Source organism: Borostomias antarcticus (assembly GCF_949987555.1).
Source record: "Borostomias antarcticus genome assembly, contig: scaffold_65, whole genome shotgun sequence".
Lineage (NCBI taxonomy): Eukaryota > Metazoa > Chordata > Actinopteri > Stomiiformes > Stomiidae > Borostomias > Borostomias antarcticus.
In genome coordinates this window covers 1,201,827-1,273,433 of record NW_028176587.1, presented here as the reverse complement: position 1 = coordinate 1,273,433, position 71,607 = coordinate 1,201,827, and the positions used below count along the sequence as shown (strand labels likewise).

The 71,607-nt window shown below is 46.6% G+C and overlaps 3 protein-coding genes across 4 annotated transcripts; 2 read left to right on the top strand and 1 right to left on the bottom strand.

Moving 5' to 3' along the window:
- Positions 1-38,742: 38,742 nt before the first annotated feature.
- Positions 38,743-44,696, top strand: LOC311328303 (epoxide hydrolase 1-like). Of its 2 annotated transcripts, XM_084462289.1 has the most exons (9): positions 38,743-39,475; positions 42,158-42,371; positions 42,467-42,647; positions 42,752-42,961; positions 43,062-43,191; positions 43,511-43,725; positions 43,961-44,069; positions 44,190-44,315; positions 44,409-44,696. In XM_084462289.1, exons 2-9 carry the CDS (start codon positions 42,276-42,278, stop codon positions 44,608-44,610), a joined length of 1,269 nt encoding a protein of 422 aa, XP_084318415.1. In that variant the 5' UTR covers positions 38,743-39,475; positions 42,158-42,275; the 3' UTR covers positions 44,611-44,696. The 2 variants fall into 2 exon arrangements, with proteins under 2 accessions (XP_084318415.1, XP_084318414.1); XM_084462288.1 differs by lacking the exon at positions 38,743-39,475 and having other exon boundaries at positions 41,817-42,371.
- A 421-nt stretch (positions 44,697-45,117) lies between these two features.
- Positions 45,118-47,382, bottom strand: LOC311328299 (MAD2L1-binding protein-like; the record flags this gene model as incomplete). Its single annotated transcript, XM_084462286.1, has 3 exons — positions 45,118-45,707; positions 45,836-46,132; positions 47,326-47,382. The coding sequence occupies 3 exons, from the start codon at positions 47,380-47,382 to the stop codon at positions 45,174-45,176; spliced, it is 888 nt and encodes a 295-aa protein (XP_084318412.1). The 3' UTR covers positions 45,118-45,173.
- A 600-nt stretch (positions 47,383-47,982) lies between these two features.
- On the top strand, positions 47,983-70,358 carry LOC311328298 (kinesin-like protein KIF16B; the record flags this gene model as incomplete). Its single annotated transcript, XM_084462285.1, has 14 exons — positions 47,983-47,992; positions 49,443-49,519; positions 49,614-49,730; positions 50,473-50,570; positions 51,830-51,939; positions 52,091-52,233; positions 52,540-52,708; positions 53,192-53,329; positions 53,984-54,199; positions 54,494-54,573; positions 61,262-61,381; positions 63,684-63,741; positions 63,876-64,013; positions 70,336-70,358. 14 exons carry the CDS (start codon positions 47,983-47,985, stop codon positions 70,356-70,358), a joined length of 1,497 nt encoding a protein of 498 aa, XP_084318411.1.
- Between the last annotated feature and the right edge of the window lie 1,249 nt (positions 70,359-71,607).

Genomic DNA, 71,607 nt, shown 5'->3' with positions numbered 1-71,607 from the left:
ATGAGAAAAGGTTCAGAACTACCTTACCGTGTTCGATAGATGGTGAAACGGCGCAGACAGGTTTCTGTTGGAGGCGGGTGCAGGGGAGTGGAGGAGGGTTTTTCAAACTTTAGGGTGACGTCAACAATGGGAAAAACGTCACGAATTCGGAGTATTTTTACCCCGAGTCAAATTGCACTGAAAATGTTACGCTTCCAGTTTCTCAAAAACGACAAAACGGATATATTTAATGTTTTTATTGTGTTTCTTCAATGTCCTATTGTGCAAATAGCACGTTCAAACTCAAAAAAAGTGAAAATCACCATGTTAATCCTTTAAGGACCGCTGCTTTGTGGTATTTTGTGATAAGGGAATCAACCCCTGGATTCTTTGTATTGCATTTACACTGTCAGTCTGCACTGTCCCGTCGTCTTTATCAGCGTATGCCATTACCCTAGTCAAATGTCTAGTGTGTGTACATAGCGAAGAATAAACTGATCTTTGATAAGAGGCTGTCAGGCGCCAGTACGCCCGCAAATACGCGGATAGAGACTCGGAGACCAGAATACTTTCATATGATAGTTTTATTAACTAAGTAAAACAACTTGACATGTATACCCAATAATGGATGCATTTCAATGAATGTGTCCTTACCTGCTCTCTTTCTCTTTTATTCACAGATTTCACAGTGATTCAGGTAAGTCACACAACAGGACATGCTGTATGGCTGTCTCAGTTTGCCACAATCATGTGAAATTGGTGTTTTGACTGCATCTAGTAGTTATGTTGCAGATTGGGGATTATACACTAATTAAAACATACTTAGGAATGTTATTTTCAATTTCTGCCAAGGATACACCAAATACTTTCAAAATTCTACACACTGCACTTTCCATGAAAGTTATACCTATGTAGCAAATGTGTTCTGATCAGCCTATTGTCTCCAACCCTATATTAATACAAACTCTCTCCCCTCCCTCCCTGGCATACTACTGCCGTGATTCCTGTTGGTTCATCCTGCTGGCTTATCAGACACTCTCTCTGACATACTGCTGGTCATCCGAGCTACCCTCAACGGTAATTTGTGTGCACAAAGTGCTGAAGTGTTTTGACCAATTAACACATTTTCTAAAAATAAAAAAAATAAAAAAAAAATATATACACCTTTGTCCCCCGCTCGATTGTTCATAGCCTTATTTTGACAAATACATGATGAAATGTTAAGTGAATGTGAGCTATCACAAGGAGACTTATATTATTTTTCTTCTTTCAGGTAAAACTGCTGCTGGGAAAGCCAGACTCTCTCAAATCCCACCCCCCTCAACCCTGCTGTCCACATTTTGGCCTCTATCTTTTCTCTCTGAATACTCTGCCTGTTTTTCACCCTATTGAAAAGTATGTCCCATCTTCCCCTACCCCCCTTTTAAAGAACGTCCCATCCCCCGCCTTGATTGTGCGATCCCCTTGTTGATAACGCCTTGATTGTGCGGACCCTTGTTGAGAAGCCTCGGTTGTGCCACCTACTACTTTGTCGAGAAAAGGCCTTGAATGTGCCCTACACCTTGTTGAGAAAAGGCCTTGAATGTGCCATACACCTTGTTGAGAAAGCCTTGATTGTGCCATACACCTTGTTGAGAAAAGGCCTTGAATGTGCCATACACCTTGTTGAGAAAGCCTTGATTGTGCCATACACCTTGTTGAGAAAAGGCCTTGAATGTGCCATACACCTTGTTGAGAAAGCCTTGATTGTGCCATACACCTTGTTGAGAAAGCCTTGATTGTGCTATACTGTACCTACCTTGTTGAGAAAGCCTTGATTGTGCTATACCTGCCTTGTTGAGAAAGCCTTGTGCTATACCTACCTGTACACCCTTTTTCACTTCCAAACGATCAGTTGTCTATAATACAGTATATTATCATCAAAACATCATATTTAATCTGTTCAAGCTGTTCTGACAATTAAAAGATAGTCTACATCAAGGTTGTGTTCATTTTCTGATTTCCTCGTGACCATGGTGAAGAAGGGTAAGAAATCTCAGGCTGCAAAAGAGCGCTGGAGGAAGCTGGATCAATCCGACTGTGGAACATCAGCAGAGAAGGTTGAGTCTCATGGTCCAGTGAGAAGCAGAGAGGTAAATCTGTCAGAGCTGTCTTATGCTGGCTGTGTACAACAGGGAGGTCAGTCTGATGTTACATGTGAGCAAGCGTCCCGTAGCCAGGCGTCCTTGAGGTATGGAGAGTTCTCTCGGAACAAGCAGTGTACTTGCAACTCCCTCACGTTTCTTGCATTCCTTGAAGAGAATCCAGAACTCACAAGTGTAGACCTTGACCTTGTATTAGATAAGGGTGATGTTATGTATAGACGTGTTAGGAATGAGACAAACAATGTTCACATACATTTGGCTAGTGATGAGCTCCCAGAGAGAGTTGCTGCACGTAGGCAAGAGTACAGTGTGGAGAAATTACTTTCCAAGTATGGCGAATTTAGAGCACCTGTACCTGAAGGCGCGGACGACTACCTGAACCTGGGAGAAAGACTTCAGTGTTTGACATCGGATGTGAACAGCGCTTTGCTGATAATGGGTGGATCATGCATCGCTGTATTTAGGGACAAGGCAGGAAGGTATGGTTTCTTTGATCCACACTCAAGAAGTCCTGTTGGTTTACCTATACTATCCCACTGCATGCAAAGTGCTGGCACTGCCTTAATGCTTACTTTCACCCATTTGAGTGATATGATTAGGAGGCTTGTCCAATGCCGTAACATGTTAGAAACACCCCCTACATGTCAATATGAACTGACTCCCATGCTATTTCACAGTGATGACGAGCCCAACATGGATGACAATATTGTTTCACCGATAAGCGAGCAGGAGGTTCAGATGAACTCCGATGTCACACAAACTGAGCATGACATGTCAGGTCCATCAAACTTAACTTCCCTCACACATGATGCTACTCACAATAAACCAACCTCAAACTTGAGTACCCCACACATGCCCTCTGCTCTCACCGACTCATCTGTAAATGAAAATATGACGCAGGTAATCTCCAGTAACATTATGGTGGAACGTCCTATATCAGAAATGCCAAACCTGAGCAAGCAACATTTTCCAGATGTGTCAAAATTGACTATTCAGCAACAGAAAAAGTTAAAGAGGAGGGCATTGCGCTTGGAAAAAATAAAAGAAACTGCAAAGGATCACTATGTCAGAAAGGTAGACAAAGTCAGACGAAGTGAAGTTAAAAAAATGAAAAAAAGAGAGAAGTATGCAAACGATAAAGCTCTCAGAGAACAGAAAAAGTCATACATAACCAGTCGTTACAGTCAAGATGATGACTATAGACGGAAGCAAAAGTCATATATAACCAGTCGTTACAGTCAAGATGATGACTATAGGGGGAAACAAAAGTCATATATAACCAGTCGATACCGTCAAGATTCTGACTTCCAGTTAAGACAAAAGTCTTACATCACAGACCGTTATGCAAACGAGGCTGCATTCAGACTGAAACAGAAACAAATTATGAAGCAACAAATGCAAAACAAGTACATAAATGACACAGATTTCAGAATGCGTCACAGGCAGCACTGTGCTTCTAACCTTCACAAAAGATATCACAGTGAAGCAGCATTTAGGATCCTTCATAACATGTGATCTGCAATGAAAATAAAAAGAAAATATCAAAGGATGAATATGCAACAGACCTGTACATTAACCCCTCAGATTGACAACTCTTTGATTGAAAAAGCTATAGCTGTTTTTCAGACACAAATAAAACACGGACCCACATATGTCTGCACAGTCTGTCATAAAGCATCATTTCCAAATCAAGTACGATCCTGCATCAGGTCAAATTACACAAAAAATCCTAATGTGGTTGCAGCTTGCCTGACAGGAAGTTATGTTCATGTTTGTAATGATGAATGCAAAGGTGCACAAGAGTGTCAAGTACCCAGTGAGAGAAAGAAAGAGTGGATTTGTTTCACTTGTCATGATCATCTCAAGGCAGGAAGCATGCCCTCCCTAGCTGTGGCAAATAAACTGGAGTTATCACCGATTCCTGCTGAACTCTGTGACCTGAACATACTTGAGAGACACGTCATAGCCAGACACATTCCGTTTGCTAAAATCATCACCCTTCCCAAAGGACAACAGAGAGCGATACATGGCGCTGTGGTGTGTGTACCTTCAGAGGTGGAAGCGACTGTGAATACATTACCAAGACCAGATAGCGAATCTCAGCTCATGAAAGTTAAGTTGAAAAGACGCATGAACTACAAAGGCCATTACCAGTTCCAGACACTAAACATGAGGAAAGTGCTAACAGCCTTATCAAAGTTGAAAGAGATCCATTCTGAGTATAAGGACATATCTATCAGAGATGAAGCCTCCTCTAATGACCAAACTGTTGACAGTATAGCACAGGAACTGATGGATTTTGATAACTGTGATGACAGTGAAGTGACAGAGGCGCAAGATAGTGTTGTAGAGCAGCAGCAAAACAGTGATATGCCACAGCATGACGTTAGTGATGCTGTTGACAACTTTGACCAAAGGGATCTAATGGAAATGGACAGCTGGGAGGAACATGTAATTGTGGAGGCAAATCTGTCAGATCAACCCAGCACTGAAATGTTGCCCTCTGATGAAAATGTGACCGCAGATAATCAGACACCTGACTCAGAACAGGATGTAGATGAGCAGAGACCCGGTGTTGCCCTGGATACGTGCCTTCAGCCAGCTGACATAGCACATGAGATGTTAACCTACAGTGACAGTGTTTATTGTATCGCTCCTGCTGAGGGAAACAGACCAGTCAGCTTTTTTAAAGTTCCTAAATTGGAGGCTATGGCTTTCCCCGTTCAGTTCCCCACTGGAAAGAACACCTTAGATGAGGTCAACAGAATGAGGAAGTTATCACCAAGCGGATATTTCAAGGCGAGGCTGTTCTGTGTCGACAATCGTTTTGCTATGGACACAAATTACATATTTTTTGCACAGTTTGTCACAGAAATGCATATGGCCACCTCCAGTATGTCCATACAGCTCAGAAAAGGCAAGCCCACGACCAGAGATGGACGCAGAATAAGCACTAGATTGCTGCAGGACAAACGTGAGGTTCAGAGGCTGGTGGAGAACAAAGATGTAACCAGATTTATGGCACCACTGAGAGGGACTCCAGCCTACTGGGAGAAAACACTAAGGGATTTGTTTTCCATGCTCAGACAACTGGGAACACCAACTTTTTTCCTTACGTTCAGCGCAGCAGAAATGAGATGGCCTGAAGTGATAACAGCAATAAAGGCACAACAGGGTCAACAGGTAGACTTTTCAGAGTTAGACTGGGCCACAAAATGTGAAATACTGCGAAGTAACCCCGTCACCTGCATGCGCATGTTTGAGAAGAGAGTTGACGCGCTGATGAGAGATTTGCTCATGTCAACTGCACAGCCCATCGGTGAAGTGATAGACTTCTTCATTCGTGTGGAATATCAAGCACGTGGATCTCCTCACATCCATCTTTTGGTTTGGTGCCAGAACACACCTGTATTTGAGGAAGACCCTGATCAGAAAGTGTGTGACTTTGTTGACAAGTACATAACATGCAAACTGCCCGACCAAAATGCAGACCCTGAACTATATAAAATTGTGACAGAGGTACAGACTCATAGCAAAAACCATTCAAAGTCATGCAAGAAAGGCAACAAACACTGCAGATTTGGATTTCCCAAACCGCCTGTGAGGAAAACAATGGTAACTAGACCTATGCCACCACAGGTCAGTGAAGCCAATGAACAACCAGGGTTGACTCCAGAGAGAGCTAAAGCAAAACTGAAACCTGTGTGGGACCTGCTTAACGACCCCAAAGCTACTTTTGAAAACACCCCACAGCTACTCGCCCAATGCAACTTAAGCTATGAGGAATATGTAGACAATGTGGAGTCACTCACCAACGCCAGCGTGATTGTCATGAAGCGTGATCCAAAAGACTGTTGGGTGAACGGATATAATCCCCACTTGCTGAGGGCTTGGAATGCCAACATGGATATCCAATTCATACTGAATCCTTACTGTTGCATTATGTACATGTTGTCCTATATTTCAAAAGCAGAGCACGAGATGAGCGACTATCTCAAGACAGTAATGAAAGATACTAGTCAAGCCAACACATCTGATCGGGAACAAATGAAACAGATCATGCAGGCCTACTCAAAAAACAGAGAGGTTAGCGCTCAGGAGGCTGTTGCCCGCACATGTAGTTTGAAACTGAAATCCTGTTCACGCAGCGTTTTATACATACCCACAGATGACGACGCACTGAGAATGAGCCTTCCTGTTAAATACCTGGAGAACAAATCGCCAGACTCTGAGGATGTTTGGATGTCAGGGTTACCAGACAAATACAAAGCCAGGCCCCACACACCTGAATTTGAAACAATGTGCATGGCAGACTTTGCATCAACCTACAGAGTAGTCTATGGGAGACACAGGAACAGTAAAAATGTAATTCGACTTAATAATGGCAAAGGATTCATTCAAAAGCGCTCAAAGGGGAAACCTGCCATCATCAGATATGCCCGTTTTTCACAGCAAAAAAACTCAGAGAAGTTTTATGGCACGTTGCTGAAACTCTACCTGCCCTACCGCTCAGATGCACAGCTGAAGTGTCATGGATTCCAGTCGTATGAATCATTTTATGCCGGTGCTTCTGTGCAACTCCCGGGAACACAGTATACTGAGCGGGTGTGTGTAATTGTCAACAGAAACAGGTCTGTGTATGATAAACACAACACTGCCATTGAGAAAGCCATCGAGGACTTTCAACAACAAGGACCCATTGAGGATGCATGGACAACGCTGGCACCTGAAACAGAGTTGGTCAGACTGGAGTGCATTTCAGAACGTGAAGAAGTAAACCCTGACGAACACAACGAACAAGATGATGTCCCTGAATACACTGCTTCCAGAGTGGAAAGAGGAGGTACTGCACCCTTAATTGAGGGACCACAGATAAGCCCTGCAGTTGTGCGCAAGATGTACCAAAGCCTAAATCAGACCCAAGCATCCATCTTCTACACGGTCAGAGACTGGTGCATGAAACGCGTGTATGGTGAGACTCCCGGACAGTTCTTCTACTTTGTCACCGGTGGCGCTGGTACTGGCAAATCACATCTTATTAAGTGCATCTATACAGAGGCCACAAAGATACTGTGCAAACTCCCCCGTGTCTGTGAGGAAAGTGACATGTCAATGCCCACTGTTCTATTGTCTGCATTCACCGGCACTGCTGCCTTCAACATATCAGGCAAAACGCTTCATTCTATCCTCAAACTTCCCAGAAGCCTTAAGCCTCCATATCAAGGACTCGGAAACACTTTAGATGAAGTGAGGGCAACGCTGTCAAATGCTGAGATACTCGTCATCGATGAAGTATCAATGGTCTCCAAACCTCTCTTTGCCTATGTGAACTGGAGGCTGCAACAGATAAAAGGAAGCAAGAAACCTTTTGGTGGTATGTCAGTTCTAGCTGTCGGAGACTTCTATCAACTGCCACCGCTTGGGAACGCTAAACCTCTGTGTGTGTTTGAGGAGCACATGCTTGATTTTTGGCAAGACCATTTCCAAATGATCACGCTCACAGAGATCATGCGACAGAGAGAGGACATTGCCTTTGCTGAGCTGCTAAACAGGATCAGAGTGAAACAGAAAGGAGAGGCCTTATCTGAAGCAGACAGATCTTTGCTGGTCCAGGCTGTGAGTGACCCAGTGAGTTTGCCTATTGAAGTGCTGCATATATTCGCTACCAACAAAGAGGTGGACAAGCACAACACAAACACAATGTCTGTCCTCCATTCGGATTTTGTCAATGTTGATGCAGATGATTACAAGAAGGATCCTCGCACAGGACGGATGGAGAGAGTTAGTGTACCGTTTGTAGGGCGCAAAGGAGATCTAGCAGACAGATTGCAAGCGGCAGAGGGTGCTCGTGTGATGCTCACCAAAAACATTGATGTGGAGGACGGACTGGTAAATGGCTCCTTTGGCAATGTCGCCAGAATAGTTACCCACGTTCAGGATGGCAGGACGGTTGTACACATGCTGGGACTTCAGCTTGACAATGTGAGTGCAGGACAGAGACACCGAAACAAGATACCCAACGGGCCTGACAATGTTGTGTACATTGAGAGAGTAGAGGAGTCCTTGAGCAGAAAAGGAGTTGTTAGGCGCCAATTCCCCATGAAACTGGCCTTCGCATGCACTACTCACAAGGTCCAAGGCATGACAACAGTGTCCGCAGTGGTTTCATTGAAGAGAGTTTTTGAGCCGGGGATGGCGTATGTGGCACTGAGTAGAACTACCTCACTTCATGGATTGCACATCACCGACTTTGATGAAAAGAAAATATATGCTAATCCTGAAATCACCACGTCCCTGAGAGACATGAGGAAAGTCACATTAGACAATGCAATGCCGCTCTTCAGAAATGCTCAGACCGTAAGCATGACTCCCACACTTACAGTTATTCATCACAACACGGAGGGACTGTTGTCACATATTGATGATATCAAGACTCATCACGAGTTGCGCCTTGCAGATATTTTGTGTTTCACAGAGACCCACCTGTCAGGCTCCCTGGTTGCAGATAATCTCCAGTTGGAAGGCTACAGCATGTTTAAACGCAACAGGCATGTGTCATACACAAACAACCCTCATCTAGCACAAAGAAGCGGTGGTGGAGTGGCCATATATGTGAGAAACAACCTTCAGGTACGACCCATGCAGTACTTTCAGAACGTGACAGACCTAGAGTTTTTCGTTGTCAAGGTCGAAGCCCCAGTGAATGCATTGATTGCTGCCATTTACAGACCTCCGCTCTACAGTCTTGCACAATTTCTACCAAACCTGCGCAACCTCCTGGACTCATTGGAGATACTAGATCACCATCCCAGCATCATCTGTGGAGACTTCAACGAGGATCTGATGCCCAACAACAAGAGCAAGCCCATCTTTGCGCTCCTTCAGTCACGAGGATACACACAACTGATCAGAACCGCCACCACTGAGAAAAACACCCTCCTCGATCACATATTCATCTCTCGACCACAGCACTGTCTCCAATCTGGTGTACTTCAGACCTACTACAGCTATCACAACCCTGTGTACTGCGTATTAACCTCCCACATCTCGTAAGTATTACTGTATGAAAGGCTAGTTTCCTCTCTTGAATTTAACTGGTTGAGTAGGTGAAGATACGATGTAATTAGTGCAGTACCGGTCGCGGGGATCCCTACAATCAAAAATAAAGATTGTATTACAAATATATCTGGATATGCATTTACATGATTAGAATTACTATAATAACAACACAAGAAATATTACTAAATTAATATCAGAAACTGTAAGATATGGTACAAAGTAAGAATGTAACCTAGCTCAGCAATGTAGCTCAGAAAACAGAAGCTAAGTAAGTAGCTAATTCAGGTAACTAGCAGTAACTAAATTCCACAGATACAGTGCTGCTACCAATACAAAGAATCACAGTGTACAGACATTAACATGGTGAATGATATACTCACATATTGCATTTACGCACAACTTGTGAAACAACGAAGGTCCATCGTCAGCTGTCGGCAAACATACTGAGACCAGCTTGAACTAGACGAAACCACAAACGATATCTAACTCAAAGGTGTACGTCTCCCCCTAGCGGCTAAAAGAGAATACTCCACATATCACTTAACTTAACAAAACCCAACTTATGAAGCAAGACCTTTTTGAAGCTAAATTATTCAAGCAAACATTTGTGGAACCTTTTTGTATTACAGCATAGTTTAGATTAAATAATTTAAGTATTATATTAAATATTTTACCTGTAGATTAAAGTTTAGATAAGTAGTGTAAGAAAGTATAGATTGAAAGAGCATAGTTTGACAGAGCAAAAGTTTAATTTACCATAAATGTACAATACTCTCAATGTAACCAAAGTAGGTGGGTCCTCCGTTGCAGCAGGCCTCACCACCTGGCCTGCTGCCCCAGCCTGGCAGAGAGTGAAGGAGTTAGAGGCTGGGAGGGTGGGAGGGACGGACGGAGGATCCCACCTCACAGCAGAGAGGGTGACTTTGAAAGAGGGGGTCCAGGCACCCACCTCAGCACAGAGGGGGGCTGCCAAGCCTGTCCCCAACTGCCATGCAAAGTGGAACTGTCCCCAGCCCAGGACAAGTCCCAGTCTGTACCTGCAGCCCTCAGGCGATCAAGAAGTTGTTTCAAGGTATGGTGTCAAAATAGAAAATGGTGTTTTATAACATCACATTTTTGTATGTTCTTAGTTGTTGTCCTTGGGATGCACTCTGAAATAATGTGTCTTGCTGCAGGTGGAGTTCATTGATGAGAGCGGACCAGAGGTCGATGCCCAGGTGGAACACAGAGAGAGTGTTGGTGTCTAAGAGGCGCCCTACCTCCATCAGGGCAGCCTGCATCCTCAAGCCTTCCCCAGAGCCCCCCGCAGAGAAGGCCCCTGCAAGAGCCCCCTGTAAAAGGATCCACAACACCACTGCGCTTCTGCCTACCAGCCAGCCTCTTCTACTGCTCTCCTGCTGCAGAGATTACCACACCAGGACCCCATGCTGCCCCTCCTCAATCATGGACTCTTGTGACTTGATTCTTGATATATGAACATTGACAAAACAACGAGATTGGAAGCAAAAGGTTACAACACCCCTGCTGCACCTCCTTATATGAACTTGACAAAACATTTAAAACCAACAGTATAATCAGTCTCTGATGCCTAATCAGTTCCTGTATAAGGCGAGTATGGAAGGCTGGTTAGCCAATGACGGGTAAGATCCCACATTCAAACTTTTGGGACAACCTAAGGCAGGCACAGTCACGATTACTCAGCCTCAGGATAACCTAAAGCAGCATCACAATTACTCTAGACTGGTGAGACTATCCTGATATCACAAGCTTCCAATCCACAACCAATCAGTAAAATGTGTTAAATAAAGCCTGAATTATAAAGCCTGTGGCATTGAACTGTGAACCTGACCTTGTGTAGTGTGTGCTGGGGATTGCAATAACTGATGTCTGCTGCTATTTATCGATGGTAACAAAAGGAGTGACATTAAGAAATCAGAACTTAAATGTAGGCTACATATTCTTGAGCTAGCTGTGACTGCTAAAAAGATGTTGGTGGCTTCAAAAATCTATTCAATATCCTGTTTTAGACATCATAGTTCTTAAATTAACTTGGGCTTATCAGCACCTTCATTAGCCTATGAATTCTAACCCTACTTGTACTGTAACACTAGTTGAAATTTATAATCCTTCTACTTACCAGTAGTACTAACTGTGGTAGGCTATTTATAGTAGTTTATAATAGTTTTTTAATATTTAGTTATATTTATTATTATTGGTAGTGCTAACAGTTATATTTGTAGTTATAATAGTAATAGCAATAGAGTTTATAGTAGTTATATTTACAATAGTTAGTAGTTATAATAGAACTGGCAGTAGATGTTACAAACCCTAACTCTAACAATAAGATTACTGTTAACCCTAATACTACTGTTAACCCTTACACCACTGCAGTGATGATCTGTTAATGTAGGCTAATCCTCTCAACAGGCATCCTTTATATAACAGTAGTATTGTAGCACTCACCTCAACTTCCATACCAACACCACAACTACTGTCCTTCCTTATATTCAAATACTTATTCATAATGGGATTCAGGCTGTAAACTAATATCGATACCTTTTATACCTATTTGAGCTATTGAGCTTATTAAAACTGTACACGTCATGAGTAGACTAGTAGGCCATTTGTAGTAGTTTATAGTAGTTAAAAATATATATATTTATAGTTATATTTAGTAGTATTGGTAGTGCTAACAGTTATTGTAGTTATATTTACAATAGTTAGTAGTTTATAGTACTGGCAGTAGTTGTTACAACCAGATTCAGCAATTAGCCCACCTCACATTTTCTCCAGGAAATGTACTTTCTAGTTATTATTATTATTCTCCCCGTTTTTTGTCACCTTTATAACTTCTTCATACTTTGTGCTAGAAACTTCATTCAAACTTTAAAATGTTCACGATGTTTAGCTCTTTAACGGATGTATTCAGATTTTTGATATTTTTTATAGTTTTTTAGTAATTTAACTTTTAATAGTCATTTTTGTGCCATTGAAACTGCTGGTGGAATGTTCAGTATCATTATGTTTTTAGAGTGGTGGCAGCTGTTGCTTTGAAAATATTTACACATTTTGTAAACTGCTGGCACTCCTACAGTTTTGAAAGCTCACACACATATTATACATCAAAACTTTCACACAACTGTGCTGATTCGTACAATGTAAGTATCTTAGCCGTGTGACTTATAATTTTCGCTGTATGACGATTTGTTTGGCAACTGCGCTCTCCATTGAAACGTATGGGCCCACACTCTACCTTTTCATCATCATCATCTTCATCCGCTTATCCAGGGTCGGGTCGCGGAGGCAGCAGCTCCAGCAGGGAGCCCCAGACATCCCTTTCCCTAGCAGCATCAACCAGCTCTGCCTGGGGAATCTTTAGCCGCTCACAGGCCAGTGCGGAGATGTAGTCCCGCCACCTGGTCCTGGGTCTACCCCGCGGCCTCCTCCCAGCCGGACACGCCTGGAACACCTCCCTAGGGAGGCGCCCAGGAGGCATCCTCACTAGATGCCCGAACCACCTCAACTGGCTCCTTTCGACGCAAAGGAGCAGCGGCTCTACTCCGAGTCTCTCCCGGATGACTGAACTTCTCACCCGATCTCTCAGGGAGACCCCAGCCACCCTCCGGAGAAAACTCATTTCGGCCGCTTGTATCCGTGATCTCGTTCTTTCGGTCATGACCCATCCTTCATGACCATAGGTGAGGGTGGGGACGAAGATAGACCGGTAGATCGAGAGCTTTGCCTTTTGGCTCAGCTCTCTTTTCGTCACAACAGTGCGGTATAGCGACTGCAGAACCGCACCAGCTGCTCCGATTCTCCAGCCAAACTCCCTCTCCATGGTTCCCTCACTCGTGAACAAGACCCCCAGATACTTGAACTCCTTCACTTGGGGTAAGGACTCATTTCCTACTCGGAGCGGACAGGCCACCGGTTTCCTGCTGAGAACCATGGCCTCAGATTTAGAAGTGCTTATTCTCATCCCAGCCGCTTCACACTCAGTTGCGAACCTATCCAGAGAGTGCTGGAGGTCGCAGGCAGCTGATGCCATCAGGACCACATCATCTGCAAAAAGCAGTGACGTGATCCCCAGCTCACCGAACTGCAAACCCACCTCCCCCCGGCTACGCCTCGATATCCTGTCCATGAAAATCACAAACAGGATTGGTGACAAAGCGCAGCCCTGGCGGAGGCCAACACCCACCGGAAAGGCAGACGACTTACTGCCGAGGACCCGGACACAGCTCTCGCTCTGGGTGTACAGGGATTGGATGGCCCTAAGTAGGGACCCCCTCACCCCATACTCCCGCATAACTCTCCACAAGACCTCTCGGGGGACCCGGTCGTAAGCCTTCTCCAAGTCCACAAAACACATGTAGACAGGTTGGGCAAACTCCCAAGCCCCCTCCAAGATCCTTGCGAGAGTGAAGAGCTGGTCGGTAGTTCCACGACCAGGACGAAATCCGCATTGTTCCTCTTCGATCTGAGGTTCGACTATCGGCCGGACCCTCCTTTCCAGCACCTTGGAGTAAACTTTCCCTGGGAGGCTGAGTAATGTGATGCCTCTATAATTCGCACACACCCTCTGGTCCCCTTTTTTGAATATTGGGACCACCACCCCAGTCTGCCACTCCTTCGGCACTGACCCAGACTTCCACGCAGTGTTACAGAGGCGTGTCAACCAAGACAGCCCCTCTACACCCAGCGCCTTCAGCATTTCTGGACGGATCTCATCAGTCCCTGGGGCTCTGCCACTGTGGAGTTGTTTGACTACCTCAGTGACCTCCTCCAAGGACATTGACGACCCCCCATCATCTTCCGGCTCTGCCTCGATCGTAGAGGGTGGATTAGTCGGGTTCAGGAGTTCCTCAAAGTGCTCCTTCCAACGCTCAACAACCTCCTCAGTTGAGGTCAGCAGTGTCCCCTCCTTGCTGTATACAGCTTGGATGGTCCCCCGCTTTCCCTTCCTGAGGTGTCTGATGGTCTTCCAGAAACACTTTGGTGCCGACCGAAAGTCCTTCTCCATGGTTTCTCCGAACTCCTCCCACACCCGCTGCTTTGCCTTGGTCACGGCCAAAGCCGCAGCCCTCCGGGCCAGTCGATACCCTGCAACTGTTTCTGGGGTCTCCCGGGCTAACATAACCCGGAAGGCCTCCTTCTTCAGTCGGACGGCTTCCCTCACCACCGCTGTCCACCACGGTGTCCGAGGGTTACCGCCCCTTGAGGTACCTATGGCCCTCAGGCCACAGCTCCCAGCCGCAGCTTCAGCAATGGAGGCTTTGAACACCGACCACTCATGCTCGATGTCCCCAACCTCCACAGGGATGCCTGAGAAGCTCCGCCGGAGGTGGCAATTGAAATCTCTCCGGACAGGCTCTTCCTCCAGACGTTCCCAGTTCACCCTCACTACACGCTTGGGTTTTCCAGGTCTGTCCAGAAGTTTCCCCCGCCATCGAAACCAGCTCACCACCAGATGGTGATCAGTGGACAGCTCTGCCCCTCTCTTTACCCGAGTGTCCAAAACGCATGGCCTCAGATCAGATGATACGATAACGAAATCGATCATCGACCTTCGGCCTAAGGTGTTCTGATGCCAGGTGTACTTGTGGGCATCCTTGTGTTCGAACATGGTGTTTGTTATGGACAAACCGTGACTAGCACAGAAGTCCAACAACAGAACACCACTCGGGTTCAGATCGTGGTGGCCATGCCTCCCAATCACGCCCCTCCAAGTTTCTCCATCATTGCCTACGTGTGCATTGAAGTCCCCCAGTAGGACACTGGAGTCCCCTGCAGGAGCCCCCAAAAGGACTCCACTCAGGGTCTGCAGGAAGGCTGAGTACTCTGAACTGCTGTTCGGTGCATAAGCACAAACCACAGTCAGAGTCCCCCCCCCCACAGTCCTAAGGCGCAGGGAGGCGACCCTCTCGTCCACTGGGGTGAACTCCAGCACAGAGGCGCTCAGCTGGGGGCTAGCTAGTATAGCCACACCTGCCTTGCGCCTCATACCGTGAGCAACTCCGGAGAAGAACAGGGTCCAACCCCTATCCAGGAGTTTGGTTCCGGCGCCGGTGCTGTGCGTGGAGGTTAGCCCCACCAGGTGTAATTGGTATCGCTCCACCTCCCTCACAAGCTCCGGCTCCTTCCCCCCCAGCGAGGTCACGTTCCATGTCCCCAGAGCCAGCCTTTGCCGCCCGGGTCCGGTCCGTCGGTGTCCCCCGCCTTCACCGCCACCTAGTTGGCAGCGCACCCGACCCCGACAATTTCTCCCGCGGGTGGTGGGTCCACGGGACGATGGAGGAGGAGATGGTGCTTCCACGTGGCTTATTCGGGCTGGGCCCGGCCGGGCTCCGTGGTAAGCCCGGCCACCAGGCGCTCGCATGCGGGCCCTCCGTCTGGGCCTGGCTCCAGACGAGGGCCCCGGGCTTCCTCCGGGCCGGGTCTCTCTTCCATTAGTTTGTAATTTCATTGGGGTTTTTTTCCTGTAACCCCAGGTAGGGGGGCTAGGGGGTACTACCACTTGCCCAAGGTGGACCCCCAGACTAGTGGAGGGAAGGAGGCGTCTTACTTCTCCATTCTAGTTTTGCAACTAGCCACTGCCCTTACTCTACCTTTTGAGCTGCTAATTTTGCATTTTTACCCTTTTTCTAACTCGTCGCCATGCCTACAGTTTTTAAGCTACACAGACATATCATAGCCTAAAATGTTCAGCATTTTCTCAGGATTCCTACGGTGTCAATATCTAGGCTGGCACCTTTATACTTTTTGAGAGAGAGCTGTCTGAAGCCGGCATGCCTGTCCATTGAAGTGAATGAGAGAATGCTCACAGTATCAGTTGGGATTTGAATTTTGGGACACGTGCAGGCTCTCTGTACAGGCACCCTTTTATGACTAATTCATATTCATTTCTTCCTTCCTTCCTTCCTTCCTTCCTTCCTTCCCTTCCTTCCTTCCGTCCTTCCTTCTTTCCTTCCTTCCTTCCTTCCTTCCTTCCTTTCTTCCTTCCATCCTTCATTCCTTTCCTTCCTTCCATCCTTCCTTCCTTCCTTCCTTTCCTTCCATCCTTCCTTCCATCCTTCCTTCCATCCTTCCTTCCCTTACTTCCATCCTTCCTTCTTTCTTTCTTTCCTTCCTTCCATCCATCCTTCCTTTCCTTCCTTCCTTCCTTCCATCCTTCATTCCTTTCCTTCCATCCTTCCTTTCTTTCCATCCTTCCTTTCCTTCCTTCCTTTCCTTCCTTCCATCCGTCCTTCCATCCTTCCTTCCATCCTTCCTTCCATCCTTCCATCCTTCCATCCTTCCTTCCATCCTTCCTTCCTTTCCTTCCTTCCTTCCATCCTTCCTTCCATTCCTTCCTTCCTTCCTTCCTTCTTGCTTTCTTTCTTTCCTTCCTTCCTTTCTTCCTTCCATCCTTCATTCCTTTCCTTCCTTCCTTCCTTTCCTTCCTTCTTTCCTTCCATCCTTCCTTCCTTTCCTTCCTTCTTTCCTTCCTTCCTTTCCTTCCTTTCCTTTCCTTCCTTCCTTTCCTTCCTTCCTTCCATCCGTCCTTCCATCCATCCTTCCATCCTTCCTTCCATCCTTCCTTCCCTTACTTCCATCCTTCCTTCTTTCTTTCCTTCCTTCCTTCCATCCTTCCTTCCTTCCTTTCCTTCCTTCCATCCTTCATTCCTTTCCTTCCTTCCATCCTTCCTTTCCTTCCATCCTTCCTTCCATCCTTCCTTCCCTTACTTCCATCCTTCCTTCCGTCTTTCTTTCTTTCTTTCCTTCCTTCCATCCTTCCTTTCCTTCCTTCCTTTCTTCCTTCCATCCTTCATTCCTTTCCTTCCATCCTTCCTTCCTTCCTTCCTTCCTTCCTTCCTTCCTTCCTTCCTTCCTTTCCTTCCTTCTTTCCTTCCATCCTTCCTTCCATCCTTCCTTCCTTCCATCCTTCCTTTCCTTTCCTTTCCTTTCCTTTCCTTTCCTTTCCTTTCCTTTCCTTTCCTTTCCTTTCCTTTCCTTTCCTTTCCTTCCTTCCTTCTTTCCTTCCTTCCTTCCTTCCATCCTTCCTTCCTCCTTTCTTTCCTTCCTTCCATCCATCCTTCCATCCTTCCATCCTTCCTTCCCTTCCTTCTTTCTTTCCTTCCATCCTTCCTTCCTTCCTTTCCTTCCTTCCATCCTTCCTTCCATCCATCCTTCCTTCCTTCCTTCCTTCCGTCCTTCCATCCGTCCTTCCATCCTTCCTTCCTTTCCTTCCTTCCTTCCTTCCTTCCTTCCTTCCTTCCTTCCTTCCTTCCTTCCTTCCTTCCTTCCTTCCTTCCATCCGTCCTTCCATCCGTCCTTCCATCCGTCCTTCCATCCTTCCTTCCATCCTTCCTTCCTTCCTTCCCTTACTTCCATCCTTCCTTATTTCCTTCCTTCCTTCCTTCCTTCTTTCCTTCCATCCTTCATTCCTTTCCTTTCCTTCCTTCCTTCCTTCCTTCCTTTCTTCCTTTCTTTCTTTCTTTCTTTCTTCCTTCCTTCCATCCTTTCTTTCTTTCTTTCTTTCTTTCTCAAAGAAATATACAGAATGACACTCTTTTTCAGGCTGCAAACTCATATTAATATATTTTCTCCTCTTTCAGCTATTGAACTCAATAAAACTATGAGTTATGATGAGTGGTCTAATCTATTTTTGAGTGTAGTACTAGCAGTACTTATAACAAACACCTACTGCAACACCTCCACAGCTACTGGTCTGCCCGGGGTGGGCTATAGACACATGGTCTCCAATGAGGGGTGCATTGGGATGGCCTGGCAATCACTGACCTGCCCCCCACAACCTCTGACCTGAGGGGGCGGAGTCTCGCCACCACGCCACTATCCACACCACCGTCCCCACATCTCAGACCCTGAGTTGGCTAAAGATGCAGTTTTCACGGTTGGGTGCATGTGGGTGGTCCGGGGAGCAGTACTCTGTCCTAGACCGGCTCTGACCCGAGGGGGCGGAGTCTCGCCACCACGCCACTATCCACACCACCGTCCCCACATCTCAGACCCTGAGTTGGCTAAAGATGCAGTTTTCACGGTTGGGTGCATGTGGGTGGTCCGGGGAGCAGTACGCTGTCCTAGACCGGCTCTGACCCGAGGAGGCGGAGTCTCGTCACAACGCCACTATCCACGCCACTGTCCCCACATCTCAGCCCCTGAGTGAGCTACAGACACACGGTCTTCACTGGTGGGTGGATGGAGATTGCCCGGATGTCAGTGCACTGCCCCCGACCTGCTCTGACCGGAGGGGGCGGAGTCTTGCCATCACGCCACTATCCATGCCACGGACCTCACAACACAGCCTCTGAGGTGGCTAGAGACACAGTCTTCACTGGTTAAGGCGGGTAGGTGGCGCGGAGAGGGGTACACTGTTCTCGACCAGCTCTGACCTGAGGGGGCGGAGTCTCACCACCATGCTACTGTCCACGCCACAGACCCCACAACTCAGCCCCTGAGTGGGCTAGAGACGCACGGTCTTCACTGGTGGGTGCATGGAGATTGCCCGGATGTCAGTACACTGCCCCCGACCTGCTCTGACCGGAGGGGGCGGAGTCTCGCCATCACGCCACTATCCACGCCACGGACTTCACAACACAGCCTCTGAGGTGACTAGAGACACACAGTCTTCACTGGTGAAGGCAGGTGGGTAGCCCGGCATGGCCTTCACTATCCACGACCGGCTCTGACCCAAGGGAGCGGAGTCTTGCCACCACGCCACTGAACATGCTACGGACACCACAACTCAGCCCTTGAGTGGGCTGGAGACACACGGTCTTCACTGGTGAAGGCAGGTGGATAGCCCGGTGCGGCCTACACTGTTCACGCCTGGCTCTGAACCAAGCGGGCGGAGTCTCACCACCCCGCCACAGACCCCACAACTCAGCCCCTGATTGAGCTAGAGACACACAGTCTTCACCAGTGGGTGCAAGGAGACTGCCCGGAGTTCTTCATGGAGGAGTCAGGTAGGTGGCCCGGAGAGGGGTTCACTGTCCCCGACTGGCTCTGACCTGAGGGGTAGGAGTCTCACCACCACGCCACTATCCACGCCACAGACCCCACAACTCAGTCCCTGATTGGGCTAGAGACGCACGGTCTTCGCCGGTGGGTGCATGGAGATTGCCTGGTCCGTAGTAGTTCTAGCAGTAGCTGTTACATACAGCTGCAGCAGCTAGCCCACCTCACATTTTCTCCAGGAAATGTACTTTCTAGTTATTATTATTCTCCCCCTTTTTTGTCTCCTTTATAACTTCTTCATACTTTGTGCTAGAAACTTCATTCAAACTTTAAAATGTTCACGATGTTTAGCTCTTTAACGGATGTATTCAGATTTTTGATATTTTTTATAGTTTTTTAGTAATTTAACTTTTAATAGTCATTTTTGTGCCATTGAAACTGCTGGTGGAATGTTCAGTATCATTATGCTTTTAGAGTGGTGGCAGATGTTGCTTTGAAAATATTTGCACATTTTGTAAACTGCTGGCACTCCTACAGTTTTGAAAGCTCACACACATATTATACATCAAAACTTTCACACAACTGTGCTGATTCGTACAATGTAAGTATCTAAGCTGTGTGACTTATACTTTTCGCTGTATGATGATTTGTTCGGCAACTGCGCTCCCCATTTAAACGTATGGCGCTGCACTCTAGCTTTTGAGCTGCTAATTTTGCATTTTTACTCTTTTTCTAACTTGTTGCTATGCCTACAGTTTTAACAGCTCATACACATATTATATATCGAAACGTTCCCATAACTGTGCTGATTCGTACAATGTAAGTATCTAAGCCGTGTGACTTATAGTTTTCGCTGTATGACGATTTGTTCGGCAACTGCGCTCTCCATTGAAACGTATGGGCCCACAGTACCTTTTGAGCCGCTAATTTTGCATTTTTACCCTTTTTCTAACTCGTCGCCATGCCTACAGTTTTTAAGCTACATGGACATATCATATCCTAAAATGTTCAGCATTTTATCAGGATTCCTACGGTGTCAATATCTAGGCTGTGACATTTATACTTTTTGAGAGAGAGCTGTCTGAATCGGACATGCCTTTCCATTGAAGTGAATGAGAGGATGCTCACAGTGTCAGTTGGGATTTGAATTTGGGGACACGTGCAGGCTCTCTGTACAGGCACCCTTTTATGACTATTGTGGTAGCATTCATATTCATTCCTTCCTTCCTTCCTTCCTTTCCTTCCTTCCATCCATCTTTCCTTCCTTCCTTCCTTTCCTTCCTTCCTTCCTTCTTTCCTTCCTTCCATCCATCCTTCCTTTCTTCCCTTCCTTCCTTCCTTCTTTCCTTCCATCCATCCTTCCTTCCTTCCTTCCTTCCTTCCTTCCTTCCTTCCTTCCTTCCTTCCTTCCTTCCTTCCTTCCATCCTTCCTTCCATCCTTCCTTCTTTCCTTCCTTCCTTTCTTCCTTTCCTTCCTTCCATCCTTCCATCCTTCCTTCCTTCCATCCATCTTTCCTTCCTTCCTTCCTTCCTTCCTTCCTTTCCTTCCTTCCATCCTTCCATCCTTCCATCTTTCCTTCCTTTCTTTCTTTCCTTCCTTCCTTCCTTCCTTCCTTCCTTCCTTCCTTCCTTCCTTCCTTCCATCCATCCTTCCTTCCTTCCTTCCTTCCTTCCTTCCATCCTTCCTTCCTTCCATCCTTCCTTCCTTCTTTCCTTCCTTCATCCATCCATCTTTCTTTCTTTCTTTCTTTCTTTCTTTCATCCATCCATCCTTCTTTATTTCTTTCTTTCTTCCATCCATCCATCCATCCATCCATCCATCCATCCATCCATCCATCCATCCTTCTCTTTCTTTCTTTCTTTCTTTCTTTCTTTCTTTCATCCATCCATCCATCCATCCATCCATCCATCCATCCATCTTTCTTTCTTTCTTTCTTTCTTTCTTTCTTTCTTCCATCCATCCATCCATCCATCCATCTTTCTTTCATCCATCCATCCTTCCTTCCTTCCTTCCTTCCTTCCTTCCATCCATCCTTCCATCCTTCCTTCCTTCCATCCTTGCTTCCTTCCTTCCATCCTTCCTTCCTTCCATCCTTCCTTCCTTCCATCCTTCCTTCCATCCTTCCATCCATCTTTCTTTCTTTCTTTCTTTCTTTCTTTCTTTCTTTCTTTCTTTCTTTCTTTCTTTCTTTCTTTCTTTCTTTCTTTCTTTCTCTTCGTGGTGGCGTGGTGGTCTCGCCACCACGCCACAGACCCCACAACTCAGCCCCTGATTGAGCTAGAGACACACAGTCTTTACCAGTGGGTGCAAGGAGACTGCCCGGAGGTCTTCATGGTGGAGTCAGGTAGGTGGCCCGGAGAGGGGTCCCCGACTGGCTCTGACCTGAGGGGGTGGAGTCTCATCACCACGCCACTATCCACGCCACGGGCCCCACAACTCAACCCCTGAGTGGGCTAGAGACACAGTCTTCATTGGTGGATGCATTGAAATTGCCCAGAGGTCACTGTACTGTCCCCGACTAGCTGTGACCCAAGGGGGCGGGGCCTAACCAGCACGCCACTATCCACGCCACGGGCCCCACAACTCAGCCCCTGAGTGGGCTAGAGACACACGGTCTTCACCGGTTGAGTCAGGTAGGTGGCCCGGAGAGGGCTACACTGTCCGTGACTGGCTCTGACCTGAGGGGGCGGAGTCTCACCCCCACGCCACTATCCACGCCACGGCCCCACAACTCAGCCCCTGAGTGGGCTAGAGACACATGGTCTTCACCGGTGCGGGCGGGTAGGTGGCACGGAGAGGGGTACACTGTCCTCGACCAGCTCTGACCTGAGGGGGTGGAGTCTCACCACCACGCCACTATCCACGCCACGGCCCCACAACTCAGCCCCTGATTGGGCTAGAGATGCACGGTCTTCGCTGGTGGGTGCATGGAGATTGCCTGGTCCGTAGTAGTACTAGCAGTAGCTGTTACAACCAGCTTCAGCAACTAGCCCACCTCACATTTTCTCCAGGAAATGTACTTTCTAGTTATTATTCTTTTTATTCTCCCCGTTTTTTGTCTCCTTTATAACTTCTTCATACTTTGTGCTAGAAACTTCATTCAAACTTTAAAATGTTCACGATGTTTAGCTCTTTAACGGATGTATTCAGATTTTTGATATTTTTTATAGTTTTTTAGTAATTTAACTTTTAATAGTCATTTTTGTGCCATTGAAACTGCTGGTGGAATGTTCAGTATCATTATGTTTTTAGAGTGGTGGCAGCTGTTGCTTTGAAAATATTTACACATTTTGTAAACTGCTGGCACTCCTACAGTTTTGAAAGCTCACACACGTATTATACATAAAAACTTTCACACAACTGTGCTGATTCGTACAATGTAAGTATCTAAGCCGTGTGACTTATAATTTTCGCTGTATGACGATTTGTTTGGCAACTGCGCTCTCCATTGAAACGTATGGGCCCACACTCTACCTTTTGAGCTGCTAATTTTGCATTTTTATCCTTTTTCTAACTCGTCGCCATGCCTACAGTTTTTAAGCTACACAGACATATAATAGCCTTAAATGTTCAGCATTTTCTCAGGATTCATACGGTGTCAAAATCTAGGCTGTGACCTTTATACTTTTTGAGAGAGAGCTGTCTGAAGCCAACATGCCTTTCCATTGAAGTGAATGAGAGGATGCTCAGTGTCAGTTGGGATTTGAATTTGGGGACACGTGCATGCTCTCTGTACAGGCACCCTTTATTGACTACTGTGGTAGCATTCATATTCATTCCTTCCTTCCTTCCTTCCTTCCTTCCATCCATCCATCCATCCTTCCTTCCTTTCCTTCCTTACTTCCTTCTTTCCTTCCATCCTTCCTTCCTTCCATCCTTCCATCCTTCCTTCCTTCCTTCCTTCCATTCCTTCCTTCCTTCTTGCTTTCTTTCCTTCCTTCCTTCCATCCTTCCTTCCTTCCTTCCTTCCCTTCCTTCTTTCTTTCTTTCTTTCCTTCCTTCCTTCCTTCCATCCTTCCTTCCTTCCTTCCTTCCTTCCCTTCCTTCCATCCTTCCTTCTTTCCTTCCTTCCTTCCATCCTTCCTTCCATCCTTCCTTCCATCCTTCCTTCCTTCCCTTCCCTTCCCTTCCCTTCCCTTCCCTTCCCTTCCCTTCCCTTCCCTTCCCTTCCCTTCCCTTCCCTTCCCTTCCCTTCCCTTCCCCCCCATCAGGAAGTGGCGTACAGCCGCCACACCGCCCCATGTTAAAAAAGCTGTGAGGGCTGTACATACATGGACTTCTGTACACGGCCTTCCCGTACGCCGCCGGGGCCCGCCTAAAATAGGCGGACGGTCTCTAAAAGGCCGCCCGGGTCCCCCGCCGGCGCCGGCACCCCCCGGCGCCGTCCCGGGCCGACGCCCGGCGACCGGCGGCCCTCGGCTTTTACCGGTTTTTCGGCCGCTTCGGGGCGATCCCGGCCCGTTCCACAAGGGGGCGACTGTCCCGGCAAATCCTGTGAGCGTTGTACGCTCACAGGATTTGCGAATCCTGTGGCGGCGGTACAGAACGTACAGCCGCCACAGGATCCGCCGCTCGAGCGCAAACTGTGAGCGTTGTACACGCGTGTACAGCCCAGGCACTTTTCATTCAAAAACGGAAACTGTGAGCGTTGTACACGCGTGTACAGCCCAGGCACTTTTCATTCAAAAACGGCGTCTTTGACCGCGAGACCTCTCGGGACGCCGTTTTTGGGCGTGGCCTCGCCAAATCCGAACCGTGCGCCCTCCGGAGGGCGCCGATGAGCCCCCTGGTGGCCAAAAGTGTCTCGGGCCGGTTTTGAGTTTGACCCCCACCGATCGGGCTGACGTCCGGTCGGGGTGGAGGCCCGACCGTGGCCTAACGGCGTGCGGAGTTTCGGACCAATCAGAGAGCTCCATTTTCAAAGTTTTCCGATCGGCACGCCCTTCGGTGAGCGTGATCAGGCCCTCGGGGACTATGGGCCCTCTGTACGGCGGACCAATCGGAGCGTCCCATATGGGCCAATCGGAGAACGGGATATTCAGAGCGGTCCGTTCGGCACGAAATCCGGCGTGCGTGATCGGCACCTCGAGGACAAAGGGCCGTACGGGTTTCGGACCGATCGGACCGCTCGATTTCTTTTAATACGCTACAGTACACAGGCGTGTACAGGCGCCACAGCTTTGGTGTACAACAGCAATAGGTTTACATGTTAAAATTAAAATTGCTCCGATTTGCTCGAAACCTATGCACAGTAACAGTACACCATGGACACATGAACATACTGCCATATCAGCCTCCTAGCCCCTGTCAATTTGGAGATGATGTGTACAGCCGCCATAGGAATGTATGGCGGCTGTACACGCACAATTTCTCCGAAGCGGTGGGGGCTAGGAGGCTATAAAGCGGGGGTTCTCAAGTACCAAAGGGTGGGATGAACATACTCTGAGATCAGCCTCCTACTGCTTTGACAACACCTTTAAAAATTAAAAAGATGATGTGTACAACCGCCATAGGAATGTCCTCACCATTGAAAGTGTTGCCGTTGTACACATGACCTTTTGAAACAAAGGTCACAGCCCCTGGAGGACCTTTACATGCACAGTACAGACACAGTACTCGGGTCAGTTACTCAGCATGCCCTGCCATTGCAGAATGTGCAGAGCTTTCGTCTCTGCTACCTTCGGTCGGGTTACGGGAAGCGACTAAGGGAGAATGTGTACAGCCGCCGAATTCCTATGGCGCCTGTACACGCACATTGTTTTTCTGTACAGAGGGGGTTCCGAAAGCACTAGAGGCCTCAAAATCGGGTCAGTGGGTCATGAGTGAGTGTCCATCGAGACTGTGCAGAGAAATTTCAGCTAACCCCTCTAGAAAAAAAAAATCCTCACATATCTCCAAATTTGAACCAGGACACTGTCAGGCTCTTAGAGTACAACACCCTTCTGTGCAAGAATTGATCATTTTGATCAATTAAGAAAACCGCTTAATCTTGGGGGCTGACGCTGAAATATGTTGATCCTTGGACACTCTAGAGCAATCTAAGATTTGATTCATATCTGTGGGATGTTTGTAGGCCGTACGGGAAAGGCGTACAGTGCCAATAGGTTTATATGGCGGCTGTACATTCCTTTATTTCCACACTTAACAGAGAGCTAGGAGGCTGATATTCCAGTATGTTAGTGTCAACCCTTGGTCCTTTAACACCACTGAGCGATAGCCTCCTATCATGCACCAGTTTGGAGAAACAGGCGTGTACAGCCGCCATAGGTCGGTGTACAACCGCCATAGGTTTACATGTTAAAATTAAAATTGCTCGGATTGGCTCGAAACCTATGCACAGTAACAGTACACCATGGAGACATGAACATACTGCCATATCAGCCTCCTAGACCAAGAATCTTTGGAGATATTGACCCGTGTACACTGACATGTGGGGGCTGTACGCGGCTGTTTCTCATGATTGGTTGGGAGTAGGAGGCTGATCTCAGAGTATGTTCATGCCACACTTTGGTACTTGAGGACCCCCGCTGTACAGCCTCCTAGCCCCCACCGTTTTGGAGAAATGTGGCGTGTACAGCCGCCATTGCATTTGTACACAAACCTATGGCAGCGGTACACGCTACATTTCTCAAAAGTGGTGGGGGCTAGGAGGCTATAAAGCGGGGGTCCTCAAGTACCAAAGTGTGGCATGAACATACTCTGAGATCAGCCTCCTACCCCCAGGCACTTTGGAGAGATGGGGCGTGTACCGCCGCCATAGGTCGGTGTACAACAGCAATAGGTTTACATGTTAAAATTAAAATTGCTCGGATTGGCTCGAAACCTATGCACAGTAACAGTACACCATGGAGACATGAACATACTGCCATATCAGCCTCCTAGACCAAGAATCTTTGGAGATATTGACCCGTGTACACTGACATGTGGGTGCTGTACGCGGCTGTTTCTCATGATTGGTTGGGAGTAGGTGGCTGATCTCAGAGTATGTTCATCCCACACTTTGGTACTTGAGGACCCCCGCTGTACAGCCTCCTAGCCCCCACCGTTTTGGAGAAATGTGGCGTGTACAGCCGCCATTGCATTTGTACACAAACCTATGGCAGCGGTACACGCTACATTTCTCAAAAGTGGTGGGGGCTAGGAGGCTAATAAGCAGGGGTCCTCAAGTACCAAAGGGTGGGATGAACATACTCTGAGATCAGCCTCCTAGCCCCCACCACTTTGGAGAAATGTGGCGTGTACAGCCGCCATTGCATTTGTACACAAACCTATGGCAGCGGTACACGCTACATTTCTCAAAAGTGGTGGGGGCTAGGAGGCTATAAAGCGGGGGTCCTCAAGTACCAAAGTGTGGCATGAACATACTCTGAGATCAGCTTCCTACCCCCAGGCACTTTGGAGATATTGACCTGAGACAGGCGTGTACAGCCGTCATAGGGCGGTGTACAACCGCAATAGGTTTACATGTTAAAATTAAAATTGCTCGGATTGGCTCAAAACCTATGCACAGTAACAGTACACCATGTAGACATGAACATACTGCAATATCAGCCTCCTAGACCAAGAATCTTTGGAGATATTGACCACTCACCATGTAAACCCTATTGCTGTTGTACACCGACCTGTGGGTGCTGTACGCGGCTGTTTCTCATGATTGGTTGGGAGTAGGAGGCTGATCTCAGAGTATGTTCATGCCACACTTTGGTACTTGAGGACCCCCGCTGTACAGCCTCCTAGCCCCCACCGTTTTGGAGAAATGTGGTGTGTACAGCCGCCATTGCATTTGTACACAAACCTATGGCAGCGGTACACGCTACATTTCTCAAAAGTGGTGGGGGCTAGGAGGCTAATAAGCAGGGGTCCTCAAGTACCAAAGGGTGGGATGAACATACTCTGAGATCAGCCTCCTAGCCCCCACCACTTTGGAGAAATGTGGCGTGTACAGCCGCCATTGCATTTGTACACAAACCTATGGCAGCGGTACACGCTACATTTCTCAAAAGTGGTGGGGGCTAGGAGGCTATAAAGCGGGGGTCCTCAAGTACCAAAGTGTGGCATGAACATACTCTGAGATCAGCCTCCTACCCCCAGGCACTTTGGAGATATTGACCTGAGACAGGCGTGTACAGCCGTCATAGGGCGGTGTACAACCGCAATAGGTTTACATGTTAAAATTAAAATTGCTGGGATTGGCTCAAAACCTATGCACAGTAACAGTACACCATGGAGACATGAACATACTGCAATATCAGCCTCCTAGACCAAGAATCTTTGGAGATATTGACCACTCACCATGTAAACCTATTGCTGTTGTACACCGACCTGTGGTTGCTGTACGCGGCTGTTTCTCATGATTGGTTGGGAGTAGGAGGCTGATCTCAGAGTATGTTCATGCCACACTTTGGTACTTGAGGACCCCCGCTGTACAGCCTCCTAGCCCCCACCGTTTTGGAGAAATGTGGCGTGTACAGCCGCCATTGCATTTGTACACAAACCTATGGCAGCGGTACACGCTACATTTCTCAAAAGTGGTGGGGGCTAGGAGGCTAATAAGCAGGGGTCCTCAAGTACCAAAGGGTGGGATGAACATACTCTGAGATCAGCCTCCTAGCCCCCACCACTTTGGAGAAATGTGGCGTGTACAGCCGCCATTGCATTTGTACACAAACCTATGGCAGCGGTACACGCTACATTTCTCAAAAGTGGTATGGGCTAGGAGGCTATAAAGCGGGGGTCCTCAAGTACCAAAGTGTGGCATGAACATACTCTGAGATCAGCCTCCTACCCCCAGGCACTTTGGAGATATTGACCTGAGACAGGCGTGTACAGCCGCCATAGGGCGGTGTACAACCGCCATAGGTTTACATGTTAAAATTAATGAAACGTCGTAGAGCTTCACGGATGGTTTCATTTGAAAGCTAGCCTAGGAATTAGTGGGGGTAGGTGGTGGTTCTGAGTAGCTACCAACTTCTACACTGGAGATATAGCCTATCTGGCAGACGGTTATAACTTTGGTTATAACCGTCTGCCAGAAAATAGGCAAAATTAACGGAACGTCGTAGAGCTTCACGGATGGATTCATTTGAAAGCTAGCCTAGGAATTAGTGGGGGTAGGTGGTGGTTGGGAGAGGCTATGACCTTGCACTTTGGAGATATTGACCCGTACACTCACCATGCAAACCTATTGCTGTTGTACACCGACCTGTGGCGGCGGTACACGCCACATTTCTCCAAAGTGGTGGGGGCTAGGAGGCTGATCTCAGAGTATGTTCATGCCACTCCTTGGTACTTGAAGACCCCCGCTGTACAGCCTCCTAGCCCCCACCGTTTTGGAGAAATGTAGCGTGTACAGCCGCCATTGCTTTTGTACACAAACCTATGGCGGCGGTACACGCCACATTTCTCCAAAGTGGTGGGGGCTAGGAGGCTATAAAGCGGGGGTCCTCAAGTACCAAAAGGTGGGATGAACATACTCTGAGATCAGCCTCCTACCTTTAGCCACTTTGGAGATATTGACCTGAGACAGGCGTGTACAGCCGCAATAGGTCGGTGTACAGGCGCAATAGGTTTGCATGGTGAGTGTCCAGGCCAATATCTCCAAAGTGGCTGGGGGTAGGAGGCTCATAATGTAACCTCAGCATCCTCTTACCATAAGGGACAAGCCCTCCGAATACCGTAAGGATTGGAGAAAGTTGAATTTTACCCTCTTGGCTGCTGAAAGTCAATTTTGAGATTTTGAGATTTTGGTCAAAAATTCAAATTGCTCGGATTGCCTCGAAACACAGCACACTTAAAGAGTACCATGGAGGTATGAACATACTGCCATATCAGCCTCCTAGCCCCTGTCACTTTGGAGATATTGACCCGTACACTCACCATGCAAACCTATTGCGGCTGTACACCGTCCTATGGCGGCGGTACACGCCACATTTCTCCAAAGTGGTGGGGGCTAGGAGGCTGATCTCAGAGTATGTTCATGCCACTCCTTGGTACTTGAAGACCCCCGCTGTACAGCCTCCTAGCCCCCACCGTTTTGGAGAAATGTAGCGTGTACAGCCGCCATTGCTTTTGTACACAAACCTATGGCGGCGGTACACGCCACATTTCTCCAAAGTGGTGGGGGCTAGGAGGCTATAAAGCGGGGGTCCTCAAGTACCAAAAGGTGGGATGAACATACTCTGAGATCAGCCTCCTACCTTTAGCCACTTTGGAGATATTGACCTGAGACAGGCGTGTACAGCCGCAATAGGTCGGTGTACAGGCGCAAAAGGTTTGCATGGTGAGTGTCCAGGCCAATATCTCCAAAGTGGCTGGGGGTAGGAGGCTCATAATGTAACCTCAGCATCCTCTTACCATAAGGGACAAGCCCTCCGAATACCGTAAGGATTGGAGAAAGTTGAATTTTACCCTCTCGGCTGCTCTAAGTCAATTTTGAGATTTTAGTCAAAAATTCAAATTGCTCGGATTGCCTCGAAACACAGCACACTTAAAGAGTACCATGGAGGTATGAACATACTGCCATATCAGCCTCCTAGCCCCTGTCACTTTGGAGATATTGACCCGTACACTCACCATGCAAACCTATTGCGGCTGTACACCGCGCTATGGCGGCTGTACACGCCTGTCTCAGGTCAATATCTCCAAAGTGGCTGGGGGTAGGAGGCTGATCTCAGAGTATGTTCATGTCACTCCTTGGTACTTGAAGACCCCCGCTGTACAGCCTCCTAGCCCCCACCGTTTTGGAGAAATGTGGCGTGTACAGCCGCTATTGCTTTTGTACACAAACCTATGGCGGCGGTACACGCCACATTTCTCCAAAGTGGTGGGGGCTAGGAGGCTAATAAGCGGGGGTCTACAAGTACCAAAGGGTGGGATGAACATACTCTGAGATCAGCCTCCTAGCCTTAGCCACTTTGGAGATATTGACCTGACACTGGCGTGTACAGCCGCAATAGGTTGGTGTACAGCCGCAATAGGTTTGCATGGTGAGTGTCCAGGCCAATATCTCCAAAGTGGCTGGGGGTAGGAGGCTCATAATGTAACCTCAACATCCTCTTACCATAAGGGACAAGGCCTCCGAATACCGTAAGGATTGGAGAAAGTTGAATTTTACCCTCTTGGCTGCTGGAAGTCATTTTTGAGATTTTGAGATTTTGGTCAAAAATTCAAATTGCTCGGATTGCCTCGAAACACAGCACACTTAAAGAGTACCATGGAGGTATGAACATACTGCCATATCAGCCTCCTAGCCCCTGTCACTTTGGAGATATTGACCCGTACACTCACCATGCAAACCTATTGCGGCTGTACACCGCGCTATGGCGGCTGTACACGCCTGTCTCAGGTCAATATCTCCAAAGTGGCTGGGGGTAGGAGGCTGATCTCAGAGTATGTTCATGCCACTCCTTGGTACTTGAAGACCCCCGCTGTACAGCCTCCTAGCCCCCACCGTTTTGGAGAAATGTGGCGTGTACAGCCGCCATTGCTTTTGTACACAAACCTATGGCGGCGGTACACGCCACATTTCTCCAAAGTGGTGGGGGCTAGGAGGCTAATAAGCGGGGGTCCTCAAGTACCAAAGGGTGGGATGAACATACTCTGAGATCAGCCTCCTAGCCCTAGCCACTTTGGAGATATTGACCTGAGACTGGCGTGTACAGCCGCAATAGGTTGGTGTACAGCCGCAATAGGTTTGCATGGTGAGTGTCCAGGCCAATATCTCCAAAGTGGCTGGGGGTAGGAGGCTCATAATGTAACCTCAGCATCCTCTTACCATAAGGGACAAGCCCTCCGAATACCGTAAGGATTGGAGAAAGTTGAATTTTACCCTCTTGGCTGCTGGAAGTCAATTTTGAGTTTTTGAGATTTTGGTCAAAAATTCAAATTGCTCGGATTGCCTCGAAACACAGCACACTTAAAGAGTACCATGGAGGTATGAACATACTGCCATATCAGCCTCCTAGCCCCTGTCACTTTGGAGATATTGACCCGTACACTCACCATGCAAACCTATTGCGGCTGTACACCGTCCTATGGCGGCTGTACACGCCAGTCTCAGGTCAATATCTCCAAAGTGGATGGGGGTAGGAGGCTGATCTCAGAGTATGTTCATCCCACTCTTTGGTACTTGAGAACCCCCGCTTTATAGCCTCCTAGCCCCCACCGCTTCGGAGAAATTGTGCGTGTACAGCCGCCATACATTCCTATGGCGGCTGTACACATCATCTCCAAATTGACAGGGGCTAGGAGGCTGATATGGCAGTATGTTCATGTGTCCATGGTGTACTGTTACTGTGCATAGGTTTCGAGCCAATCCGAGCAATTTTAATTTTAACATGTAAAGCTATGGCGGTTGTACACCAACCTATGGCGGCTGTACACGCCTGTCTCAGGTCAATATCTCCAAAGTGGCTGGGGGTAGGAGGCTGATCTCAGAGTATGTTCATGCCACACTTTGGTACTTGAGGACCCCCGCTTTATAGCCTCCTAGCCCCCACAGCTTTGGAGAAATGTGGCGTGTACAGCCGCCATTGCTTTTGTACACAAACCTATGGCGGCGGTACACGCCACATTTCTCCAAAGTGGTGGAGGCTAGGAGGCTATAAAGCGGGGGTCCTCAAGTACCAAAGGCTGGGATGAACATACTCTGAGATCAGCCTCCTACTCTTAACCGATCGTGAGAAACGGCCGCGTACAGCCCCCACATGTCAGTGTACACGGGTCAATATCTCCAAAGATTCTTGGTCTAGGAGGCTGATATGGCAGTATGTTCATGTCTCCATGGTGTACTGTTACTGTGCATAGGTTTCGAGCCAATCCGAGCAATTTTAATTTTAACATGTAAACCTATGGCGGTTGTACACCGACCTATGGCGGCTGTACACGCCTGTTTCTCCAAACTGGTGCATGATAGGAGGCTATCGCTCAGTGGTGTTAAAGGACCAAGTGTTGACACTAACATACTGGAATATCAGCCTCCTAGCTCTCTGTTAAGTGTGGAAATAAAGGAATGTACAGCCGCCATATAAACCTATTGGCACTGTACGCCTTTCCCGTACGGCCTACAAACATCCCACAGATATGAATCAAATCTCAGATTGCTCTAGAGTGTCCAAGGATCAACATATTTCAGCGTCAGCCCCCAAGATTAAGCGGTTTTCTTAATTGATCAAAATGATCAATTCTTGCACAGAAGGGTGTTGTACTCTAAGAGTCTGACAGTGTCCTGGTTCAAATTTGGAGATATGTGAGGATTTTTTTTTTCTAGAGGGGTTAGCTGAAATTTCTCTGCACAGTCTCGATGGACACTCACTCATGACCCACTGACCCGATTTTGAGGCCTCTAGTGCTTTCGGAACCCCCTCTGTACAGTAAAACAATGTGCGTGTACAGGCGCCATAGGAATTTGGCGGCTGTACACATTCTCCCTAAGTCGCTTCCCGTAACCCGACCGAAGGTAGCAGAGACGAAAGCTCTGCACATTCTGCAATGGCAGGGCATGCTGAGTAACTGACCCGAGTACTGTGTCTGTACTGTGCATGTAAAGGTCCTCCAGGGGCTGTGACCTTTGTTTCAAAAGGTCATGTGTACAACGGCTGTCTCAGGTCAATATCTCCAAAGTGGCTGGGGGTAGGAGGCTGATCTCAGAGTATGTTCATCCCACTCTTTGGTACTTGAGGACCCCCGCTTTATAGCCTCCTAGCCCCCACCGCTTTGGAGAAATTTGGCTTTTGGCCACCAGGGGGCTCATAGGCGCCCTCCGGAGGGCGCACGGTTCGGATTTGGCGAGGCCACGCCCAAAAACGGCGTCCCGAGAGGTATCGCGGTCAAAGACGCCGTTTTTGAATGAAAAGTGCCTGGGCTGTACACGCGTGTACAACGCTCACAGTTTCCGTTTTTGAATGAAAAGTGCCTGGGCTGTACACTCGTCCAAGGAACCTGCCTGGGTTGTACACGGCGTACGGCCCAGGCGCGTCCCGCCTGAGCTGTACACGCCAGACGGCCTCCAGCCGGGTTGCATGGGCGTTGTACGCCGTGTACAGGGCCAATAGGCCCCCATAGTGCGCTGGGCGGTGACTCGGAGTCGCCCCCGGGTGGTGTGATCGGGTCTGTACACTTTGGTGTACAGCCCTCATACCGCAGAATTGGGGCTGACCACATTTTAGTGAGTACGTGTACAATGGTAGCACTTTGTGTACAGCCCCCATTGACTTCCATGCAAGGAAACGTACAGCCCCCATTGACTTTTCGCTCACTTCCCTACCCTTCCCTTCCCTTCCCTTCCCTTCCCTTCCCTTCCCTTCCCTTCCCTTCCCTTCCCTTCCCTTCCTTTCCTTTCCTTCCTTCTTTCCTTCCTTCCTTCCTTCCTTCCTTCCTTCCTTCCTTCCTTCCTTCCTTCCTTCCTTCCTTCCTTCCTTCCATCCTTCCTTCCATCCTTCCTTCCTCCTTTCTTTCCTTCCTTCCATCCATCCTTCCATCCTTCCTTCCCTTCCTTCTTTCTTTCTTTCCTTCCATCCTTCCTTCCATCCTTCCTTCCTTCCTTTCCTTCTTTCCTTCCTTCCATCCATCCTTCCTTCCTTTCCTTCCATCCGTCCTTCCATCCGTCCTTCCATCCGTCCTTCCATCCTTCCATCCTTCCATCCTTCCTTCCTTCCCTTACTTCCATCCTTCCTTATTTCCTTCCTTCCTTCCTGCTTTCTTTCCTTCCATCCTTCCCTTCCTTCTTTCTTTCTTTCTTTCTTTCCTTCCATCCTTCATTCCTTTCCTTCCTTCCATCCTTCCTTCCTTCCTTCCTTCCTTCCATCCTTCCTTCCTTCCTTCCTTCCTTCCTTCCTTTCCTTCCATCCTTCCTTCCTTCCTTCCTTCCATCCTTCCTTCCTTCCTTCCTTCCCTTCCTTCCTTCCTTCTTTCTTTCTTTCCTTCCTTCCTTCCATCCTTCCATCCTTTCTTTCTTTCTTTCTTTCTTTCTTCCTCAAATAAATATTCAGAATGACTCTTTTTCAGGCTGCAAACTCATATTAATATATTTTCAACTCTTTCAGCTATTGAACTCAATAAAACTATGAGTTATGATGAGTGGTCTAATCTATTTTTGAGTGTAGTACTAGCAGTACTTATAACAAACACCTACTGCAACACCTCCACAGCTACTGGTCCGCCCGGGGTGAGCTATAGACACATGGTCTCCAATGAGGGGTGCATTGGGATGGCCTGGCAATCACTGACCTGCCCCCCACAACCTCTGACCTGAGGGGGCGGAGTCTCGCCACCACGCCACTATCCACACCACCGTCCCCACATCTCAGACCCTGAGTTGGCTAAAGATGCAGTTTTCACGGTTGGGTGCATGTGGGTGGTCCGGGGAGCAGTACGCTGTCCTAGACTGGCTCTGACCCGAGGAGGCGGAGTCTCGTCACAACGCCACTATCCACGCCACTGTCCCCACATCTCAGCCCCTGAGTGAGCTACAGACACACGGTCTTCACTGGTGGGTGGATGTCAGTGCACTGCCCCCGACCTGCTCTGACCGGAGGGGGCGGAGTCTTGCCATCACGCCACTATCCATGCCACGGACCTCACAACACAGCCTCTGAGGTGGCTAGAGACACACAGTCTTCACTGGTTAAGGCGGGTAGGTGGCGTGGAGAGGGGTACACTGTTCTCGACCAGCTCTGACCTGAGGGGGCGGAGTCTCACCACCATGCCACTGTCCACGCCACAGACCCCACAACTCAGCCCCTGAGTGGGCTAGAGACGCACGGTCTTCACTGGTTGGTGCATGGAGATTGCCCGGATGTCAGTACACTGCCCCCGACCTGCTCTGACCGGAGGGGGCGGAGTCTCGCCATCACGCCACTATCCACGCCACGGACCTCACAACACAGCCTCTGAGGTGGCTAGAGACACACAGTCTTCACTGGTGAAGGCAGGTGGGTAGCCCGGCATGGCCTTCACTATCCACGACCGGCTCTGACCCAAGGGGGCGGAGTCTCGCCACCACGCCACTGAACATGCTACGGACACCACAACTCAGCCCTTGAGTGGGCTGGAGACACACGGTCTTCACTGGTGAAGGCAGGTGGATAGCCCGGTGCGGCCTACACTGTTCACGCCTGGCTCTTAACCAAGCGGGCGGAGTCTCGCCACCACGCCACAGACCCCACAACTCAGCCCCTGATTGAGCTAGAGACACAGTCTTCACCAGTGGGTGCAAGGAGACTGCCCAGAGGTCTTCATGGTGGAGTCAGGTAGGTGGCCCGGAGAGGGGTACACTGTCCCCGACTGGCTCTGACCTGAGGGGGTGGAGTCTCACCACCACGCCACTATCCACGCCACAGACCCCACAACTCAGTCCCTGATTGGGCTAGAGACGCACGGTCTTCGCCGGTGGGTGCATGGAGATTGCCTGGTCCATAGTAGTTCTAGCAGTAGCTGTTACATACAGCTGCAGCAGCTAGCCCACCTCACATTTTCTCCAGGAAATGTACTTTCTAGTTATTATTATTCTTATTCTCCCCGTTTTTTGTCTCCTTTATAACTTCTTCATACTTTGTGCTAGAAACTTCATTCAAAATTTAAAATGTTCACGATGTTTAGCTCTTTAACGGATGTATTCAGATTTTTTATAGTTTTTATAGTTTTTTAGTAATTTAACTTTTAATAGTCATTTTTGTGCCATTGAAACTGCTGGTGGAATGTTCAGTATCATTATGTTTTTAGAGTGGTGGCAGCTGTTGCTTTGAAAATATTTACACATTTTGTAAACTGCTGGCACTCCTACAGTTTTGAAAGCTCACACACGTATTATACATAAAAACTTTCACACAACTGTGCTGATTCGTACAATATAAGTATCTAAGCCGTGTGACTTATAATTTTCGCTGTATGACGATTTGTTTGGCAACTGCGCTCTCCATTGAAACTTTTGGGCCCACACTACCTTTTGAGCTGCTAATTTTGCATTTTTACCCTTTTTCTAACTCGTCGCCATGCCTACAGTTTTTAAGCTACACGGACATATAATAGCCTTAAATGTTCAGCATTTTCTCCGGATTCATACGGTGTCAAAATCTAGGCTGGCACCTTTATACTTTTTGAGAGAGAGCTGTCTGAAGCCAACATGCCTTTCCATTGAAGTGAATGAGAGGATGCTCAGTGTCAGTTGGGATTTGAATTTGGGGACACGTGCATGCTCTCTGTACAGGCACCCTTTATTGACTACTGTGGTTACATTCATATTCCTTCCTTCCTTCCTTCCTTCCTTCCTTCCTTCCTTCCTTCCTTCCTTCCTTCTTTCCTTCCTTCCTTCCTTCCATCCATCCATCCATCCTTCCTTCCTTCCTTCCTTCCTTCCATCCTTCCTTCCTTCCTTCCATCCTTCCTTTCCTTTCCTTCCTTCCTTCTTGCTTTCCTTCCTTCCATCCTTCCCTTCCTTCTTTCTTCCTTCCTTCCTTCCATCCTTCCTTCCTTCCTTCCATCCTTCCTTTCTTCCTTCCCTTCCTTCCATCCTTCCTTCTTTCCTTCCATCCTTCCTTCCTTCCATCCTTCCATCCTTCCATCCTTCCTTCCTTCCATCCTTCCCTTCCTTCAATCCTTCCTTCCTTCCTTCCTTCCTTCCTTCCTTCCTTCTTTTCTTCCTTCCTTCCATCCTTCCTTCCATCCATCCATCCTTCCTTCCTTCCTTCCTTCCTTCCTTCCTTCCTTCCCTTCCTTCCATCCATCCTTCCTTCCCTTCCCTTCCCTTCCCTTCCCTTCCCTTCCCTTCCTTCCTTCCTCCTTTCTTTCCTTCCTTCCTCCTTTCTTTCCTTCCATCCATCCTTCCTTCCTTCCCTTCCTTCTTTCTTCCTTTCCTTCGATCCTTCATTCCTTTCCTTCCTTCCTTCCATCCTTCCTTCCTTCCCTTACTTCCATCCTTCCTTCTTTCTTTCTTTCCTTCCTTCCTTCCATCCTTCCTTCCTTTCCTTTCCTTTCCTTCCTTTCCTTTCCTTCCTTCCATCCTTCCTTCCTTCCATCCTTCCTTCCCTTCCTTCTTTCTTTCCTTCTTTCCATCCTTCCTTCCTGTCCTTCCTTACTTCCTTCCTTTCTTCCTTCCATCCTTCCTTTCCTTCCTTCCTTCCTTCCTTCCTTCCTTCCTTCCTTCCATCCTTCCTTCCTTCCTTCCATCCTTCCATTCCTTCCTTCCTTCTTTCTTTCTTTCTTTCCTTCCTTCCTAACTTCCTTCCCTCCTTCCTTCCATCATTCCTTCCTTCCATCCCTTCCTTCCATCCTTCTTTCCTTCCATCCTTCCTTCCATCCTTCCATCCTTCCTTCCTTCCTTCCTTCTTTCCTTCCTTCCTTCCTTCCTTCCTTCCTTCCTTCCTTCCTTCCTTCCTTCCTTCCTTCCTTCCTTCCTTCCATCCTTCCATCCATCCTTCCTTCCCTTCCTTCCATCCTTCTTTCTTTCTTTCCTTCCTTTCTTCCTTCCTTTCTTTCCTTCCTTCCATCCTTCCTTCCTTCCTCCTTTCTTTCCTTCCTTCCTTCCTTCCTTCCTTCCTTCCCTTCCTTCTTTCTTTCTTTCCTTCGATCCTTCATTCATTTCCTTTTCTTCCTTCCTTCCATCCTTCCTTCCTTCCTTCCTTCCATCCTTCCTTCCTTCTTCCTTTCCTTCCTTTCATCCTTCCTTCCTTTCCTTCCTTACCTTCCTTCCATCCTTCCATCCTTCCTTCCCTCCCATCCTTCCATCCTTCCTTCTTTCTTTCCTTCCATCCTTCCTTCCTTTCCTTCCTTCCTTCCATCTTTCCTTCCTTTCCTTCCTTCCTTCCATCCTTCCTTCCTTCCTTCCTTTCTTCCCTTACTTCCATCCTTCCTTCCTTCTTTCTTTCCTTCCTTCCTTCCATCCTTCCTTCCTTTCCTTCCTTTCCTTCCTTTCCTTTCTTCCATCCTTCCTTCCATCCTTCCTTCCTTCCTTCCTTCCATCCTTCCCTTCCCTTCCTTCCTTCCTTCTTTCTTTCCTTCCTTCCTTCCTTCCTTCCTTCCTTCCTTCCTTCCTTCCTTCCTTCCTTCCTTCCTTTCCTTTCTTCCTTCCTTCCATCTTTCCTTCCTTTCCTTCCATCCTTCCTTTCCTTCCTTCCTTCCTTCCTTCCTTCCTTCCTTCCTTCCTTCCTTCCTTCCTTCCTTCCTTCTTTCCTTCCTTCCTTCCTTCCTTCCTTCCTTCCATCCTTCCTTCCTTCCTTCCATCCTTCCTTCCATTCCTTCCTTCCTTCCTTCCTTCCTTCTTGCTTTCTTTCTTTCTTTCCTTGCTTTCCTTCCTTCCATCCTTCCCTTCCTTCGTTCTTTCTTTCCTTCCTTCCTTCCCTTCCTTCCTTCCTTCCTTCCATCGTTCCTTCCTTCCATCCTTCTTTCCTTCCTTCCTTCCATACTTCCATCCGTCTAATCTTCATTTTTTTTTTAAATTCATTTTACGTTTTAGTTACTTTACAGCGAACTATGCATCCGGGTACTCTGCCGCGTTTTGAGCACTTCACTGGAGAGTGCAGCTGACCAGAGCGCTATGTTGGTGTGCTTCGTAAACAACAGTTACTCTTGAATTAGAGCACATTACTAGATTCTGTAGGCCAAGCGGAATTCAGTGATGTCCACCTCTTGAAATTTGGTCGAATTTACTGACCGCTAGATCAGATCAGAACTTGAACCAACGATCTCCCACTCCCATACTCCCAAATCTCGGTTAGGCCCAAACGAAACTTTGGGTCATTACACTAATCGCTTTTTAAAGGGGTCCACGTTTGCAAAACTAACTTTTTCATTGTTTTTGCATGTACATTTGAGTCTCCGATGGGCCTACTAACACACAAAGTATTAAGTGAAACAGCCCAGTCATTTTGTTGTGGTCAGCCAAAATGAAAATATTAGAAAAAAAGTCAGTCCCTGCAAGCCATTCAAATCTCCGGTGTCACTTTACGTCACACTCAGGAACCTATTATAATAATCCCGCGCTCATCTGAATACCTCCAATCACCTGCGTTTGTTTACCTGGCTATAGAGGCATTATTTGCAGGTCCCGCTAGCTAGCATGTCTTCGCATGGAAAATGCTCTGTTCATGGATGTACTAAGCAGCACAGATCGTCTCCCAAGATCAAGGGCAGCAGAAAGGCACAAAGGACAGCAGAGCTGACTGGATATATTTTCTTTTTGATGGCAACGTTCCCACTGAAATTGGCAAAACACTGGCAGTGTGTGCTAGCCATTTTTTGCCCGATTGCTTTTCCAATCTGGGTCAGTACAATACAGGATTTTCAGATAAACTCTTTCCGAATGATCAAGCAATACCAACTGTCTGGAAATTATGTAGAAACTGTAAGTAATTATGCTGTGTTTGTTTGCATATAGTAGTCTACTAACGCTAGCTAGCTAACACGAACAAACTCCCCTTTTGCCTCAACCCGGATGCTTGTCTCATCAAGTTATGTTATGTTAGGGTAACGTTAATGGAATGAAATTGGTAGACTTCTAGTTTATCGTGCGGTTATTAAAAATGATGAAATGTTAAAAAGTGGACATCATTGGATTCCCCTCGGCCTACAGAATCAAGCTTTTATTGTTTGTAGTCGAATGGTGTCATATAGCCTGGTGGTGTCTAGCTAGCGAGAGGTAGCTAGAGGTAACAGCATGCAACCGTGGACATGGACGGATTATGGGGTGTGTGGGCCCCTGGGCCAGGCATCCGTCGAGGGCCCCCCCCTTCCCTCCTCCCCACGACAGCCCCCCCCCCGCCCCCGCTACGGTCACAGCATTTTTCTTTTAAATTATTATTATTATTATTATTTCTCACCAGGATTTTGGCTACAGCATCAAAATCATTGCACTTCTTTCTTTTTTTTAAGCAACAGCACTATCGCTACACAACACAAGAAGGTAACAGCCCTGTGACTGCAAGAAAATCAACTGCTTGTTTCACGTAAACATAAATAATAAATCAGCTTCAGTACGCAGCCTTTGCATCCAGAAAGCACCTGTAGACATTGTGTCAAGTGGGATTTACATTATATATTTACAGCATATTTGGTATTAATATTTGCGTGTAATTGCCTATTATACAACACCAACACAAAAAGGAAGATGCGCTAACTTTTACAATATTTTTGGTTGCTCGCAAGATACTGAATAAACGTTGCCTCTTGGCTTGACATAATGGTAACAAGGCAATCAGGTGTTCTCCTACAACTGACAATTTGAACTTGATAGTGTCATATCGCTGAACAACTGCGCTCAGTCCGGCTAAGCCAAGCTAAAACAATTAGCAGGTATGCAACAGACAGAAAGTTGCAGTATGGACAGCGCCAGACAGTGTTAAAATAAAACCAAGCAAATATGCTGCCTCTCTGGCCAAAATCACAAATAATATGTCACCAAAATTAAAAGGCACAACCTTGCAGTGCATGTGCCTGTCATGGCCTATCTGAGTTGCAAGTAGGCCCAACCCCAGGCCTTCATCAAGCAAACACATAGTCTAATCCAAGCTAATCCAAGAAAACACACAATCCACTGGACACAATCATGGCCGCATTAGACACGCGAGCGGAGCAGGCGGAGCGGCTGCCTGAGCAGCAACATTTGGAGGAGGAGGACCCCAATTCGTGGTGCGACACAGTCACCGACCCTGCATTATGGCGAAATTAATGGAGAGAGGCAGTACTGGAGGGAGGTTTTAATAAGAGTTGTGGCCGTGATACAATTTTTAGGAGAGAGAGGGCTTGCTTTCAGGGGGGATGATGAGCTATTGGGGTCATCTCATAATGGGAATTTCCTGGGCATCCTAGAGCTATTGGCAAAGTTTGATCCATTCTTAGCTGGACATCTTATTGCTGTGGTGGACAGTCTGGGGCTGGACCTGTCGAACTGTAGGGGCCAGTCATGATAATGCGAGTAACATGTATGGAAAGTACAATGGTTTCCAAGCACATCTTAAATGATCCATTATGTCCCGTGTGCAGCGCATTCCCTGAATTTAGTTGCCGTCAACGCTGTAGACAGCTTGGAGACATTATGCACAACTGAGAGAGGTCAGATGGCTTTTTAGGAGGGCTAGGGGCACTAGAGCCCTCTAACTACCAGGGCCCCCGGGCCCTCCTATAAAGCCCTCTGACTTCCTGGGCACCTGGCCCTCTACTGGACCCTCTTACTACCAGGGCCACTGTCTCAGGCCCTCTGACTAGAATAGGCCGGGTAGTTGAAGGGATGGGGTTCCTAGTAGTCAGAGGGCTCTATAGAGGGCCAGGGGCTCTGGTAGTCAGAGGGCCCTATTAAATGGGCATAAAAAAAAAAAAGATTGGTGATGGGCTTCGCGAACGCCCAGGGCGCCCCCAGGGCCCCCCCGGGCCCCTGGACGCCGGCCCCATTGGCCCAGTCCGTAATCCGTCTCTGACTGTGGAGATAATAACATGGGCACTAACGCTATCATTTTTAGTCAGGGAGAGAGGACAATGAAATTTGTCACAGTGGCATCGAGTGTGGATGGCCGAGGCTAGCCAGCTATATTTGAGGTAGCATAGCGGCGTCAACAGGCCTCGTTCTCTAGCCTGCCGATTTACTTTTAGCTGAGCTCATTTGCATATGAAAAAGCGCTCCATCCGCTCAATCTGATCACGGGGTCAACAGAGGGGTATAGAGGCATGTTAGAACGGTTATTCTGAGTGGTATTTTAAGCAAAAATACTCAAAAGACAAGTTTTGGGGACCCCAAAGATTTATATTAAATTGTTGAAAATTTGCATAATAGGACTCCTTTAAAATGACATTTTTGGCCCTCAAGCTCACGTGACACAACAATGCACTCCCAAAACAAATCCCCAGTCTGTCCCTGAAGGAATAGAGAGAAATAAATATAACTAAATAAAATAGCTTATATAAACATAATTTTGAAATTCCAAACCCATATTTATTTATGGCCATTTATTTTTTTCATGCTTTATTTCATAGCCGTATTTATTTATTTACTTAATATTGACTCAAATGGAGTTCCATATTTTTTTCCTTGCAGACAGATCTTCTCTGGTTTGGAGCCCCATCACAGGCTCTTGGCTGTGGGGTCTGCTGTTGCTGTGGGGGGTCTCCTGGCTTACAGGGCTGCTAAAAGGAGCGAGGCCATAAGTATTCCTATGGATGAAGGATGGTGGGGGGTTGGAGAAAAACCTGAATTAGAGGATGAGGGAATTCACCTCTTCGTGTTACAAACCTCTGATGAAGAGATACAGGTAACAGCTTGTCAAACAACTCTATTTAACAAGGGGTATATATATAATATATAGGTGTGTGTATGTGTGTGTGTGTTTTTTTTAAACATTTTTAGGATCTTCATGATCGCCTTGACAAGACACGATATACTGAGCCTCTGGAAGATGCCTGCTTCCAGTATGGCTTCAACTCCACCTATCTTAGAAGGGTGATTTCCTACTGGAGGAACCAGTTTGACTGGAAAAAGCAAGTTACAGTGCTTAATAAGTATCCTCACTACAAGACAAACATAGAAGGTACTTATGGCTTCACACATGCCATATTTTGTGGTGACAATTGCTGTGTAGCCTACCACACCCAACCATCATATCTGAAACTCACGCTCTAACTCGCCCTTTAGGTTTGGACGTGCACTTCATCCACGTGCGTCCACCAAACTGTGAGGGTCAGAGGGTGTTGCCTCTCATGCTGGTCCACGGCTGGCCTGGCTCCTTCTTCGAGTTCTATAGGATCCTGCCCCTGCTCACAGAGTCCCAGGGTAGCTTTGTCTTCGAGGTCATATGCCCATCTATCCCTGGGTATGGTTTCTCTGAGGCCCCTCACAAGCAAGGTAAACCCCACATTACTAAATCACCACTGAGCAGAGAACACCATCATTTCTGGCAGACTGAGTTGCTGTTTATGTTTTTCTCCTGCCCTCCTTCCTCCAGGGTTTAACTCTCTGGCAGCTGCCAGAGTTTTCCTGAAGCTGATGGAGCGTCTGGGATTCTCCCAGTTCTACCTGCAGGGTGGAGACTGGGGCTCCCTCATCACCACCAACATGGCCCAGATGAATCCCCAGTAAGAGCCAAATCAAACCAGCCTTAACAGGCAGCCAGTGTTGCAATTCCACAACCGCAAAACTATTTCCATGACTCGTGTTTTTCCCCAAATGGGATTGTTGAGAAATTCTTAGTCATTTGTGAATAATGTCTGGCAGCTACAGTGTGCACATTGTGCAGAATTGCTGAGAGCTAAGCCTACCATCACAAATATGTGGTAAAGCATATTATTTTGAATATGATTTGCTGAAATAGAATAGCTCTTATCATCAAATATAGTGTGACGAGAACCAAACAACAAGCATGTTAACAGTTTTGCTGTTTTTTTCTTTTGTGAGATGTGTGAGGGGTCTGCATCTGAACATGTTGTTTGGGCCCCGGAGGGGATTGGGAATACTGTTCTCCATCATGTTTGGCCGCCACCTTCCCTTCCTGGTGGGGTTCACCAAGGAGGACGTTCGCAGACTATTCCCTTTCATGGAAAAGAACGTGTATGAGATCCTGAGGGAGACAGGCTACATGCACATCCAGGCCACCAAACCAGACACAACAGGTTTGAGAACATAATCACCAGGATGTGCCTGTTTCCTGAAATGGGGATCAATATGTGATCCTCTCCCACTGAAATAAATATAATAATAATAATTCAGTTTATTTATAAAGCACCTTTCATTATGAAACAATCTCAAAAGTGCTGATATGAAGAATGCTCTATAAATATGAATTAAAATTCCAAGGTAATGACAGAGTACAGAGGTGTGATAGTGATGCCAGTGTGCCCCCTGCAGGTTGTGGTGTGAATGACTCTCCGGTGGGCCTAGCTGCCTACATCCTGGAGAAGTTCTCCACCTGGACTGACTTTAAGAACAGGGACTTGGAGGATGGGGGACTGGAAAGGTAAATGGGGGGAGTTAAGTCAAGTAATTTCTTCGCACCATAAGCGGGGGGGGGGGGGGGGGGGGGGATCTACATGTTCTGTTCAGTTATGCACCAATCATAGCTTTCATGTTATTCTAGGAAATTCAGCCTGGATGACCTCCTGACCAACATCATGATCTATTGGACCACAGGCTGCATTGTACCCTCTATGCGTTTCTACAAAGAAAACCTTAAGACCAACATTGAGGACAGATTAGATTCCAGGTGTGTGCATGGAGCCTTGATCATTAACTCTGCCTATAGATCACTTTTGAGGAGCCTTGAGGACAAGGGCTAACATGTCTTTTCTGTTCCTAGGACTGGGGTGTTTGTGCCGACAGGACTGGCGGCCTTCCCCAACGAGCTGGTCCACTGTCCTCCACCGTGGGCCAAACTCAGATACAGAAACATCTACTCATACTCCTACATGCCTCGCGGCGGCCACTTCGCTGCCTTTGAGGAACCACAGCTGCTTGCAGATGACCTGCTCCAGTTCGTTAAGAAAGTGGAAAAGATATAAAGCTTATTACTGTAATTAATGAGTGATTCAGCACTCCTGTCGCTAAAGATGTGATTTATTAAAGTAGTCTTCATAAAATGAGTCAATGATGCATTATGAAGACCTTTTTAATCAGTAACTACAATTAATCAATTGTCAATCAATAAGTCAAAGTCAAAAAGTCGCAAGGTCTGTCAGAGAGCAAGACGCTGGAGAATAGAGATTAGTTGAGACATACAAATCTACGCCTACAAAAGCAAAATCAACATATATGCAATAGAGGTAAACCTGATGTTGGGAGCATCCATGAAAGGAGCAAAATGCCATTAAGCTAATTTACAATACAACAAAGCACCCTTTCATTACTGCACTTCAACTAAAAGTAGTGCTAAGACAACACATCATTCAATAAAATCTGGAGCATGCTAGCCATTTAGCAGGACAACAGCCTATAAAAAACACTGCACAGGCTTACAGACACAGAGATTCTTGAAAGTGTCCATGTTTTCCCTTTTCCAGTGCACTCTGTCTGAACAGCTATAATCTCAAACTACTACAGCTGTGCGGTTTCTAACCCTGGAGGGTCACTTGCTGCTGAAGCCCTTGATGGCCATAGGGGTCTGGAACCACACATAATCCTCCCAGGCTGATGCCTCTGTTGGAGGGGCCGCAGAGCAGCCAGGGTCTGAAGACAGGGCGATGACCTGGCTCTTAACCTTTGTGGGCACCCTGAAGTTCAGTTTAGGCCGGAACCAGCCAACACCACAATCCCTGTGGGCCAGAACCATGACTGTGGTGGCCATGAGACAGACAGGTCTGGTATCGGACATCAGGTCAGCCACAAATAGAGTCCGGAACAGTTGCCGCAAGCAGGAGGAGACCCGTAGGCTGTGGTCTCCCCCGGCAGCTAGTATTACGGCCTCCATGTTGACCTCATACAGCTCCTTGGGGAGTACAACGGAGCCGCCCAGCAGAAGCAGTACACGAGGCACCAGGCTGAGGGAGAACAGCACCTCCAGCTGATGCAACACCTCCTCCAGCTCCTGCAGCGTCCGCTCACACTTCCTCCAGTCCAAGCCTGCTGACTGCACTGGCCTCCGAATCACAAAGTCCTTACCCTAGACAGGGGAAATACATAAGCCTGGGTCAAATCCTAACTCATATCTAGTAAGCTATATAGTACAGGGCAACATTGTTGTTATGATCTGGGAGCCTTGGTTGAGGATGCATCCCTCCACTCACTCACCTGCCCTGCAGCTTGCTGACTTTTCTGGGAGTACAGCAGCTGGTCATAGGTCATTGGCAGTTGCTGTCTCTGGTACAGGACACACTTGAGGATCTCGCTGACAAAACGGCAGCAGCCCTCCTGTGTCACGGAGCCAGGGAAGACCACGTCCACTCGACCTTCCTCCCGGGCCCTTCGCACAGCCTCGGCATTGTCAGCAACGTCCGCCTGCCGACCGGGAGTCAGAGGGGGGTTTGCGCTTGCCTCTTCGTGTGGAGCATCAGTGGCTATAAAAAGTGAGCAATGAGGTTGAGAAATCTGCCATTGTTAGAGCAGAAATATGACTTGTGACTTAAGCTTTAGCAATGCCAATCGATCTACGATTAGTTAGCTAGCTAGGCAGCTTAGACTACGGCCGAATGGAGCGTCAATGGCTATAACAAGTGAACAATAAAGTTTTGAAATGTGCCATAGAGCAGAAATTGTACTTGTGATTTCTGCGTTAGCAATACCAATTGATCTACGGTTAGTTAGCTAGTGGAAGAGGCTACGTTAACAGCCACTCTGAGGCGACGTCACAAAAACTGTAAATGTATAAAACCAGACAACGTTTGGTGACAATTTCGCTTACTTCGTAGCTCAAAGTGTCCTCTCAACAATTCCGGTTTTCAAATCTAGCGGCGTTGTGTCGGTTTTAAACTAGGTTTCTAATTTTGACGATAGTGCTGCAATTTGGAATCCTGGAGGGGGGCTGCGTTAACGCCCATCCCACCAACTCCTATGGACAGTAACGTTGGTACAGTAATATGGAATTCTCATACAATGACGAGGCATCACCAAGCAATATTTTCAGAGAGACACTTCACAAAATAGTGATGATTTGTGATCATTTGTATATAACTAAACATGCACATAAGCAGAAAATATGAAGGTAGACTGTCTATGATATGTAATTGTAGGAGAGTCGGTTACTTTTCCATTGCAGTTTAAAATGTCGCTACCACAAGCCCAGCCCGGCGTTACGACTACCCCTCCCGAGTACGGGCGTTAAAACAACCCTATACTCTAGCTCAGTGGTTCTTAACCTGGGTTCGATCGAACCCCAGGGGTTCGGTGAGTCAGTCTCAGGGGTTCGGCGGAGGTCAAGACACACACCCGACTCATATGATTCGTGATGACACGCCCCGCTTGGCCATCATTGGCAACAGCAGAAGTCACACTGATTTGCAGTAAATATTCATTATTATGTTTTTGTGTGAAAATCATGTTTTGATGGTTTTGTTCTTTGAACACAGTGATGTTGATGCACGGTTCATTTTGTGCACCAGTAAAATATATACCTATGTTTTGAATTTGAAAAAATCATATTTTATTTTTCCAATTAAGAAGGGTTCGGTGAATGCGCATATGAAACTGGTGGGGTTCAGTACCTCCAACAAGGTTAAGAACCACTGCTCTAGCTAGACAGCTTAGACTTCGGCCAAATTAAGGTGTTGATGGACCTAACGTACCAATAGCTGGACCGATGATTGCGGCACTAACGTTAGTTGTGATAGCGTGGGTGTCATTTTCCTTGTCTTGCGAGGCCAATTCAATATGCGATAAATTCTCATTTAAATCAAGAACGTCGGCGTTTATAGAGTTGCTTGTTATTTCCTGATTTGAGAGTTGTCCGTGGTCAAGGGTTCCTGTGATGGCAGGTTCGTTTGAGACTGCTGCATGAGCTAACGTTAGCAGCACGCTAACGTTACATTTTGTATTAGAGAGAGAGGGTGTGATGATTTCGGCTTCATCTTGCGAAGTTGGCAGACACGTTTCCCTTCGTCCATTTCTAAATTCATCTGTGAAGCTGTTCTTTAATAAACCTAACACGGGCACATAATTACTTCTCGAGTCTTCCGCCATCTCTGAAATGAACTTTTGAAAACCAGATTGCATGATGGGACACGGAGGAAGTCGCAGGTTGACTACCATGGCCGCGTTCCAAATCGTTCCATACTAAACTCGTCTAATCACTTTGAACATATCATGTTTTGAAAAAGGTTGAAACCACGAAGTGGCAATCTTATATAGGTATAAAAAAACATACAAATAAATTGGACAAAGACAAAAAACAAAGACAACACAATAAGCATTCAAAGCGAACAAGAGTTAGGAGGCAACGTAAGATGCAGAGTGGTACACAGCCCAAGTTTGCTTGTTTTGAGAGTCAGTCTGCTCCGTCCCAGCGTTCTGAACAGGGCGGTGGAGTTTAGTTTAGTTTAGTTTATTGAGTTTGAAAAGGACAATGTGCACATACATTAATTGCTTTGGATAAAACAAGGCGATGCTTTGCACCAGATTTAGCAAGGAAGCTAATTTCCATCTGCAGTCCTTACATAGAACATGAACACAATGAATAGGCCTACACAATCTGCCGTGTGGACAACAAACGTTATGATCTATACCACAATAATACTATAACTACTGACAAGCATACATGCAAGTGTAGGACATACATACATACATACATACATACATACATACATACATACATACTATATACAGATATGTGTCAGGATACCTATCTTAATATTTTACCGTAATATTTAAGAGACTTAGAGATTTAGAGATCACCGATATTGAAATGTTTTGTCAACATGAATGATCAATAAATATGCTTTCATGGCTTTCACACATACAGTATTTCATAAATTGTTCGTAAATGAATTCCGCATAGATCCTGCCGTATTTAAAGAAAATCTCTGAGAGATATCCAGCTCCTCTAGAGGCACTTTGCGTTAGAACAGCAGGCGAGCCTGTAACAGGTGTACAGTAGTGAATGGGTTTCTGTGGTCTCACTGCAACATAGACGCTTGTAAGATAACGTTAAAATTGAATAATTGTAGTGGGGCTATTAGTAAATCGTTTGAAGTAAACATCACAAATGTTTGTGCGTGTAGATTGTATTTGGTGAGTTGGCTATTAAGTGAATGTATTGTTCTCAGGTGTGGTGATTTGACAAACTATGGCGTCGGTTCGAGTGGCTGTCCGAGTTCGACCCTTGAACAAGAGGTTTGTACTTTAGTATAAAGAGGTTTTTACTCTGTATAAACTCTCAATTGTCACTTATATTGGACTTGCAATGCATTTGTTCAAGATGTTTGATGTTTGTTAAACTTTGTTAAACCTTAGTTCTACAGCAGTTTGCAAGATATAGGCTATATGTTTGAAACAGATAATAAAATGTTTAAAGTGATTGCAAGAAATTGCATTCACGTATCGAAGGCTACCACAACAAATACTGTAAATTTACAAACGTGCAACAAAATGTGCAAGTCTACTTACAAATATATTAATTCTTTTTGATTTCACAGAGAAAAAGAATTGTCTGCCAAAGTGATAATCCGCATGGATGGATCCACGACTTCCATATTACCGTAAACACAAAGGTGACTTATGATGCCAGGCTGACCAGTTGAGCTTCTGAGTTACTAGTTGATTGTGGGAAGTGATGGTAAAAAAAAAAAAGGTAAAGCAATTGAAGAGTGTGGCATAAAGCTCTTTTGCACTTGTTTTTGTTTGTTTGTTTATTTGTTTATTTGTTTGAAGCGCATACCCAAAGGCGTTGTACTTGATGGGCTGAAAGATGGGAAGACATTCTCTTTCGATTTCTCCTATGATTCTACTGATGTCAGAAGGCCCAGTTTTGTGTCTCAGGAGAAGGTATCAAAATCCTTGGATTATGAAGCCTTTTCACTCTTAACCTCATAACACCTCAGGGCATAGCCTTACCTGTGCAACATTGATGTGATTGCAGGTTTTTCGTGACCTGGGGAGTGATGTCTTGACAGCTGCTTTTGAGGGGTACAATGCCTGTGTCTTTGCCTACGGCCAGACAGGTTCAGGGAAATCATACACCATGATGGGGAACCCAGTAAGAGCCCTGCTCCGTTTGTGAGGCTACACTTTTAAATGTTGTGCTTGTTGTTGGTTTCTCTCCATATACTGTGAATTAAGTGTTTGTTTGGTACAGCGATTGTATAGCTTTGTATGCAAGATAAGCTCAATGTTGTTTAACTTAAAACAACAGTCACAGCACTAACACTGCACTGTTAACTGTGTGCATGGGAACACACACACACACACACACAAACAAACGATCCACTCTACATTAGACCCTGACTGATGGCATAATCTCATCAGATAATCTGTACCTCTCCTCCACCTCTCTCTCTACATGTTTCTCTCTACTAATCAGAAAATGTGTTGATGGCAGCAGTCCTCTCCTCTCTGTGTTCACCTTGCACACTGGAAACTCTTGGTGGCTAATGAGATTTCTGCTTGTCTACCAGGAGACTTACGCAAGGTCATCAGGGGAGCTGCTGTCAACATGTTTGATAATCATATAGGGCTCTTAATATTCACTATCTGCTGTATGGCAATTAAGACCAGAGGGCACGTGAGTCAGACTGGAATTGCTGTTAGACTCCAGTGACTCCAAATCAGACGTGCTGGTGTTTGTAATGTGCATGAAACCCGTGTGCACAGGACAGTAGAGACGAGCCTCAGCTATATTATGAGAAAACTGTGAGACAGATTCAACTTCACCTGCCTTTGTACTAGAACGACTCCAGTATGTGCGTATAGACTCTGTAATATTTTTCACTTTCCCCTAGGGTGATCCGGGTCTGATTTCACGGATCGGTGAAGGCTTGTTCTGCCAGATATCTGCGAGGACCCAGAACGATGGGGCATCTTTCCGCACAGAGGTCAGGTAAGCAGCCGACTGAGTGCTTGGTACAGTTGCAGTAGCCAGAAACGAGGCTTTGCATACAGTATGTGAGCAGTATCCTTCACCCTTCAGGACTATGGGCCTGGAGCTCCATGTCCCAGAGAAGTTTTAGCAGCTTAAGTTACCCGCTCCTCTGGCTCCTGCAGTGTAATGAGCATGCTTCTCTAGCTCCTGTAGTGGGTGACAAATTACCAGAGAAGATCTGGCCTGGACCACCAGCGGTCATCTCTGTTGGCATTCACAGCAGCTCCCTGGCAAGACTGTCAGTCAGCGCGAGACAGGATGGAGAGGATACGCTGAAGGTGAACGTTGGCTTCATCACCATCTGCCTGATGAGGTCCTCCTAGAGCGCTGTTAGCCCACCCGACTGCCAAACCCGTCTTCATAAACGTCTGCCCTTGAGGTTATGCTGGGACTTTAACTGCTGATTTCACTCAATGAGAGGCATGGGGTAAAGAACAACACAGATATTCAGCTCCATAACCACTATTATTCTGAAGAACAGGACCATTTCCCAAATTGGATTAAACTGAATAGACAATGCACAACCAGAAAAACATGTCGTAGTCAGTTTGTTATTGAACAGAAAGAAATATAGACATGGAGAGAAGCGTTCTAAAAGACACCGCTTTCAGTTGGTTCTATGCTCTTCATGACAGAGTAAGCTGATTTTCATACAGCTCTGAGGATGAAAGAATTGAATAAACACATTCAGGGTTCTAAAAGTTAATCAGGTGGAAGTGTTTTGGCATTCATTTGTGTGCGCATAAAAATCTGTGCAGACATTAAAGGGGGCATTGTGGTTGTCTTGAGTTTTCCAAACAACTAAGCAATAACATTCACTCACTAATTCATATTAACAACCGCTCTCTTTGCTCAAGCTGTGTAACGTTCATTTGCTCAGAATTATCTTTTAATCTCAGTCGGCACAGGACAGAGAAATCAGCTTTTACTGTTCAAGTCAGGCTTCTTTAAAGTTTTAGTGGTCTTTCTGTCTTTGCGTGTCTTTTGTATGGTTAGGTGGCATGTGTTCTTTAAAAATGGAATTGCTTCATGAAATGTTATTTGTGTCATTAGATCGGTGATATTTGTTAGGATGGCTAAGAGCTGCTATTCAAGAACAAGCCTTTCCTGGAGATGCTAATTTAAACAAACTTCCAAACGCTTTTGGGCAGCCCTTCCCTGTTTGTGTTAAAATCCTCTTGGGTGTGAAACGTTCCATTCTCCTCACATGGTACCAGCTACTTGGAGATATACAACGAGCGAGTGCAGGACCTTCTCAAAAAGACATCCACAGAGCACGGCAGCCTGAGAGTGCGAGAACATCCCAAAGACGGACCTTATGTTGAGGGTAAGACTGTCGGATGACGGCACCCACAAGCTTCCTCTGTAGAGAGTAGCCTGTGGTTATGGTGCTAGAAACGCTGTGTGTGTGCGCGTGTTGTGTGTGTTGTGTGTGTGTGTGTGTGTGTGTGTGTGGGGGGGGGGGGGGGGGGGGTCAGGCCTGTCTAAGCACTCGGTTCAGAGCTACAGGGATGTGGAGGAGCTGATGACGTTGGGGAACGCCAAGCGCACCACTGCCAGCACGGGCATGAACGACGTCAGCAGTCGCTCTCATGCCATCTTCACCATCAACTTCACACAGGTGAACAAATACACACACACACTTCTAGGGACCCATTTGTCTTGAAGACATATTTTTATATTCTGGAATTTCAAGCGTTTAGCTGGATACAGCCGTACATCTTAAGTGCCGCAGTTTGTGGCGGGGTGCATCTACAGGCTTCCTCTGAGATCATCATGAGAAATGGTTGAACGAACCCAGATAGGCGGCGAGGAGACTGCACAGACCTTTTCAAAAGGCTCTCTCTCGGCACAAACAGATGTTTTACCTGGTGTGTGCGTGCGCGTGTGTGTGCGCGCGTGTGTGCGTGTGCGTGTGCTGCCACAGGCTCTTTTTGATGCTGATTTGCCCAGTGAGACGGTGAGTAAGATCCACCTGGTGGACCTAGCGGGCAGTGAGAGGGCTGACGCCACGCGTGCCACCGGTGCCCGGCTGAAGGAGGGAGCCAACATCAACAAGTCCCTGGTCACCCTGGCCAGCGTCATCTCAGCCCTGGGTAAATGGACAATAACAATTGACTGTATAATGGAATTTTAATAATTGTACCGCCTATATTACAGTCACAGTCATCCATGATTGGATGCAATAAGTACTGGAATGAGGAATTGATTAGTGCTGATAAGATATTGGTTAAGATGCTGGTTACATATAGCAAATAAACTTTCTATTCTGTAAGTGGGTTATTGGATGCCTGATATGCCATGACAGCTACTGGCTCAGGAGGACATTTACTAGATCCACGGCACAAACATGACTTGTATAAACACTGACATGGCAATGCATGAGTGGCGCTAAGCGGTTCCGTAGTTATAACTACATTACTGGCTCTCGTAGGAGGAAATGCTCTAAATGTCAATGTCCTTAAATGTTTAACTCATCCGTTTGCGTTCGCTTTTTTGTAAGATAACTTTACCGACATGACTTTTATTTTTTATTTTATTGAAGTCATCAGTGTTTGATTCTCTGTCTGGCATGCTAGCTGACCTGAGTGAGAGTGGACGGAGTCCCAAGGTGGGCGGGAGGAAGAAGCAGGTCTTCGTTCCCTACAGAGACTCTGTGTTGACATGGCTACTGAAGGACAGCCTGGGAGGCAACTCCAAGACCATCATGATAGCCAGTACAGTAGATTTCTCTGATACCACCTCTACCAAAGACCATCATGATGGCCAGTAGGGTAGTTCTCTCTGATACCACCTCTACCAAAGACCATCATGATACCCAATATGGTAGATTTCTCTGAGACACTGTATTAGGATAATACCATTTCTACTAACATGCTTTTACCCTTTTGAACAGTATATCTCTTAGGCTAATACCTCTACCGAAGCAGATTTTTAGCCGTTTAGAACATGTAGATGTTTTATTGGACATGTACACACATACACGTACTAGGAATTTGACTAGGGTTAAGGTATACGCTGTTGTAGATGACATAGGACAGGACAGGACAGAGCAAATGCAATACAAAAACAGTGCAAATATAAAATTCAGTGCAATATACCAAATATGAAAAAACAAAAAACAAACTGTATTTACACTTCTACCAAAATGCTTTTACTGTTATGTACAGTATATATCTTAGGCTAATACCACCTCCACCAAATCAGGCATTTATGTATCATCTATCTCTTATCTCTTATGTACAGCGCCAGTTTTTACACTTGCCTTATCCACATGAAATGGTGTCTTTGAACTGTCTATTGAAGTGGATGGTGGTTGCATTGTGTAACCCCACCTGTTGTGTTTTACGTTGATTTCCCCCATTTTGTAGCCGTTTCTCCCGCCGATGTGAACTACGGAGAGACCCTGAGCACCCTGCGCTACGCCAACCGAGCGAAGAACATCGTCAACTCCCCCGCCGTGAACGAGGACGCCAGCGTGAGGCTGATCAGAGAACTGCAGGCGGAGATCGCCAGGCTCAGAGGCATGGTGGGCCTGGCAGACCAGGTGCGAAGAGAACCGGTGTACCCCGGGACCGAGCCCTGCTGTCGGGAGCGAGCCTCTTAATGAGAATGGCGCACGCTCTGGGCTCTGTCCAATCGGTTGTTGTTGTTTGTGTTAAGAGTTGTTTCATGGTCACGCATTTGTTAAAGCTTGAAGGGTCATGGACGTGGCCATCTGTACACGTCTCTCCTCAGGCTCCCCACCGGGACCCGTCCTCCAGTCTCAGAGCAGAGCAGAAGCTCCATCAGAACGAGGCCAAGGTGAGTCACACACCTGTTCATCTAATGGACCACTAATGTGTAGGGTAATGTTCAACTGTAAACATGATGTTACCCAGCTAACTACGATGCGTCTCTGGTGTTGGAGCTGACCAAGGAATGGACCAGAAAGTGGGGGGAAACGCAGAACATTCTGAAGGTAGGTGTGATATTACCTCATTATCTCCTCTGACGGTTTCATAGTCGAAACACGTACAGGAAAGAGACGGCTCAAAGGATTTTGTGTCACGACTCGTTTGCACCCTCTCTTGTGTGATTCCCTCCGTCTCAGTTCCTTGAACGAACACACACAACACACACACAACACACACACACACACACACACACACACACACACCAAGCCCAACAGATGGCCTTGTGCAGTGTCTGAGCTTCAGGCCCGTCTGTCCAGTTGGTGAGAACCTCTGAAGGCCACAGGAGTTTGACACATTAGCATTATTTAATGTTTTAGTCCTTGGCTGGCTGGCATCTTCCACCATTCTGTCGCATGGATCTTTTCTGTGTGGAAGCCAACACAGGGGGAAAAAAATAAAAATAAAAGTATCCTGGGACCAATTTAGAGATGGTTTTCTAGACTCTAGAGGCCCAGCATGTCTGGCTGAGCTGTCTGGTGCAGGAAACCAGCCGGCTGATATTCAGAGGAGGGTAATTGAGGATTATCACTTGATGTAGCACTTTGTTCTCATGTTTACTAGATTCTCCTCAGCTCTCTTTCTTCTCTTTTCAATCATGGCGCCGTGACTATAAGTAGAATAATCCGACTTGCAAAACACCACAAATCATGTCAGAAAGTGGAACTGGAGTTCTGAAAACGTGTGTTTGCAAAAAGTTTATTTTGCTTTTGCTTTTATAAGGAACTTAGAGTTGACCTTGGGCCTGCGTGATCCAAACAATGTTATTGTTCCACTGTAAGCTTATTCTGTGCATAATTTTTTTTTTGGGCAGGGTTTAGTTCAGATATCCCACCAGCGGGTGTCACTGCGGCTCTTTTGAAAGGCGCCATCTGTCTGAGGGACCTGGGAAGGGTAATAAAAGGAGAAAGTCAACCTGGCGTTTATATTTAATTTTCCAGCTATTTAGATTAGAATGGCATCCTACCACCATTAGAGCTAGTTTAATGATCCTGAAGTCAACATCTGACATGGCGAGGAGAGAGAGGGAATGAGCTTGGGAAGCACATCTGACATGCCTTCTCAAGCCCATATGTTTCCTTCGTCTCAAGGAGAGGAGGCACGAGGCCTCAGCCCCCCCCCCCCCCCCCCCCACCACCACCATCATCATCACACCTCAGTCTGCCAGCCCAGAGTTTCACCCTCAACAGGAAGCAATTCTTTCCTTAGGACTCGGCTGAATTAGTGTCTAACAGTGGTGTAGTGGAGGGTATACGGAGGGATACAGATACTATATATCTATGGACCCACAGTATACCCACTTCTTTATCTATGGACCCACAGTATACACACTTCTTTATCTATGGATCCACAGTATACCCACTTTATCTATGGATCCACAGTACACCCACTTCTTTACCCATGGACCCACAGTATACCCACTTTTTTAAACACCACCAATGCAAAAACTGTAATATTTCTGCTACAGTATACCCACTTTCTTCAGTCAGAGTATACCCACATCACCACTAAGCTCCACAACACCACCAAAAAGGCATCTGTTTGGACCGTACAGAGCCATAAGGCCTGTCAGTTATCATGTGGATGGGGACGGCATCCTCATCCCTGGGGTGTACAGGCCTAATGTACTATGATACATAAGATGTAACTGCTGTGCAGGTAGGCGCTCTCTCCAGTAGCTCTTACGCTATGTCTGTCATCTGTCTCCCTTGCTTGACAGCCCCGTCTCGATGCTTAACCCGCAGATAAAGAGCAACACCACCACAGGGCCTCTCTGTCGGAGGACGCGCTCAGAACAGGTCGTCCGGAATTCGAATCACATTCTCTCTCTCTCTCTCTCTCTCTCTGTGCACGTTGCCTCCGAAGTGAAAAGGCATGCAGTGGTCAGTATTGAATTTGCAGTGGAAAAGAGTAGACGCTGGAGAATTCATAATGAAGAGAGATTATGAAACGCCTCCCACCGCCCACACCTGAATCCCAGTGAGCGAGAGCTTATTAAAACGTGGGTATTGACCGCGTGTCCCTGAGTGTTTGGTTGCCGAGTGCGGGCGGACACGTGAAGCCTGTTGGAGCATATTTCAGGCCGGTGGTATTGAAGTTCATTACAAGCTGCCACTGCTGCTAATTAAGTGGTTTTGATTAGTTGCATATGGCACATTCATTGCTGTGTGTCCGGCATACTGATTAAAGTGGCCATGTTGTAAATCTCTGGTTGCGTGTTCAAGAGGGGAGTGGAAGTGACTCTGTGCTCAGGTGCTCCCAGCCGTCCCACTCCATCTAGAGAGGGCGGATATGATGCACGACACAACGTGACATCTGGGCTGGAAAGGCCACTCCTTGGTGGCCACCGGCTCGCACACCGACATTGCCATAACTCTTTAAGTGTTTGATGAACGACTTTATGGATTTGACATTTGTCTCCCCTCCCCCCCGGTACATTTGCATTCGGCACAGATGGAAAAAAAAATGTAGAGAGCACAAAGTTTTCTGCGTGGAATGAATGGAGGAGAGCCAATAGCTCAGGCGTGTGGCTGTATCTGTTCAGAAGCACAGCGCACCTTCCTGTCAGCCATGCTTGTATCATATACGTGGCTGAGGTACCAGAAGGGCTCGGCTTAAGCACAAGTGAAGTAGTATGAACCGTGGCTTTCCTTGTTGGTAAAAGAGCTTAAGCAGCTTTCATGCAGGCTGACCTCTGACCTGTGTGCGCACGTGCGTGCGTGTTCAGGAGAGGCTCCCATGTCTCTTATGTTCTTGTCCTCGGTTATTGTCCGCACCTCCCAGCAGCTCGTTCATCCAACCTCCTCCTATTCTTCCCCCACTTCTGTGTGTGAAGGGGTGAAAGAAAGCGGAAGAGGGCCTCTAACCAGCACTAGGGGAAATTGCTGTTTAGGTTGTGAGGCGGAGAGCCGAGAACAGTGTAAACAGAATTTGAATACCCTATCCAAGGCAGATTTGGATGCAAATGTATGCGTCCTCAGCCTCCCAAGATTGGTTGGAGGGTAGGTAGGAAAGGGAAGGTAGATATTATTATGGGATGGACTGATAGAGACACGGTGGCAGGGGTGGCAGGAACAGTGAAGCAAGACACACACAGACACACACACACACACACACTGATGGCTGATCCTGCCATTTATTTCAGTTTTGAAGAAAGGAGTTTGATGATTAGTGAATTCAAAAATGTTTTGTAGGACTTGTGGATAGAAAGAGCTCAGTGAAAATCGGTTGGAGCTTTGCTCCCCAAATGTGCTGGGAGGGATGATTGTTTTGAGTCAGTTTTTTGGAACCAGCACTGAAACCCATTTCTGTGATTTGCGTAATCTTTCCATTTCCCTTGACTCAAACCTGCTAGGATCAGCAGTCATCATAGATTGAAATATAGAACCTTGTATTTCTTGGTTCTGGCTGTGTTCACCCCTCATTGTCTGGATTCTGTCAGCACTTCAAAGACATTTTTCATCATTACTGCATTTCATGACCTTATCGTATCCACTCGGTCAGCAGCTACCCCTCATATATCATTGCAACCTTTTTTTTGATGTTCTAGAACTTTTACTTTACTTGTTAACTGTGATGGCGTGAAGCAAAGGAACTCCACAATACCTGCTCGTTCACGTTCTATGCTAGCAGCAACAACAAATTGTGAGAGGCATATATTTCGATTAACAGTGAAAACAGCAAGCAGGTAGTTATTCTCCAATCTCCTGTAAACTTCCTCCACTCAAGTTAGCACTCCAGATGAAGACCTCATCCGTGCCTGGGTGAGGGGTTTCCATTGATGTGGGCTCGTAGTGTTTCTCCAGGCGAGGTGGACGGAGGGTGAGGACGGGATGATTGGGTAGCCTTCACAAAAGCTCTCCTGCATAGTAAAAAGGGAGGGGGGGCGTGAGGAGCTGAGACGCTCAGAAATCCATTAAAATGTTGACCCAACTGCAGATGATGCCGTTAATGGCAACTTAAATGCTGCCCGAGCCTGGCTGTTAGTTCGGAGCAGAGTTAATTATGTCTACCACCTGCCTCAAATCAGAGAGGGAGAGAGAGAGGGGGGAGAGAGGAGAGGGAGGGGCAGAAGAGGGAGGGAGGGAGAGGGGAGTGAGAGGGGAGAAGGACAGGGGAGAAAAATGTGTGAGTGTGAGAGAGAGAGAGAAGAGATGGGTGTGTGTGAGTGAGAGGGAGAGAATCTCATCCCGTCTTCCTGATGTCTGTGGAAAGTGACACAGTGCATTAATCTACCAGACTGCTCTCCACCTCTAATGAAGTCTGTGAAGAATCCTTTTAATTAAGCACAGAGCTGGAGTCGATGCCTCTCCCTCTCCATTAAAAAAAAAAGAAAAAAAAAGGATTTCACCCATCTCACTCCTGTCGATGAGGTGTGTGTGTGTGTGTGTGTGTGTGGGGGGGGGGAATCTCTCACTCTGCTGCTGAATCTATATGAAGGGTGGAGAAGGAGGAGGAGTTTATGTACGTTATTGGCTTCTCCATATGTGAGCCTTTTTTTCCGGCTCAGCCTCTTGGGAGAGTACTTAGGATAATCCATCGCAATTTGAGGCCTGAGTCCCACATCGTAACACACAGAGGAGTTCTCCCAGTCCCCACAGGGCCGCACGTGCGCGCACACACACACACACACACACACACACACACACACACATACACACACACTGTCAGTCGCACACACAGACACGCACACACACACACACACACACACACACACACACACACACACAGTCAGTCGCACACACAAACACACATACACGCACAGTCAATCGCACACACACAAACACACACTCAGTCAGCAAGGGCCAATACAGAGAACGGATCATTAGCCTTGAACCCGAGTTGGGATAGTTTGCTCTTTAATTGCTTGATTTAATGTGCCAGCTTCAGTTACTTCGTGTCTCTGAAGGCCAGGATGTTGGGGGTCTCTGATTGGCTGCCTGCCTGTCTGGTCCCAGTGTCTGGTGTCATTTTCTAAGCCAAACCCTTCATTAAAGCAGACCTGTCCTGAACACCCTGACACAATTCCTTGACACAATATCACGAATAAGTCATAGGCAACTGGCTGTGCATCTTTACCTGACTTGTTTTGAGGCAATCTAGGTCACACACACACACACACACACACACACACACACACACACACACACACACACACACACACACAAACCTCTGTGACTCTCTTATGTAGGCAGTGTGTTGCATGCCTGCACCAACATCAGCTGGGCAGTCGAGCAGAGCACATGCGGAGCAAACCAGAGGGGGGAAGTGTAGCCGTCGCAAGCTATAAAAATGGCTTTCACGGACGAAATCCATTTTTCTGCTTCTTATCACCTTCCTGTTCAGAGGGGCTGAAATGCCATTAAATACATATTTAAATGCCATTAAATACATATTTAACAGGTATTTCCGGACAAGGGGAATGGATTTTTCTACGTGGACATTGATTTCAGGCTGACTGTTGAGTTTCTGGAGTGACTGGTAAATGTTGGAGCGTGATTGCCTGTAATCTGAATGTCAGAATTATGGGTCAGTATTAATCATACAGGCTGTGAAATATGGACCTTAAAACCCTTTCATAAAACCCAGGATATTTGTGTGAATAAATACAGGCATCTCATAGTGGAAAATGGCCATAGTGCCTTTATGAAATTGTGTTTTATAATGATTTATATTTCTCCCCCGTATTCCGTGCCATTTTCAAAGGACATGGCATTAAATCCTGATCTGTGTGTACGAGGACACAGTGCTTCACAAGAATAGGGACAGGCTGGAGATGCTTGGAATGAGAGGTGAAACTTTGACCTCAGTTTGACCTTTCGTATGCCCCTCCTCCCCCAAGTAATGTACTGCATATAACGTCAGCCCAAGTTTCTTCTGATCCGCCACTGACTGACTTCCACTGTTCCTTATACATTAGCGTTAACGGCACTGCAGAGTGTTTCTAGGCCTGTGCCATGACTGGAACCAGCGGTGCTCTCCGTGTGTGTGCTGCGCGGGCCTGTGTGTGCGGTTAACTCGCTGCGGTTTCGCTCCGTGAATGCCGTGTACAGTTTGGCTGTAGCCATAGTAATCGGAATGATTTACGCCCACCCCCCCCGAGCCCCACACACACTCTTGCCGTTACTCTGACACTTCCCGGCAACGCGTGGTTGGACCGAGCGGTGCTATTATTCAGCGTGGCCTTCGGGCTAAGGGAGAGCGGCGCTCGTGCAGAATTCACTTTTCTGCCGTTCGCCATTAAATGTCTTGTCAGCGTTTTTTGTTTTATATTGTGCACCAGGCTCTGTCTCTCCCGAGCTGTATACGTGCGGAGGATGCAATTTTCTCACTCTTCTGTCGCCGTCACTCCGAGGCCCCTGCGGCCGATCGACACAGCTCTTCTCTGTCCTGGCCCTGCAGTGGTGGAATGAACTGACCACAAGACAGCAGAGTCACTGCCCATCTTTCACTGTAGGCTCAAAGCTCACCTCTTCAAGAAATACTACCAGGATCCTACCTCTTAAAGCGCTTATTGTATTTATATTTTGCTACTCATGCACTTTCGCTTTTGCACTAGATTATGCTCTTAATCACTTGTTTATAAAGGCGATGCACTTATAATCTCTGGTGAGTAGCAGTACACTGACTGCCTTTGTTAAATGCAATTATTGTAAGTGGCTTTGGATTGTAATGTAAAGTAATGTGGTCCTACAGGAGGAGACGCTGGCGTTGAGAAAGGAGGGCAGTGGAGTGGTCCTGGACTCGGAGCTGCCCCACCTGATCGGCATCGATGATGACCTCCTCAGTACTGGAATCATCCTCTATCATCTGAGAGTGAGTGGCAAGGCCCGCCCTCCATCTCAAATCAATGCCATACACATAATCTCTATGAAGCCGGCTTTATTAAGTCTAGAGAAAATCCATACTCATTTCTCCCGCATGATTTGTATACATTTTTTATTTTCTTTGGAGGAAAGACAGTTTGCTAACGGGCTTCCCATGTGGCTCTGTCTGTATTGTCGTTGCAGGAGGGCCGGACGCTGGTCGGTAGGGCTGGGACTTTTGCCCCAAAATCATATTCGAAGTTCGTTTATTTATTAATAATAATATTCGAATATATTCGAATTATTATTAATAATATTTTTACCATTAAATTCTTACAGAAAGACCTACCTAGGTATTAAAATAAAGTTGTGCACATTCTGTCCACTAGTGGGCATTGTATCATAGGCAATATCGATAAGCAATGATGTTTTCAGAAGCAAATACAAGTCTTTGTCAACAACCGTTCTTTTAATTTATGTCAGACCCTGGCTTGAACAGTAGGTTTTCACTGTTTGACAAAAATAAATAAAAATAAGCCAGTCAGGCTAGGTACTGAAAGACAAATAAAAGATAAATAAAGGTAGTAGGATGTATATCCCATTAATCAAACATGTAGCCTAGGCTAAATCAGAACTTGCCATTATGGGCTATCTGGCTGCAGTATGTAAGACTCAACAACCCTCGTCAACCAGGAGCCGGTTGCACCAGTCATTACTAAGTGGTGACTAGGCCTATAACCTAAGTGGTGACTAACTCGAGATTTGGTCACTACTAAATTTAAATGGGTTGCACCACTCACGACTAGTTCCTACAACTAAATATGTACACCACCCTGGGAGGTGGTGTAAGTGATGACTAGTGCGAGGAAGTAGCGTCTTCAACTCTGCTATTAGGACGGAGGTGGGCTGAAACATTGTAGCTAAATCTGTCGGTGGAAAAATTATTTTTTTTAGCAGATGTCTTAGTTATATCAAGATTAAGCTAACTATTGGCACCGGTGTGCTTATTGGTGTCATATTTAATAGGTTTGAGTAATTTCACGATCGAGCTAGCTAACCACCTTTAGCTCAATTGGCTCAGTTGCTGGTTAGCGATGAGAGGGGGAGTCCCAGCCGAGTTGATAACCCTCTGTTGCGGGTTGGGGGGATGCAACGGTCGGCTGGGATCCTCATAGTTAACCAGCAACTGGTCAGTGGACTGTACCAGGCAGCCTACGGTATGTCTGAATCAAAGGTTATCAAACAAGCTTGGGAACTAGCTGGCTAGGATAATTTAAGCATAACAATCCAACGGCTAACTCCCCCAAAAGAACCCCTCCACTGCACAAGCACCAACTCCAATAATAATAATAAGCACAAGCTACCGAGTGCAACGTTAGCCTTGCTAACGGAGATAATGAATTTGGAGAAGAGTGTTGCAGCTGGTGCTAAACGAGGCAAAGGAAGAATATTTTGTGGACTATTATCACATCCATTTCACAGTTGGGATTATACAGAAAGGTGAGGATCGAGCCTGTGTTGGATGACCAACTCAAATGCCTGGCCAGCTCAATATTGTTGTAAGTTTAACATGAATCGCATATGCGAGCCGGAGCCCGTCGCTTTCACTGGATGACTCGTGAAGCATGCTACATTTATCTCGCATACTAAACATGTTTTCGTGGAGTAGTACAGGTATGTACTAAATCGTATGTAGTAGGCGAGTTGCAGTATGTACTATATAGTATATGGACATTCGGACACGGCCAGAGCTCCTTGGTAAGGGCTGGGTAAGGGCGATCAACCTCCTTGTTTACATTTTTACTTGCCGATTGGCTATTTGGATCCTGCCGTCACAGTCATACAACGACTATTTTTTAGTAACTAGTTAGTAGTTACTAGTTAAGACAACGCCTAAATTGCCGTGGTGCAACCGAAATAAGATACCAACTAATATGCGACTAACTAGTAGCAACTAAGAGTTTAGTCAGTGTTTAGGCGTGACTAAATGCTTGGGTTTAGACAAACTGGTGCAACCCAGTCTAGGGGTATAGATTTCAATCTCCTCCAGCGTGGTTGTGGGCGTTGGCGAGGCCATTGTTCTGCTAACTAAGTGCTAACTAACGTCACCTCCTACAGGTCCAATAGCCTTGCTAATGAGCTCGCGATTGCAACTTCACCAGGCGTGAAAAACCCTCTGAATCTGAATCAAAAGCAACGTTTGCTAGCCAACACATTTACAAAACTTACAGGTTCGAATATTAAGGGCTGCCTAATATTCGTTCGAATACCAGTATTTCTGTCAATATTCGAATTATATTCGAATCCCGAAGTTCGGACTCCCAGCCCTACTGGTCGGTCGAGATGAGGCATCGTCCAATCAGGATATCGGTGAGTCAGGAGGAAGTGGGAATCTGCTCAGCCGGGCTGTCTGTTGAGCAGGACACTGGCTGGGAATGGATATTCTCACATCGCACGTGTAACTCACTCTCTCACTCACTCATGTTTTCTGATCTGCCCCCCAGTGCTCCATGGTCCTGGTCTCCAGACTGAACACTGTGTATTTGAGAACAGAGCTGGGACCGTGACCCTGACCCCCCAGCCTGGCGCCTGGTGCGCCGTCAACGCCATGGCAATCTCTCAGCCTTGTCATCTCACCCAGGGTAACGCCCCTCACCCAACCTCATCAACTTTCATCCAAATCGGGACCGTATTTTTGAATGTGTCTTTGTACACTACATTTTCGGTACACAGTCTGTGTAGGTGTGGTACAAGTTCATGTCCAATGTTCTTATGCAAATTCCACTCTTAGGACATGCCGACACAAACAGCTAGATGGTGGGTGAGTGCGCCAGCCCTCTGTGCTCTTGTTTTTAATTAGATCAGACAAGATTGCTGCTTTTCATCCCGCGGCTCATGGAATCCACTTTACATTCCCGTCTCCCCCATCGGTGTTGTGGCCGTGTGTGCGTGACCTGTGAGAGTGGATGTAGGCGCTGCTCTCCGTGGGGCAGATGCCATTTCTCTTACTAAACATTTTTGCCGGGCGAGAGGGCTCAGACAAAGCCTCAGACAAAAGCCCCAGGCCCCTCCACTTAATTGGCAGATGGAGCTGATAGGGCGGGCGGGTTTGAAGTGGTGCGAGAGGATTAACCTTTCAGAGGAGAGGGGCCGAAACCTGCAGTCCTCCTGGGCCAGGAGAGCCCCCTCCGCGCGCCAGCACCCCAAACCCGCCTTAACCCCGCGGCCGCCCCCAACCCCCCCCCCCGCATCACTCTTTCTGTGCCAGATAAAAACAGAGCCGGGTGCCACATATCAAAGACTCCAGCCACGATGCTCCTCTATCGAAACCATTTCAATTTATTCAGTATCCCCTTCAGAAAACGCCGGCATCCAAACCCATTTTCTTTGAACAAATGATAGTCATTTCAGGGCCCCGGTGCGGCCCAGATCCATCACAGCAGGATTACTATTGGGTGCTCAGGAGAGGGAGCAGGAGAATGAGAGAGGAGAGCCAAAAAAAAATCTGGGAATGTGTAGCTTATGCTGGGTGCACACTATAGGATTTTACATCCAGCATTAGGCTTGCCCCCTGAAAGTTGAATCATCTGTTGGAGACCAGTCAGTTGACAGAGTCGTCGAGCAGTCTTTTTTTCTATTTTAAACAGGATATAATAGAAGCTTAGAAAATGCACAGGGACAACATCTCACTGAGGAATTATAAATAAGGGGAATAAATATATTTTCCCCAAAAAATAATGTGCTGGTGCTGGTGGTTAACTAATCAGAGATGGGGAAAACGGAGGTGCAGTGGTTGGTAAACTAGGCTGGCTATAACCATGTCTCAGAAAACAAGCCCAAAGTGTGGCAGCATTTCAAACTTTTGAAGAACAACCCTAACAAAGGGAAATGCAAAGCGTTCTTGCACTCTGTATGCAAGAATTCACTTATCTAACCACTTGACATTGCATAGCTAGGCCGCCATTCTGCAGTTATCTGGGCTGATTTACTATATTTACAATACATATAAATTAATGCAGACAATACATTTACAAGGCTAATTCAAATATATGTTACAGTATATATTATATCTCTGCTAGGCGCTTGTTTTAAACAGAAATATGTGTGTGCTGCCTGTCATTATTCCCACAAATCCGTGTTATACTGCATATAACCCGACATTATATGCAGTAGTATTATATAGGGTAGTATGCACCATACCAGACTGTTGTTTGTGGACTTATCATCAGCTTCTAAAACCATCCAGCCTCACCTACTGGTGCAGAGGTTTGAATGTTTTGATGTGGATGCTAATGTGACCGGTCTGGTCTTGTGTTCATGTAGTTCTGCGTTGTGTATTAAAAGACAGACCGGACCTCTGAGACTGTAGCTCAGGAGGTAGAGCGGGTCGTCCAATGATCGTAGGGTCGACGGTTCGAATCCCAGCTCCTCCTGACGACATGTCGAAGTGTCCTTGGGCAAGACACTGAACCCCAAATTGCTCCAAATGAGCAGGCTGGCACCTTGCATGGCAGCTGCCGCCATTGGTGTGTGAATGTGTGTGTGAATTGGTGAATGAGAGGCCTTCATTGTAAAGTGCTTTGGATAAAAGCGCTACATAAGTGCAGTCCATTTATCATTTACCTCTGCTTGCTGGATGACAGTTGATTTATTCTGAATAGAATAAGAAAATAATACAGCCATTATACTGAGTCTAGCTGGTCATTCACAGACTCCTCCTCAGAACGCTCTGAGCAAACTGAGATTTCCATGTTCTAATATACAGTAATTAACTAACAAAAAAACATTCTAAAATGCATCAATATAAAATATAGCTACATCACCTGTCAATCCAAAGTAGCCTATCTAATCAGTCACCAGCAAAACACTTTTCATGGACCGAAAAGCCAAAACACAGAATGAACATGAAAACAAAATGTACGCTACACAAAGAAGAAGGTTGCAATAAATACCTGAATAGAATAAGAAAAGAATACAGCTGTTATACTGTGAGTCTGGCTGGTCATTCACAGACCTCAAAGAAAGGGCGAATGAGCGGGAGAATGGCTTGCTGTATTCGACAAATTACTCCATTCACATAAGAAATAAAATGACGATGGCACTTTGGGAGCTCTATAAAACCGTTATCTTATGAATTCCAGTATTCACAAACCCTTTTAACTTTTATGAACTTTTGCATTTCGATTTGACGAGCTCTGTCAGCAAACTGAGGAGGAATCTTGCACGCGATATTGATGACATCAAAAAGTACAAAATAAACGCTTGATAAACAAATGAATAAAGCTCCCAAAAACTACTCACACTTACTTAGTAAGCTCTCTGGTGAAATGCATAACACATTTTATACATATGCTACACTAATATTGTTGGCTGGATCTTTGGACTTCCTCACCAACAGATCTCAGAGAGTGAGAGTGAATGGACATTTATCTGGACTACAATTTTACCTGGCTCTCTCCAGGGCTGTGTCCTCTCTCCTCTCCTACAGCCTGTACACAAAATATTCAGTTATAGTAAGCTTGCTGAAGGAGGATGAAATGTCCCATGGTCCTGTTGTAGATTACTGTTACGCCCCCTGGAGGGCGTGGTGTACCAGTGGAGGTGGAGTGGGCACAAAGTGGAGGAGGAGACCAGTTTAAGGAATAACAAAAATGGGTATTTATTTAACAAAGCCAAAATAGACCACAGGGAGCAGAGGGAACTAAGAGCGGTGTCAAATAAAAAGAAAACATCCCTACCTAAACCTACCTAGCTTACCTACCTGACCCAAACAAAAAGACTTCCCTATACCTTCCCTACCTAATAGCCAGCTGAGTGAAGACCAGCATGACTATAAAAGGACAAGGGGTTGACACACACTCCTAAACTGGTGTATTAAACAGGGGAGTCACCTACAGGCTGAGAAGTGTAAACCCCGGAACTATGTGCCAGGAACATTCTGTGTCTTGGCCTTGGCCTCACCAGGGATGTTTAAACTCCACACAGAATCCCAAATGTTTGTCCTGTCTAGTTAAAAACCAGCCAGGGCTGAAGATAAAATATATGCAAAATAAAGAAATGAATACAAGACACTGGTTTAACAAAAATAAGCTTTTTAATTTCCATTGACACTAAAATAACTATTAGTGTAGGACAAGAAAAAGCTACCCTCTGAAATGCTGTGAACATTGCAGAGTCTGTTAAAGAATTTCAACTCATCACCCATGTGTTCACGCCAAGATAGGTTTTCTGTTATCTTAACTCTATTTAGGTTCCTGTTAGGTTCCTGTTTTCTCTGTTTTATTGTTTTACAATGTTTGTGGAAAGGAGAAGCTAACTTAGTTCTCACGGCCATCTGTTCGGCCAGAGCAGCTGGTCAAACCTCATGTCACGACACTGTCCCCTTAAAAAGGCTCCGCCTCTCTTGGACGGGGCTCTCTGACTTGAATTGACTTCCTGTTGTGAGAGACCGCTTGCAAACGTATTGAAGAATAAAGCTCTCGTCTTTGTTTTAACCAGCTGAATCGACCACTCGCGTGCTCTTATTCTTAATCCAAGTATATTAAGAAAATAATCATCAACAATATGGCGACGTGTCTGTAGGCCGAATTGCGGTTGAATTGCGGTTTTCTGGGACAACTCAGTTTTTTTCGCGTGCTCCGGAGGCGAAGCGTGGACCCGCGGCAAGTTTGATCTTGTGGACTCAAACTTCGAGCAGTTGGCGTAAGTCTGCCGGCTGGTTTTCTCGATGCCCTTCGCCTCTGCAGCTCGCTAAAGGGACTGGTACGTTGAGAATCTAAATCATAGTGGTACGATTGTGTTTTTCAGCTGGAGACATTGACCATAGTTTTATTCGCACCGGTTATGTGATTCTGTGTTCTGCACTACATTTGTTTTGTTCTGCATTATACAAGGAGGTTACGTAGGCTGTTGGCCGCATGACTGTTTACGAAAACCGGCAGGTTTTCAGGTGTTTCTGTTACCTCGAATAAGCCTGGTTCTGTGTCGTGGGGTTGCGCGACTCAACGTGTTTTTTTTTTATTTACTCCGGTTGTGAGGGCACAACAACGGGGATGGCTGTGATAGTTCGAGAGGTTATTTGACGCCCCGGGTGATTTTGCTAAGTGAGCTAAGTTGTTTCATTTTGTTTGTCTTGTCTTGGGATTTCAGATCCTGGGTTTTTGTTTAGTGTTAAACTTCTGTACATGCTACGGTTTGGTTTTGCATTTAACTGTCTGTTGTGCTGGCTTTGTTTTGTGTTCAGTGTTGGGGTTATTTTGGTATTTCTACGGCACTCTTGTGCTCATCCTTTGTTCTTTTAATTCTGCTCCAAGCTACGTATCTTGTATTTCTGTTAGCTTTGGTTTTTGTGCTATTGGTTCACTGATTAGCTTCTCTGTGCTAGCTAATTCGTCCACGTGGGTGGTTCCACATGTTGATTAGCCCACGTGCTTAGCTACCTTTGTGCACACTGGATTGACTTCCTGTTTTGCTGCTTGTGAAAAAAAAAAAAGAGAGAGGTCCTGTTTTTCCTCAACCATTTTGAGGATCCACCATTTTGGTTTCTGAAGTCTGCCATTTTGGGAAAAAAAAAAAAAAGTAACAGGAAAAAAAAAAAAAAAAAAAAAAAAAACCCTCTCAACACAGCAGTTATTGTTTTTTTTTACTGTAATTTTGATATTTGTTTGTATTTGTAAAATGGGAAGTACTGCTAGTGCACCAAAACGGGAACCTTTAATGGGGGCTGCCAAGATAGTGGCATTAAAGTATGATCCGAGTGTGTGTGAGCAAATTACTTTATGGGCTAAAAATAGTGATTTTCCTGACTCTGGTACACTGTCTGTTAAGTTGCTAGGGAAAGTTAAGAGACAGCTTAAGGAGTTTCAATTAACTAAGCTAGGTAGGAAGTCAGAGAATGCCATTAACTGGTCTCACTTTCTTGCTTGGGAGACAGCTGCAAATGACTCAATTGATAGAGCTGAAACTGCCCGCAACAAAAGGGAGGCTAGGAAGAACTCTGTCACTGCTAAAGCTGTTTATGTTAAGAAATTAATTCTATTAGAGAATTAGAGAATACGCTAAACAGCAAAAGTCTTCTCCTAACCAATGGGGATCTGCACCCCCTCCGGGAGTCTCTGTCAGTTCTCCGCAGGGAAATGGTTTCTGACTAGATGTAGGACAGGTAGGGAAAGCTAGGGAAAGTGAGTGTGTACATGAGGAGAGAATCATTCATATTCATCAATACCTTAATCTGCATACCAAACCATCTGATAATCCAACTGTAACTATGACTGTTAATGGGGAAAGATTGTTTTTTTTGGCTGACACAGGTGCTCATTCTTCTGTAATTAGTACTGCTAGCGTGACACAGCGTCCTCAAGTGACTGAGGAGCTGGCTAAAACTGTTGGTGCTGCAGGCATTGTGAAAAATGAAAGAGTGACTGTTCCATTGAAAGTGGAAGTAGATGATTGTCAGCTAACACACCAGTTCATTTTGAGTGAATGTTGTCCAGTGAATCTTTGTGGGCGAGACTTGTTATGTAAGCTAGGTTTCCAGATGACCTGCTCCTCAGAAGGTGTCACCATACTCAGATCATCAACAATGACACCTCCGGAGGTGACAACCATGTACAACGACGCGCCTACCGATTGGTCTTATAATTGGTATGTTGATTGTAACACTCATACATCACAACATTTGGAAAAGTTGTTTTCAAAAGTACGGACATGTTATAGCTACGATGCTCCGCTCAGCCCTCATGATAACTTGCTCTGTACCGCATCAACATCTTTTTTAAGCCAAGACCATGGGTTTGAGGACACTTGGATGTTGCCTCAAGTGGATGAGACATTGATGTGTAATGTGTTGTATGTTGGACCGGATCATGCAGTTCTTTCTGTCGACCTTAACGGTACACAGAAACAGCTGTATGATGGTCATTCTGTGCCTCATGTGTCTCTTGCTGTTTCTGAGTTTGTTAATAGGAGGGATGCTGATGCGTGGCTGATGGACATAATGACAATAACGGACTGGGTCGGAAATCCTCATCAAATGAGGTATTCCGCCAAGACGGGGGTAAGAGCATTTCCTTACACCTGGGCTATTCCAGTCACTAGGGGAATCCAAGGATCATGTTTCTTCCAGACACAATCTGATGACTTATCTGAAGATTTATCTGTGTTACAAGGACTTCCAAATTCATTATGGGCAAAGGACAAATTTGATATAGGGAAAATTCGAAACGTGAATCCTGTTGTGGTTACCCCTAAAAGTTCATTCCGACCAAAGCGCGCTCAGTACCCGCTCCCTCTAGAGGCTATAGAAGGTATTGCAGAGGTACATGCATCTTTGTTAGAGCGTGGAGCCATTTCTGAGGTTGACAGCTCTCCTGTCAATTCTCCAATCCTCCCTGTGCGCAAAGCCTCAGGAGAATGGCGTTTTGTTCAAGATTTGCGTTGTGTTAATGAAGCTGTCATTGCTAGGACTCCTCTTTGTCCTAATCCGGTAACCCTCCTTGCCTCCATTCCTTCATCAGCTACTTTCTTTAGTGTTATTGATCTCAGTAATGCATTTTTTTCTGTACCTGTACACCCTGATAGCAGACATTGGTTTGCTTTCCAGTTCAAGAACAAAACATATGTGTGGAATGTTATGCCTCAAGGATTTGTTGATAGTCCTTCTATCTACAATGCAGAGCTCGCGCGCAGCTTAGAAGGGTTTATTCCACCACAGAATAGCATCATTGTCCAGTATATGGATGATTTGCTTGTTGCTAGCTCAGACAAGGAGTCATGTGTCAAAGACACAAACGCATTGTTGTTTTATTTAGCAGAGAATGGCCATAAGGTTTCCAAACACAAAATCCAGCTGGTGCGTGAACAGGTTACATACCTAGGTCACGTTATTTCTAAAAATCGAAAATCTTTAGGTAGCAGCCGTGTGGAGGCTATCCTTGCTCTGCCCATGCCTACAACCAAAAAACAAATGATGTCTCTGTTAGGAACTGCAAACTATTGCCGGGCCTGGGTCCCGGATTTCGCTGAGCTCACACAACCCTTGTCCGATCTGGCCCACGGACGCAACCTTTCTCCCTCTGACCGAATCACCTGGACTGACGAAGCACGACTGACTCTAACGGCCCTTAAACAGAGGCTGTCTACAGCCCCTTGTTTAGGTCTCCCTGACTATGAAAAGCCTTTCCACCTTTTCACAAATGAAAAGGATGGTTATATGTCCGCCGTTTTAACCCAAAAGCA

What these genes read in the sequence shown, in the direction of transcription:
- LOC311328303 (XM_084462288.1), top strand. Translation starts at nt 42,081, where the DNA reads ATGCTTTATTTCATAGCCGTATTTATTTATTTACTTAATATTGACTCA. An exon ending in CCTCTGATGAAGAGATACAG is followed by an intron (nt 42,372 to 42,466) that starts GTAACAGCTTGT and finishes AAACATTTTTAG; the next exon opens with GATCTTCATGATCGCCTTGA. An exon ending in CTACAAGACAAACATAGAAG is followed by an intron (nt 42,648 to 42,751) that starts GTACTTATGGCT and finishes CTCGCCCTTTAG; the next exon opens with GTTTGGACGTGCACTTCATC.